Source organism: Eurosta solidaginis, chromosome 2, assembly GCF_040869045.1.
Source record: "Eurosta solidaginis isolate ZX-2024a chromosome 2, ASM4086904v1, whole genome shotgun sequence".
Classification (NCBI taxonomy): domain Eukaryota; kingdom Metazoa; phylum Arthropoda; class Insecta; order Diptera; family Tephritidae; genus Eurosta; species Eurosta solidaginis.
The window spans coordinates 264061009-264121894 of NC_090320.1; the positions used below are offsets into that span (position 1 = coordinate 264061009).

Consider the following 60886-nt stretch of genomic DNA (forward strand, 5'->3'; position numbering starts at 1 on the left):
GATCATTTCCGCAAACGCTTTCGAGGAAAGGCTGTACCCCTATTTTAAAATTATACGCCACACTCAGATTCCTTGCTGATGGGAGCTATCAAAAATGCTGTGGAAATTATTTTGGTGTTGTACTGGTTTTAGATATTATTGAGGAGCATGTTTGTGCGAGGTGGATTAAAACCCAATCAGCAAAAATTGTATTTTACTCTAAAACAGGATTCTCAGGATTAGTGATTAGTACCAATGGGACTCACGTTCGCATAATTCCACCTATTTTGGCTGCATCCGAACTGCGGCCAGCCTCGTCCAACTTCGGAATGTCGCTCCATAAAGTCAAAAAGTGATTCAATGTAATCCTTCGTTTAAACGTTGTTTTTCTATAAATGTCTACAAAATTGTTGATTATTGTTTGATTAGAAAAGGTTAAACTACCAGCTTTAATTTTTTTGTTTTTTTTTTTTTTGGTAACGTTTTATGAGCCCGTGCACCATCTAACTCTTATCAAAGGTGGTATCAAAAGACGCGTTTCGTTTTTAGGATTCGAAAGCGGAAATTAAAAATTTTATTTCTGTCGAAAAATATTCACAAAAACCCACAAAATGGCCCGAGGGTCCGAAATATGAGGCCCGATCCATAGTTTTTTACGCACAGAATACCTTTCTGCGTTGGCGGCCTTTGGCCGCGATTTGTAAAAATAACCCTGGGTCGGTCCAACACCTTTCTGCATGGGTGTGTGCAAAAAATTTGGCAAAATACAACAACCATATGAAAATTTGAACCGAAATGAACGTTTTCTACTTCTTAAATCGGAGGTCGAAACGCGTCTTTTGATACCAACTTTGAAAATTTTTGTTAAAAATTAGGTGGTGAACCGTCTTGTAAAACGTTACCTTTTTTCAAAACAACTGCAAAATTGTATGAGACAACTGCCAGTAATCAGTTGTAAGTTTTTGACGTCTTTGACAACTACACCAACACAAGGTTGTAAACGGTAATGCCACAAAAAGTTGTTAGACTAGACAACTCAACCGACATTTTTTTGACGGATTGAGTTGTAATCTGTAATACCAAACTGCGAAATTTCAACCCAACCAGAGTTGAGTTGTAAACGGTAATAGGGGCATATATTTGTGACTCTCGATAGTGGTGCAAATGTGGCTGGCTTCTTGCGAATATATACTACCCCGCTTTTGTGTGTATTTGTGATGTGCGTAAGCACTAAATGATGGTGGCTTGCGTGGCAAGTTTTAAACTTTTGCGCCACAACCTAGACGTGCAAAGAGACAAAATTTTAGGGACTAGGGCCATGCTAGCAATGAAAGGATACATTAGGGTGCATGTGAACTTATTTTATTTATTGAATTTTTTCTAGTTAACATAACTTTATTTATTTACTTGCTTTTATCTATTCTTTTCATTTTACCTATTTATGTCATTTTATTTATTCATTTGGTTTTATTTATTTTACTTACTTTTATCCATTCGATTTTTATTATATATCTGGTTTTATTTATTTATGTATGTAATTTTAGTTATTTTAATTAGTTTTATATTTTATTTTATTTTATAATTTTAGTTAATTTATTTTAATTTTATTTTATTTTTAACATTCATTATTTTATTTTATTCTGTTACTTAATTTTATCTTTGTATATAATTTTATTTTACTAAATTTTATTTATTTTAGGTATATAATTTTAAGTTAAATTTTAATTTTTAACATTTTTCATTTATATTCAGTCCACATGCACCATGGACTGGGGAAGGGGGTTTCACTGAACTCACCTGGATAGGGTACAGGACACAGATTTTTTCATGTGCCGGTGGCTAGCGGGTCAATAATGCAGTTAGCGACAACCGCAAACCGAAACTTTTTTTTTTTTTTTGTTTAAAAACGAAACTCGCACTTTAAAACTTTTAAACACCTTCTGCACTCACTTGCATGTACTTTACATCTGATACATGCCCTGTAATCGTTTGTCGGTCGTACCCCATAGATCGAAAGCCCTTCTTTCTCACCACTTTTACTCAAGAACAAAATGCACCAATACACTCAATCCTATTTTGGCGGGAAACGACAGACACAAACTTTCACGATACTAATTTCACCCACATTAACAGACACATATTCATACATCTAAATCACGTTACTAACACACATAAGACTAATAAAGCGGCAATTACCCACCGAGGTGTGCCGTACGTACAGACGTTTGTCGTACGAAACACGTTTGACCGAACCCCCAAGCCCGTAGGAATCAATGTGTGCGTCTGTGTACATGTACATAATATATTTGTGTGTGTACTGTTTACAGATAAGCACTTTTGCCATTAACCAGTTTGCATGCATGCTTATGGAAACATCAACTATTTCCAATTTAATTTTTGATGTTGTAAAAGGCTGGAATTAATATTAAATAAATATAAATAGATTACATATTTATAATCTGCACTTTTACATAATTATTTCGAATTATGTTACGGTCTGCTGCTACGGTCTACTGCTACGGTCTACGGCTACGATCCACTTGGGAGCGTATTCGCGCGAACACACCTAGTAATGGGGCGAAAGTTACGATAAAAAGTATCGAAAAACAAGAAAAAAAACAGACCGGCCATCACTAGCGAAAATTGCCATGAGTTTCCGGCAAAAAGAAAAGGAAGAAAGGTGAAAAATTGCGTGAGCGAAATTTTGGCGACCCTACAATTATACAAACGGGATATATAACATCTAGGGGCATAACTTCAGCAGCAAAGGCGTCAAGTTCCGCCAATATACTGCTTTGGTAACCTTATTGCTCACTGCGCATACCCAACGATACTCAACTAATCACAAAACATCCTCGCCGGCTGTACGCGTAAGCAGGTGATTGTCCAGAAACTAGGAAAGAGTCGATAGCGCAAAGCACCGAAACCATTCTTTCCAAATCTTGTTTCTACGCGTCTATTTTGGGTGGTAATAAACCTTGCACCGGTTGTGTTGCGTGGACACAAGATCCAGTTGAAGTAGGTCGGCGTTCGCAGTCACACCTAGTGAGATAAACCACTTCCTCTACGTTTATGAAGAACCCTACCATCTGCGGAAAAGCGTCCGACACCACCTCTGCCTCCAGGGCCAGCAGCACGCTGCCGCGTAATACAATCAACGTCAAAGAGCCAAGTCATCCGGCTCGTAAAGGGTAGCACGAAGCTTTATCGCCACCCGGTTCACTCGGTTACCTCGACTCAAAGCGCCAACCACCACCAACGGCGCCTAGTATTATCACGGGCACCACCGACAACAATATTAGCGCAATCCTACCAGCTACGACCATAACGGCTACAACAATACTAGCCGCATCCTTATCAGCTACGACTATACCGGCTATAACAATGCTAGCGCAGCCGTATCAGCTACGACCGTACGGGCTACAACAATACCAGCTACAATAATAACCACAGGGTAGCGAACATAGCCCTGCGGCCATCCCAATTGCGACAACGAATATCAGCGGTTAAAGCGGTGAGTTCGTTCCAATACTGAACTAAATATAGGTACGTATTTGTAGTCTCAACCTTGTTCTTTAATTTTTGTTTGACTCTGCAACAACATATATTGTTAATATACAGACATATTCAACTTCAAGGCTATCACCCTAGTATAGAATCTTAAAACGTAATACATACTGTAACGAATTTGCTGCAAATCCTCTTATTTGCAACCGTCTGCCAAGTTCGTATCGCTAAACTGTTGAATAAATAACTCCAATATGTAATAATGCAAAATGGCCTTTATTCAAGTACTTCACAATAACACTTGTACTTTGCAACGAATAGCTTACTTAATAACCAAACTGATTGACAGCTCAAATGAAACTCTACTATAGCTCGATAGATAGCGCTTAATCCAAATATCAAATCAAACTGAATTACTTCTTACTCGCTTGCCCCGCTTTTATAGTTTACGCTGCATACTTCTAGGCTCTTCGATTTCCAGAACTTACTAGTTGTTTCGGCTACAAAATCGCCAGCCACAACTACGTGCACAAATTATTGCTCTCTCTTGTGACAACTCAGATAAGATATATGCATGTGTTTGTAGTTTACAGTCTCCCGCACACACATAAGCGTATAAGTAAATTCATCGGTGTGTGACATCTCATCTCTCGCTGCCTTGTATGTAAATGTTGCTCGTCGGAATGTGTACATATGTGTAGACGCAATTATTGATTCGTTTATGTAGATACATAATGATTGAATTATTGATGTGAATTCACGTCACTTCTTAGCATCGGCCTGGAGATGGCAGCACTCCTCATTTAATTAATTTAGAAGCAAGAGAAAAAAAAACAAAACAATACCAGCACTGGTAAATGCAAAACAGTTTACGTTTTACCTGAACATGTAAAACGATTTCATTAATTTTACTATAAATTTAAAAGTTCACGTTTTACCTGAACATGTAAACGATTTCGTTAATTTTTCTATGAATTTAAAAGTACCCGTTTTACCTGAACATGTAAAACGATTCCGTTAATTTTCCTATAAATTTAAAAGTTATATTTTACTTGAATATGTGAAACAATTTCTTCGAGGAGTATGATTTACCCCAAATTTAATCTTAATTGCGTTTATAACAAATTTTCTTAGTACATATTACATATTAGTGTCATTATACTATGCGTTATACCGAATTGATATTTTGTTAAACTCCAAAATAAGTTCTACTACAACAACATATTAATTTTGTAAGGGGGCCCCAATTATCGGAATTTGTATCCAAACTGTATAGCCCTAGAATAGGTTTGTGAATGAAACGAAAACGGGCATTTAAACAAATTTTTACTTTGTATGTAATATATCTACTGTTCACAAGCACATTTGTTTACAATTTTTTTTCACACCAAGCGCTTATAACCCTTGTCAAGAAAAAGGGAGTGACATAAATATAGGTATAGCTTTAAATATTTCTTTTATAGCATACATACGTTAGTAAAAATGAAATTTGAATAAACTTGTAAATAATATGGGAATGCTGGCGTCGTCATTTATTTAGAAGGCACGTAGGGTTACCAGGTAAGGGGCCACCGAAAATTTAGGTGCGTCGGTGGCCATGGATTTTGAGGGTGGGGCGTCGCAACAACACCCGCGGCGCCTCTTCTGTATATTCGGCCCATTTCTGTTTCTTCTTTTTTTCATTTTCAGCTTTTTTTAATTTCAGCAGTTTGTAACCGGTCGTTTTCGGTTCGGTTAGTTTTTTTTTGAACAGTTTTTTTTTTAAATTTTCGGTTTTTTTTTTAATTTCAAGTTTAAATGTTTAACGGTCTGTCCGTGGCATCCGGTTCTACCGGATGTCGTTTTCTTTGAATTTCAAGCGTTTTGAGTCGGTCTCTGCGCTTCTGTCAGGTTTTTTGAATCTGAGGCATGATAGGAATTTTTTTCTGTTTATGGCGCAGGAACAGTAAGGTTGGCAAGGATCCGCCCCAGTCGACAATGACTAGCCACTGTGCACCACCACATCATGCCGACCGCCTTCCTTACTGCTTCCACTGTAAATGCGATTCCATAACAAATGGCGCCCAACGTGGTTCCTGAGGCGCCGGGTGCGAGGGTCACTCCTGGTCAAATTGTGAATTTGACCATCCCACCAGTCCGGGGTGAGCAGCCGCAGGAGCAGCCACCTGCGTTGCGGTGGGATGGTTGGACGGATCAGGGTGTCCGGAATGATCATCGTCTCCGGTAGCTGAGGGATCCACGACACTGAACGTCGTGTCCTCCGGATTTTTGTATTCACCCGATGAGGCAGTGCTGCACGCACTTAGTTTTTTTTGGTAAGTGGGATTTTTTTGTTACCGGAAGTTGTCCGTGAGTCGGCTAGGAATAATATTGTCCGCTAAATTGGGTTTTTTTTTGTACAATTTTTTTTTTTAGTTTTCTTATGCCAAATTTGTGTTGTCTGGTGTGAGTGTGTGAGCGAATGGTAGGACCCCAGCTCAGCCACGTCTCAGGTGGTACCGCAGAATACCACCTGGATTGTGACGGGTTGAGCTGGGATTCAAAGTGGCACCTCTTCCTGTCCCACCAGTCTGGGGAGCGGCTCGAAAACCGTTCCACCCATTGCGGCGGAGGCAGGAGGGGTGTCCAGGGTGAATGACGGGAGGCCTCAACACCCCCAGCCAGTCCCACTAGCGCGTCCTAGGAGACCGCCTCTGCGTTGCGGCTGGGTGGGTTGGGACCAACCTGAGTGTGTAGGAAATTGACCCTAGTGGCCCCAACCAGTCCCAGAGGCCGGTCCTTAAGATCCCCTTATGCGTTGCGGTTGGGAGCACTAGGGACAAGAATGAATGAGTTTGTGTTTATTTTTATTTTTTGGAGCCCGAGTGCCTTCGGGGAACAGGAGATGTCAGCGTTCCCATTGAGTATCCAAATTTTTTTTTTCTTCTTTACCAAAATGTCTACCCAAATTTTTTTTTGGCCTTCTGTGGGGGCGATAACCACTAGCCTTTCGAAGTTTGGACGAGTTCTCCATATCAAAATGTCTACACCTTTTTTGTTTTGCCTTTCTGTGGGGGCGATAACCACTAGAAATCATCTTTCGGAGTTTTGACGAGCTCTCCATAACAAATGTCTAATTGCCGCAAAGCCTTTTAAACTAGGAAACAGAATTAATTCCCAACTTGACTTAGTTTTTTTTTTTGACGGACCTATGTTGTCCGGCTAGCTTCGTAGCAGGACTTTGAGACTCTTATCTCAGGGGTGAGTCGTGCCCCACGTTGCTTGTCGTCGGAGATCCCTGGCAGTGGCTTCCCACAGATGATCCGGTTTCCTGTTCGCTTCATCGTCAGGTCTTCAAAGCGAAGCAGGTTTGTTACGGTCTGCTGCTACGGTCTACGGCTACGATCCACTTGGGAGCGTATTCGCGCGAACACACCTAGTGATGGGGCGAAAGTTACGAGAAAAAGTATCGAAAAACAAGAAAAAAAAAACAGACCGGCCATCACTAGCGAAAATTGCCATGAGTTTCCGGCAAAAAGAAAAGGAGGAAAGGTGAAAAATTGCGTGAGCGAAATTTTGGCGACCCTACAATTATACAAACGGGGTATATAACATCTAGGGACATAACTTCAGCAGCAGAGGCGTCAAGTTCCGCCAATATACTGCTTTAGTAACCTTATTGCTCACTTCGCATCCCCAAAGATACTCTACTATACTGCTTTGGTAACCTTATTGCTCACTGCGCATCCCCAACGATACTCAACTAATCACAAAACATCCTCGCCGGCTGTGCGCGTAAGCAGGTGATTTTCCAGAAACTAGGAAAGAGTTGATAGCGCAAAGCACCGAAACCGTTCTTTCCGACAAATCTGTTTCTACGCGTCTATTTTGGGTGGTAATAAACCTTGCACCGGTTGTGTTGCGTGGACACAAGATCCAGTTGAAGTAGGTCGGCGTTCGCAGTCACACCTAGTGAGATAAACCACTTCCTCTACGTTTACGAAGAACCCTACCATCTGCGGAAAAGCGTCCGACACCACCTCTGCCTCCAGGGCCAGCAGTACGCTGCCGCGTAATACAATCAACGTCAAAGAACCAAGTCATCCGGCTCGTAAAGGGTAGCACGAAGCTTTATCGCCACCCGGTTCACTCGGTTACCTCGACCCAAAGCGCCAACCACCACCAACGGCGCCTACTATTATCACGGGCACCACCGACAACAATACTAGCGCAACCCTACCAGCTACGACCATAACGGCTACAACAATACTAGCCGCATCCTTATCAGCTACGACTATACCGGCTATAACAATGCTAGCGCAACCGTATCAGCTACGACCGTACGGGCTACAACAATACCAGCTACAATAACAACCACAGGGCAGCGAACATAGGCCTGCGGCCATCCCAATTGTGACAACGAATATCAGCGGTTAAAGCGGTGAGTTCGTTCCAATACTCAACTAAATATACGTATTTGTAGTCTCAACCTTGTTCTTTAATTTTAATGTTTTGACTCTGCAACAACATATATTGTTAATATACAGACATATTCAACTTCAAGGCTATCACCCTAGTATAGAATCTTAAAACGTAATACATACATACATGCATATACCTAAGTTAAAGAGAGCAAGCTGCATCCACTTGTAGTAAAGTTAACTTATTATACCATACAAAAAAAAGGTAGAGGTAACGTAAAGTTAAGTAGATAGGTTTAATTAACTTAGAAGCAAGAGAAAAAAAAAACAAAACAATACCAGCACTGACTGGTAAATGCAAAACAGTTTACGTTTTACCTGAACTTGTAAAACGATTTCATTTGATTTACTATAAATTTAAAAGTTCACGTTTTACCTTAACATGTAAACGATTTCGTTAATTTTTCTATGAATTTAAAAGTACCCGTTTTACCTGAACATGTAAAACGATTCCGTTAATTTTCCTATAAATTTAAAAGTTATATTTTACTTGAATATGTGAAACAATTTCTTCGAGGAGTATGATTTACCCCAAATTTAATCTTAATTGCGTTTATAACAAATTTTCTTAGTACATATTACATATTAGTGTCATTATACTATGCGTTATACCGAATTGATATTTTGTTAAACTCCAAAATAAGTTCTACTACAACAACATATTAATTTTGTAAGGGGGCCCCAATTATCGGAATTTGTATCCAAACTGTATAGCCCTAGAATAGGTTTGTGAATGAAACGAAAACGGGCATTTAAACAAATTTTTACTTTGTATGTAATATATCTACTGTTCACAAGCACATTTGTTTACAATTTTTTTTCACACCAAGCGCTTATAACCCTTGTCAAGAAAAAGGGAGTGACATAAATATAGGTATAGCATACATACGTTAGTAAAAATGAAATTTGAATAAACTTGTAAATAATATGGGAATGCTGGCGTCGCCATTTATTTAGAAGGCACGTAGGGTTACCAGGATTTGAGGGTGGGATATGCACCGGGCGTCGCAATAACACCCGCGGCGCCCCCGGCCCTTTTTGTCTTCCCTTTTCTTTTTTTATTTTAATTTTCAGCCTTTTTTTCCATTTTTATTTTTCAGCAGTTTTTTTTTTGATTTTTGATTTTAGAGTGGTAACCGGCCATGTCCGGTTCGGTAATTTTTTTTGCGTCAGCCTTTTTTGAATTTGAATTTAAATTTTTGAATGTTAACGGTCTGTCCGTGACATCCGGTTTGGCCGGATGTTGTTTTATTTTGAATTTATAAGCGTTTTGAGTCGGTCTCTGCGCTTCTGTCGGTTTGTTTTTTTTTTTTGAAATTGACAGCTGAGTTTTTTTTAAGGCATGATATGACATTTTTTTTCTGATTATGGCGCAGGAACAGTAAGTTTGGCAATGACCCGCCCCAGCCGACAATGACTAGCCACTGTGCACCACCACATCATGCCGACCGCCTTCCTTACTGCTTTCACCGAAGATGCGATTCCATAACAATTATTTTCACAATTTTTCAAACTTTAATTAGGTGTTTTTGCATAAAACTGCAAACGGTCAAAAATTAGAGCACAAAAGTTTACACAAAGTTAACTCTGTCTAGTGAGAGAGCGATCAGCTGACACGTTCTTACGGAAAAAATCAAAATTGTTTTGATTTCTACGTTCCGGGCTACGTACGTACGGGCGTTGCACGTCAATGAGTTTTCGTTTACATTGCACACTTATAAGATAGGTCGTGTAAGCTGACACGTTTTTGGTACGTACGTTCGTGAGTAACTGCCGCATAATAACTGCCGCATAAATCCGTTGCTGTTAACGCACAGATGCAGCAGTGTTCGGACTTTTGCAATATTGCAGTGACCCACAGGCTGCCGCTACTGAAATTGTGAAAAACTTCGTCTGTCTGTAAACAGCATAAATACCGAAAAATGTGTCAACTAAGAATCACTTTTGCCAACAAGTACTACCATTGTAAATTTTACCAAGTAGCGCAACTAACAGCTGATCGGTGAAAATTCGCACATTCACACGCACAGTTCTCGACTCAATTTCAAACAAAAACTTTGGATTATTTAACTCAAATTTTAAAGTGAGATAATCCTTACGAATTTATGTATATAGAATATATAAGGCGTTTTTGTTGTTATTAAAACAATAGTTTTATTTTTATTAAAGCTTTTATCATCTTTTTTTTAACTTTGAAAAAACTCCGAACACTATTCCTTCATTATATGACATTCGACTGCCTAGTCCACTGCCTTCCACTCTATTCGCAACATAACCTCTAATTAAGCTGCCAAACTATATAGCAGACCTGTTAAATTTGAATTAGCATTAGTAATCAATTAATTAGATGCCTATTTTAATGGCCAATGATTATTTCAATTGTTTTCCGTAAAAAGCAATTACTAATTGATTACCATTAGAAAAAAATCAAAAAAAAATCATGACTTTTTCCGATTATTGAAAAAAAATCAAAAATAATCAAAAGTAATCAAAAAAGGCCCTTTTGATTACTTTTGATTATTTTTGATTTTTTCGATTTTTTTTGATTTTTTTTTGATTTTTTTTTTTTTGATTTTTTTTGATTATTTTTAATTATTTTTCTGCTTTGTTGAAAGAAAAATTCTCGTTTGTTGCATGCACGGAATAATTTCTACATACAAGTACATTTTAGGATGCAATATTAAATCGTAACCGCTTATCGAGGCAAATATATACATGCACCATATAGGATAAGTATATACATGTGCATAATTTGCTACACTCATTATCAAAAATAATAACGTTATGGTTCATCCTTAAGTAAAGCCAATTTTGTTATGTATACAAAAGTAATATATCCACTATTTTGGATTACGTTATGGCTATGCACTGATTGTTTTGTACATACCAGAACATTGGAGGATGTACCGGTATATCGTGAGCGCTTATGCTCATACAATAGGTATGAGTAATACTACTTAGGTTGATAGATTCACTTCCAACTGGAGCGATCCTCTAAGTTGTCATTCATCATCATGATTAGCTGTCTAACCGAAGGTTGTTATGTCCCAGATAAATTTATTAACAGATGTCCATGTACATTAGATTAAAGTTTCTTTTTATTTCCTTTTGATTACGTCTAGGATATTTCCTATAAAATCTTAAGTTTTGCATAGTGAACCATATTTTTAGTATTAACCACGGAAATTACAGAAAAGTGAGGTTTCGTACTAATCTAATGTACATGTTCAATGGTACAGTTAGGAAATGTAAGCTGTGGTAATTTCATGTTATTTTTTATTAATTTTATATATATGTGTTTTTGTAAACATAAAAATTGCATAAGTTGATGTTTTAAAAGGAAATAGTGATGTTATGAAATGCGTATCTAATTAATAATTATTTGAATCAATTACAAATTTTTTCATTAAATTAACATTGCCAAAAATAACGATATTTCGATGGAAATTAAAACTTAAAAGAAAGTAAAATAAGAGGTATATTCATTATCTAAAAGTTGTTTTAGTCTTTATAACAAATTTGCATTTGCTTTCAGTAAAGTTAAGGTTTCGAATGAAACGTCCGACAAAGACTGACGCCTTGGAGCATTTATAATTCCTGCAAAGGAAAATAGCCGCTCAACAGGAGCAGAAGAAGTTAAGGGCGTGTTGAAGAGTTTTGCAGCTTCTTTCAACGCACTTCGTGTTTTCCAAATGTCCGTGCTAGTACATGAATCACCCAGATAGCTATACAGCTCATTTTGTACCAAATTTTTCAGCCCACCTTTTGTTGGAGAACATTGCCCCACACTGGAAATATTTTCGTCGTCTGGAAAAAAAAGAATTAACCTTTTAAAATAGGTATTTTCAATTTGATATGCACATGCAAATGTGTGTATATATACCATCGTCATCAAAACTGAAATATGCATTCCGCATTGTAGAACACTCTGTTTTTATGTAATTGTTAGGGAAAGAAATTTTTCCATTGTGGATGTGCAAATTTATTGTTTGCAATACTCTTCTTAAAATGTTTTCTTCGCTGGCTTCTTTGTTGTCCTTTTGCAATACTCTTAACCAGTTTAACTTAGCATCAGGTGTCAAAACCGATGCAGTGATGGCAATGTTTGCTTCAGATGACAATTTAAAAAAAATATCGAATCGTTGCCTTAAACGCATCTCCAGTTTTCCAGCAATAAAACAGAGCAGATTCTTATTTAGTTTACTTATTTTCATTAATTTGTTACTTAAGGTCATAAGTATAGGTAAAAGATATCCATAAAATACATTTTCTTCGCCTTGTAAAAAGTCCAAAGCTTCGGAAATTGGCTTCATTAAAGATATAAAAGACTCCAAATAATCAATCTCCTCTAACGATATATGCGGAAGACTTAGTCTATCGTTAAGGTCGTTCAGAGTTTCTTTATAATAAAGAAGCTTTGCAACAGAATCGTAGAGGGAGTTCCAGCGTGTAACCATTGGTACAATCAACGAACAGCCTAAAGTCTCTATAATTATTTCCGAGGACTTTGGCCACTTACATTTCTTCCACAAATTATTGCACTTTTCAAAAACCTGTAAAAAAAGTGCGTTTCAATTATGTGATTATCGAAAACATACTTAGAGTGACGAGTGGGACTTATGATAAACAAGTTAAATAAGAAACGAAAAATGTGTAATTTTTGCTTTGGACGCACTATATTAAGTGGGATCTATTCAATCTAAAGGTAATAATGTGGCCACCATTGTATAAAGTTATCACCACAGAGCCGCCGAAACAAAATCCGGGCCCGGGGGCAAAATAAATACGGGCCCACATACTAAAATGAACAAATTCTCAAAATCAAATTTACCACCTTTTACATATTTAAATGCATTTGTATATACATGTATATTTAAGCGTATACATGCATACATGTATATTAACCTGGGTCGATATGTAAAGTTAACCGATATCGCGCCATCGATTTTTCGATAGGATTTGGGCTCAGGGAAAAAAGTTCCACTACGCATACCCAAAAAAATAAATTTCGAGCCTGTGAAAAAAATATGGCGAAAGGGTAAATCTTTCGACCAAAACTAAAAAAAAACTAAGGCGATAACAGTTTTTTGAAAAAAAAAATTTTTTTTATGGTTTTGGGGAGTGTTTTAGTCGAAAAATTTACCCTTTCCACATTTTTGTCGCAGGCACGAAAATAATTTGTTTGGGTATGCGTTGTGGAACTTTTTTCCCTGGACCCAAATCCTATAGAAAAATCAATGGCGCGATATCGGTTAATAAATCGACCAGTCTAATGTATATCGCTGTATAGGAATTTGCATCATACCGAATTTTTCTGCTGCAACGACGCCAAAAACCAGCAACACCTTATGCGGGGTGCAGACCCGTTACGAAATTTATAAAATTTGTTCAAATTTAAAATGATTGCTATCTACGAAAGGTGATTAAAGGTGTGATTTGTTTATTTTCTGTACGCAAAAAGCTTGGTTAGCATTTTGAGATTCCCGGGCCCCTCCAAAGCCCGGGCCCGGGGTAAATGACACCCTCACCCCCCCCCCCCCTCCCTCAAATAGCATTTAACTTTAAACAAGTTTTATTAATGAATGGTATAACGTAAATTATGTTAACTAACGGGTATGAACCGTTTCAGGAAAGTTCGAAAATTCAAAAATGTACAATGTGAGTTCGTGTCTTGAGTCTGGTTTTCTTAACGAATATTTAAAAAATATTAAACTAGCACACAAAATAAAAAAGTGGACATGTATTTCGCGGTACTAGGAGTTGCTTTAAATTAGGAACAAGCACGTTGAAATACACGTCGCTCCATGAGTTGTTTTAATTTAAAATATTTACCATTGTATGTGTACTATACAGAGATTCATTGCTCTTTAAAATTTTCATGAAATTACTTGTTGCTAGTAAATTTAAAGTATGGCTCGAGCATCGGTGGTGTGTCCCAAAAAGTCATCATTTTCGAAATCTGGTAACTCTTCTTCGTTTTCGTCTGCAAGTTGTTCGAAGCTTTCGTTGATTCCATAATCTTTAAACGCTTTGACAAAATTAGACCCGTTATCAGAAACTGTCATAATTACATTACAGCAGTTAAGGCCGAATGAACAATTGATGTCTTTGATCATTTGAGCAATTTTTTCCGCAGAATGTACTCCCTTTATCCTCTTGCATGCCAGGGCCATTGATTTGCTCTCAAAATTTTCCGATACCCAATGGCATGTATATCCCAAAAAGCTTCGATGGTTTCCCGACCAAATATCACTTGTCGTACAAAAATATTTTGCCATAGATATATTTTGCTTTATTTTTGTCAACATCTTGCCGTACATACCATCCAGCCTTTTCACAGATGTTTGCCTACTCATTACCTTAAGCCCTGTGTCTGCAAACAAATCTATAAAGGACTTTTTGTCTACTATGGACACTGGCAAAGCGCAATCAACAATAGCTTTTAAAAGTTTCTTATCAAAGCGATCCTGAGAACTGGAATAAGCCACGTTCCCGTCCTTAAGATTTTTATATTTTCGATAAAGATCAGTGTGTTTCGCTTTCAAATGAGTTATAAAGTTTGAAGATACATCTCCAGTTCCTCGTATTACGCGACCACAAGTTGAACATTTTGCGTTTGTCAAAAATTTGTTATTTTCATTAAACTAAATGGGAAAAATTTAAATTTATTAAAACGACTGTCGTATTTGAGCAAGAAGATGGAATCAAATATGTAATTTATCATCCCAAGATTTGTTTTTAATTTAATGGCGTGTACTAGAGATATACTCCGCACGTATCATCTCTGAATCAATATTTTTATATATTTGGCTTAAATGGCATCATTAAAATGAGGTGTAAAGCAAATACAGAGCTCAGAAATAAAAAATTGGACGCACCTTTATGGTATGGCGGTGGAAGTGTGATGGGTTTGGGCCTACTTGGCGGCGTCTGGAGTTGGCAAATTAACTTTCTTTGAAGCCACAATGGACCAAAATTTTTATTTAACCTTACGGGAAGATAATTTGTTGCAAATTGTCCCTAATTCAGGTGTACGTGATCGATTTCGCAATAACCAAGACAAATACTCCTAACACATATCCAGGATTGTGCCGGGATTGTACAGGCACGGGTAATATGCAACTGGCTACACCTCATGAATCCACTTCCTCAATCTCTCGCCCGAAATGTCTTGGAAAATTTGTGGTAATCGGCTACAAGGCAAAATCAAATTAGTAAGATTAGCGATTAAATAACTACTTTTGTCGAAGAAAGGCATAAGGTACCACGCGAACCGCTCAAAACTAATTGCATCTATGGAAAATCATCTTAAAGATGTTACTTAAGAAAATGGTGGTCCTACGAGGTACTAAACTAAATAAAAAAGTAATTTTTTCTAAGGCAGGGCGCAATGCACGAAAAAAGAGATAATTTTAGTTTTTATTAATTATCACAAACGTGTAAACACATGAAAACTAAGTATTTATTCAAATAAAAGCATATTTTTATTAACATTGTGCATTTGATTTTTTTTGATACCGTCACTAGTTTCCTTTCTGTATAGCTTAACAATGTTGTTCTGTAGCTGCACGAAATAAGCTGTGAGCCAGGTATTTGGATGGTTTAATTAATAAATACCTAACCAATTACACGTAAAACAAAGAAAAACTTTTATTTGCAAATTTATATATTGCTTTGATATAATAAATTCCAAATTTTTAAAATATTTATTATTTTATTTAAGAACTTGTGTAATATAAGCACGTTCATTTTTGAAAAAATTTACTAAATTAGAAAAAGTCAGCGAAAAATATGATAACAGATAACCGTTTATTGAAAAAAAAACTCACCCTTTCTACATTGGTATAATATTCGTCCTTGAAAATTAAATTCGTTGACTTTTTTGATAATATTTGAATATTGTTAAAGGACGTTTTCCTTTTCTGTGGTTGCGGCACATAATCGGGGTCGATTGTATCGTCCCCTGAAAAACACGCACTTCCGAAACCGACATTAACTGACAAATTACCGTTCGCGCACATGTTTTTTTTATACAACTTTTTACTGAATAATTTTATTTCTATTAGTTTTTCCTTTATATACATAAACTTTTACGAAAAATCCCAAGCACATTTGTTTGCCTATTAGACAGTATTTTTCAACATGGTTGCATATTTTACAAGGAATATATATATATATATATATATGTGGTAAAAATCTATAACAGCGGCCGACTGTTAATACGCATCCTAAAAGACTTGATCTCAGTATTAATAATCCGAAGGCGGAAAACGAAAATTTTGAGTCGTTCAAAGGATATTAAGGAAACAAATTTATAACAAAGCTCTCTAAACGGGACGAAGAACACTCATATAATGGCGATGATATGAAACCAATATTACTTAATAAAGCGGACAATATGATAAACTTTGATTACAAAACAATCAGTGCATTGCCATAACGTAATCCAAAATAGTGGATATATTAATTTTGTATACAAAACAAAATTGGCATTACTTAAGGACGAACCATAGAGTATCGTTATTATTTTATACAATGGGTGTAGCAAATTATGCACGTGTATATACTTATCCTATATGGTGTATGTATGTATATATTTGCCTCGATAAGCGTTTACGATTTAATATTGCATCCTAAAATGTACTTGTATGTAGAAATTATTCCGTGCATGCAACAAACGAGAATTTTTCTTTCAACAAAGCAGAAACATAATCAAAAAAAATCAAAAAAAAATCAAAAATAATCAAAAGTAATCAAAAGGGCCTTTTTTGATTACTTTTGATTTTTTTTCAATAATCGGAAAAAATCATGATTTTTTTTGATTATTTTTTTTAATTAATTGAAAAGTAATCATTAAAAATAGAAAATAATTGCAAGTAATCATTAAATGGCGTTTAAAGAAAATAATCAATGGAACGGCTAATGATTACCATTAGTAATCATTATTTAACAGGTCTGCTATATAGTAAACAATGAGTACTACTTTAGAACGTGTAGACATTTGAACGGCTCATATCGACTACTGTGTCTAGTAGCCGAGGAAGGAGAGCTCCACTGATTTAGGACGAGGCAGATGAAAGACGACCTGATTTCCCTTGGTGCTCCCAATTGGCGTCAGTTGCCTCGAAACAGGGATGACTGACGTGACGTGTGTGTGACTAAAAGGCCAAAATCGCCTTACCGGTCAAGCGCCAATTAGAAATGGTGCATGATGATTATTGAGGGCTTAAACAGCTTACACTGAGTTTATATATGACGCTTTAGGTAGGTAAAGCGAAGCAAAAATTTGAGATATTTTAATGGCACTCTTATCTGTCAAAGTCTTAATAAAGCGTTTCAAGTAAATCCGTCAAACTGGTAGGGTGTTTTATATGCCATTTATCAGGCGTTTGACAGCGTATTCAATGTGGGGGCATATCCGGCGCGATTTGCTGTCAAGCTGTAAGCTATTCTTCTTTCCCTAAGGTTTTGGGGAGTTTTATCGATGTTAATGATCCTTTGCCAGATATTGATCCGGTAAGAAGCACCATTAAGGTACTAGCCACACTTTACAACTTTCTCGGCCAAACCACCCCCACCCCTAGTTTCATGACCAGTTTGGGGTCGCCAGAGCCTCGCCTGTTAAATATGTTGTTGTTTTAGCAGTGCTTCTCCCCATCCAATAGGTGCGACCGATCACAAATTGCCATAATATCCTCTAACGAGAGTCCAAGGAACCTTGCTGTTTCAACAGGGGTGAACCATAATGTGAGGGGTGTTAGAGGCGTTGGTCCACATTACAATAAAAGAGATGGTTGGCGTCATGTGGGGACACATTGCAATCAGGGCATACATTTTGTATGTCGGGGTTGATTCTGGATAGGTAAGAGTTTAACTTGTTACAGTATTCAGATCGAAGTTGAGCTAGAGTGACTTGAGTTTCCCTGGTGAGTATGCGTTCCTCTTCCGCAAGTTTTGGGTACTGTTCTTTGAGTACTGGATTCACCGGGCAATTCCTGCCATAAAGGTCCGACGCCTGTTTGTGGACTTCACTGAGGACCTGCTTGTTTTTTTTTTTGCTTCATACGGCTGAGTACTCAGGTGCCTTGCATAGTTGAGGTTGACAATTGAATTGCGGAAGCTGTGAATTCCTCTCTTCTTTAAAGCAATAACGACGGGTAGTATTGTGCGCTGCTCTTACAAAATTAAAACGCAAACGCATATGAGCTTCAAAAAAGCACGACCAATGTACCTTATGTACATATATATGTACATAGGAACGATGTTCCGTTATACCTTGACAAATTTTGTTTGGAGACGAACCGGTTTCGGCATCAGTACCATTTTAAGTCTTCCATTATTCTTACCTGTAATTCCGTCATGAAAGAAAAAAATTGAAATTAACCTGTCTGAAGCCAGTTTAATCGGCACTTTAATTCAAAATTCAAAAAGCTGAAAATACGTTTATAAAACATACAGATAATTCTTAAGTTGCAATGGAAAATTATGAATTAAGATCTATAAATATGAGTACTTAAAACTAGTACCGATCTCGATACTCCGAACGCTCAGCAACATTAAACGCACTTTCATCCATTATTTGATCCAAATGTTGCAAAATATCTTCAGCTAGTTTCGACGTAAGTTCGTCTGCTCTCATGCGTTTTCCATCAACAGAATTTCTATACTCCCTCTCTATTTCAGCTCTCTCCCTCTCTGACACAGACTTCCTTCGGCTTATAGCAACTTGTTGATGACCAGAATCTTTTAATTTTTTACTGTTATATTTCAATAGTAATGCTTCCTTTTCATGTGGTAGTTTATCCTGTTTGTACATTTTTAAACGTATACAGCCGAAACCGTATGTAATAATCATACCTTGTTCGAGCAATGGTTCAAAGGATTCAGCATTTAAAACGAGACAAATACAACGTTGATTTCTACTCTCACCATCGACTTTCATTACCTCCCAATCGCGTGTGTGCAAATTTGGATTGCTGACACGAATAATTTTCAAAATCGTTGCAGGATCTGAGGGTTCTACGGGTATGTATGCTCTATAACGTGGGCGATGCGGGAGAGCACTTTGCAGTTCAACAGTGACACGTGCACCAGGCCAAAGATCGCCCAATTTATAAACGGCCCTTTTGAAGAGTTGTAGGGACTTTTGATTTTCAAAAGCGAATAGTTTTATGCGCCCCTGATGCCAACCTGCATCCAAGCCATTTGGGAACGAACCAGGATCATCTTTCAGCAGCTCCAAGAGCATGGCTTGTAATCTTTTTTGTAACAAACTCCAGTTTGCTGCACTTATAATGCCATGTGGAGCACTGTGATCCACAATTCCAACTATAATATTTTCCTTAGACTCCTTGGGATCGCTTATGAGGCCTTCCTCAATTAAACGTCGACGTTTAGCGTTTAATGACGCATCCTCACTAAATGCTGTTAAATCGAGTATTGGCTTGTATAGAAGATTTTCGTATACCGAATCACTCAGCACCTTCGATAATCGGTCGGTTGAGGGATTTGATGGATTGACGAAATCTTCTATATTTTTACGTGATTGAAAACTTTTTGTTGATTTGGGTGAGTTTTGTTTTGTTTCATTTGAAGATGTTTTCGATGACGATGTTTTCGTTGAGGATATTTTCGTTGAGGATGTTTTCGTTGAGGATGTTTTCGTTGAAGATGTTTTCGAAGATAATGACCTCGATGCTTTATCACGATCACTCTGTGCATCTTGAGATGTTCGCGTTGCTAAAGTTGCCAACGGCATCGTGGTTGCGGGCGGTGGAACTGGTGTTGGTACATCTACAGTGATTGAGTTGTTGTTATACGCGAAAGGTGCGTAGAAATCATGCTGCGTTTCAATGTTGGATTGTGGTGCTACTGGCTGTGTATAATGCATGGTGTTAGGCTCGTAAATATTCGGTTGCATTGTAGGGTATGACATATTTAACGTAGCTGGATTATTGAAGCCATACGATTCTTGATAATTATGCTGCATAGGATATTGTGGTGGCACTGCACTACCCATATGTGGTTCAGGTGGTGGATAGCCTGCAGGTGGATAAGCAGTAGGTTGTTGGTTGTACATGTATGGGGATTGGAAGTTATTCACTGCTGCTTGCACTTGATACGGCGCATTTATAGGAGGTGGATGATACATTGGACGTGCTTGTTGAAAGTTATTCATTATCGGCATTGGTGGACCTCTTATAGGTAGCATCGGTGGTCCTCCCCTTATAAGTGGCATTGGTGCTCTAAAAGGCATGTTAACCCCTGGTGGATGTCGTATTAATGGAGGTCTAGGAAGACCACTCGACCTATGATTTGTATTAATTCCTATTAATAAGTGATTGTTACCCATAGGTTTTTGCATATTTACAGCTACTGTGTTTTTTGGTATTCTGGCGTTATCTCCGGATATGAGCACTGGAATTGTGCACTTAGTACTGTAGATCGTCGCTGGTAGTATATGCGGTTGTTGTTGTTGTGGTGGCTGTTGTTGTGGTGGCTGTTGTTGTTGTGGCTGTTGCTGTTGTTGTTGTTGTTGTGGCTGTTGTTGTTGTTGTTGTGGCTGTTGTTGTTGTGGCTGTTGTTGTTGCTGATTTCTTTTTCTCTTTCTCTTTCGGCTGTTAGAAGTTTGAGGTGCGTTGCTCGCCGCTGCTCTGGCCTTTGCTAGATTGGACATTATACTTGCAGAAGTAGCTGCGAAATTCGCGGTGGCTATTGTAGAAGACGTATTTGTATTATTCGCCGCAGTCGTTAACGTAGAAGAAGTTGTGTTTGTAGAGGTCGATTTGTTGTCATTACACGCTGTGCTATTTCTTGCAAATGGTCGCACGCTGATAAGTGGAGTCACATTTGCCGTGGTTGTAGTAGAAGTTGTGTTTGTATTCAGAGTTGCCGTGGAATTTGCCTGAATACTATTAGAACTAGCGTTGGTAGAATGAGCCTTGGTCATTGCAGTGGACGTTGTATTTGTAGAGCTTGCGGGCACTGTATTCGCTTTGGCTGGTGTAGACGATGTGCTGGTGGAACTCGCCGTGGTTATTGTAGAAGACGTATTTGTATTATTCGCCTCAGTCGTTAACGTAAAAGTTGTGTTTGTAGAGCTCTCTTTGTTGTCATTAAACGCTGTGCTATTTCTTGCAAATGGTCGCACGCTGATAAGTGGCATCACATTTGCCGTGGTTGTAGTAGAAGCTGTGTTTGTATTCAGAGTTGCCGTGGAATTTGCCTGAGTACTATTAGAACTAGCATTGGTAGAATAAGCCTTGGTCATTGCAGTGGACGTTGTATTTGTAGAGCTTGCTGGCACTGTATTCGCTTTGTTTGGTGTAGACGATGTGCTGGGGGAACTCGCCGTCGTCCCATTCGTCTTAATGTCCGTAGATGTTGTGGTTGCATTAGTCGCCATCACTGCTTTTGCTTTGGTTAACGTAAATGTAGTATCTGTAGAATTCCTTGTATTCGCTTTAGTTGCCGTGTTTGTAGAATTCACTGCGGTTGTGGGATTGGTAACCGTAGTTGCCTTCGAAGACGGTGCCGCTGTGTTCGGTTTGACTGCCGCAGACGTTTTTATTGTTGTAGGATTCGATATGTTCGCCTTAGTTGCCGTAGTCTTTGCATTTATAGGGGTAGCTGCGGTTGTTTCCACATTCTTTACCTTAGAAGTAGTTCCTGCAGACTGCGCAGCAGTTGAATTCGCCTTGGTAACCGTAGTAGTACCTGAAGATATAGTCGCCGTTGAAGTCGTTTTATTTGCCGTTGAAGTAGAAGTCGTCGTCTTGGAATTTGCATTAATTGTTTTTGATGTGATAATTATAGGCCGCTTGGTTGTATTAGTCTCAGTTGCAGTAGATGATGAACTTTTCCCTGTTGAATTCGCTACTGTTTCCACGCTGTCTGATAGCTCTTTTACTTGAGGACTCATCTTTTTCTCTTTTTTCTCTTTGGTAATTCGGTCAACTAATTGAAGTAAATATCTTACCATATCATCATTGACATCCAATACTTCCATAGCCCATTCCAATCGTCCAATGTCGGCTGCGCTACGCTTTGATTTGGGAATTTTCAACATGCGTTTGCATATTCCAAATGCAATACCCAGATCTTTCATATCGGGAAACATATAATCCGCATCATCCATCAATGATTCGTCAAACTCGAAAGAGCTAGTTCTACGAGATCTTACTACATTGCTAACATCCGGTTTATAATTTATGCTATTCAAACGAAATTGCGCTGTCAACAAATTTGGATACATAATGCGTCCCAATTCATATATATGCTTAGCCCATGTAATATTTTTTCTTATCAAATCTGTTTTACGTGTGTTAGGATATTCTAAAAAACTCTTATGTACATAAGTTCCAATTTTATATAATCTTAAACTCGGAAATTCAGCATCGCCTGTTCTGTCTTTAACAATATCGCTATCTTTTTGAAAAGGTTTAGTTCCGTTTGTTCTACTGTTTGTTGTTGCCTGTGTTTTCGTTTCATTATAACGGTAATTCATTTTATTTGATTTATTCATATTTGCTTTGCGGTTACCGTTCCGGCTCTATAAATAAGAACAAGAATCTGGCTACCAAATTATTTATATGAGGGTATATGGGTTGGTCAGCCATGGCAGCGCCCTGTACCATGGTAAGGTCATTTATACCACCCCGAGTTGACCCGGTGTCGGGGGAGCTCCGTTCGAATACAGCCGATATTACTCCCTGGCTGCAAATCGGCAACCGAATGGGCACGGAACGCATAACACCCTCGGTTTAGGGAGGTTTTTTCTAGCTTCTTTTCTTTTTCTTTGCTTAAAGGGGTTCCTCCCTCCGCATGAACTAACTTAGCCGCCTGTAGCAGAGACATGACCTTACTGCAGACGTTGCCCGGTCGTCACCGCTTGGAGGTATTAGTTCACACTTCCACCAAAAATTTAACATTTCCATGTCTATGTATGCGTGTATTTTTTGGAATGAAATTATTGGTGGCACGACGACCAAAATGGGGTGGGTATGCTACTTACCTGGCGAGGAAGTCGATATTATATCGAAATATTATGTCTAAGCAACAGCACGTCCAGGGTGGATAAAGAGGATAAAAGCCACCTTTTCTTAATTAAATATAAATTTGCGTCGTGCGCTTTTTAGTTTACCTACAAATTGGCGGGACGGGACCTGCAAGGCAGATCAGTTTTCACTCGGAGCTTTTCATGGCAGAAATACACTCGTAGTGCTTGCCAAACACTGCCAAGGGGCGACCATGCTTAGACAATTTTTCTTTTAATTGAAAAAACTTGTTTCTAAAATTTTGATGTTGTTTTACCCGTGGCGTGAACGAAGGACATGAGAGGAGATAAAATTTATGAATGGATGGATGTGAAGATATGCGATGAGATACACTAGATGAACTGAGATCTCAACTGTGGGATGGCATGGGACCAGATGCACGAGATATGAAGATCTGATAAGAAAAGAAACATATCTGCAAGAAAATTTCAATTTTTAAGAATTTGTATCAGCTCTTTGGGTGTGATCGTTGCACAGATGATGATTTTCATTCACAATGAAGCGAGTTTTTTAGAAAAATGTTTTTATCCTGTTTTCGAACACATTCAGTATAGTGCGTCTTTCTTGAGGGAACAGTTGTTGATATTTTAGTTGTTATTGTTGTCTTATCGGGTTTTTTATTATTGTTAATGTTGTAATAGTTGTTATTGTTATTACTATAGTTGTTGTTGTTGTTTTTTTTTTTTATATACTTCCTGTTATTATCTTTTTTCACTTGTTATTATTCTTGTTATTATTGTTGTTGTCTGTTCGAGAAAAATATTCGAAATAATGGGATATTTACGGTAGCTCATTATCTGCTTAAAAATTATTTCTCTACAGTGTATTTCATTTTATTTTTATATAAGCACATGATCAGTTTAGGTAATAGTGAGGGTCACGTGAATATCCCAAATAACAAAATATTATTTTATTTGCTCTTATATGATCGATAATCGTTTAGGCGGGTAAGCGCCAATTAAGTAAGTAAGATCGATAACGAAAGAGGCAAATACTCAAAAAATAGTCGATAAACAAAATTGTAATAAGAGAATATTATAAATTTGCTTATGCGTAATTACAAATAAAAATCGTTTAAAAAGCATTATTCGTAACATCAACTTGGATTAAAGCTTCGTGAGCTGAAAGTTGTCTGGCACAGTTTAGACTGTTGCTTAAAATTTAGATCATAATCGTACTTAGAACTTAGAAGTAAGACAGCAATTTGCGAATCCTGTTTCACTAACAGACGAGGCTCTGGCGACCCTAAGCTCCTCATGGAAGTTGGGGGTGGGGAGGGAGGGATGGCCTGAAGGTTTAACGTGGTCATATAAATCGTTCCCGAGATGGTCGGGCTAGCACCTTAATGGTGCTGTGTTACCGGAGCGTACCGGATCTGTATCCGGCAAAAGACCATCACATCGATAACACTCCCCAAAGCCTTCGGGGGCAACCTTATCGCTACAACAACAACAACAACAACAGCAATTTGCTTTTTAAGCTTTCAAGCTGAAGAAAAATTAATAGAGTCAGAATGTCTCAATTGTGTTGTTAGTGTAGAAATGAGGTTAGAATCTCGGTGAAACCTTTGATAACATTACGAAATTGCCTGATGATGAATTCGTGGCGGTTTTCGAAATGGTACCATCGCAATATACCAGTAAATGTTTCTTTCTTTCCTTCTTTTCAGTTTCGCTTAGAAAAAAACAAAAAAAACATAATAATTGAATATTCAATTATTATAAGCTGGTGTTAAGCTCATGAATTCTTAGTAATAAGAAAAATCAGTTCTCCGTAGAAAAACTGTATCTGCGAAAAACTACTATGCATTGAAAGCCATATGAACTCACCAAAGTATGTTTCGAAGTTAGCAAGACTGATGGCTGATGGGCAGATGAACTCCAAAGAGTTGTTCACTTTAAATGCATGTCAAATGTAGCCACTGTTCGTAACTGTTGTCATGTCAAATATAACCTGTTATGGAATCAATCGTAAGGAACATTTCTAAGATAGCTTTGCGTGACAGGTGAAACTTAGCACTTGAATAACTCTTATATAATATATTTCTTTACAGCATTCCTTATAATTAGATATTAAAAATAAACATTTTTATTAAAATTCTTAGATTAATAAAGCCAACTTTATAGGATGTTTAACTCCCCTTCAAGCGATAATGCATAAGCATACCTGAAATAAAATTATACACCGGTAATACTTGTAGTTCAGATAACTTAATTCCCTTTTTTTCGTATTGATGTTTCAAATATGAAATCCATTTTTGAGGAAAATGTTCAAATAATAATCTCACTTTTTTCTATAAATGAAATAAAGCCATTTTTATTGTTATTTATTTAGTTTGAATTCTTATAACGGATATATACTTTGTTGCCATAGTGTTCATATTTGTATATTTAGTGTTTGTGTATAATTCAGTGATAACTTAAAACACTATACACAAAAAAATACGTCAACAGACGCAATTTGTAAGAAAATTAAGAAAAACAAGATATAAGCATATAAGTAGAATACTAAAATAATGTATCTAATAAAGTAGATGCGTTTAAATAGTTCTGTATAAACGCATTCACTGTAAGATATAAGCATAGAAAGGCATTCATGATTATACATTTTGGTAAATTTAATTATTTATTCACGCGTGAATTTTCGCTCAGTTTGAAAATTAAATTTCATTTACAACAACCAATGCTAGTGCCTTAACTATACAACTGATTAGTTCCTCAAATTATTTACTACTAACAAATATATTAACTTACCAAATCAAAGAGAAAGATAAATATTAACAAACAAATTCGCACGCACATAAATATATACATGTGTTTTCCTGCTACTATATTTCACCAGATAGATGTCGCCAATTATTGTTGCAAAATGAAATGTATCTATATTTGTGTTTTTACATTTGTATGAATTTCTTGCCAATTTCGTTTGAAAACAAAAAGTAGCAATGTTATTGCAATTAAATTATTAACAATTGCTTTTTTTTCGTATTTTTTTTTATTTTTTTTTTCTCACATAATTTTTTATTGCAAACATAATCGATTGCATCGGATTGTAAACAAATATTGTGTAAATTAATTGTGAAATATGGGTAAGTATATATATAGAGAAAAATGCCTACAGCAGCATTCTTTTTAAATAAAATTAATAGTTATACTATAAGTGATACTTAATTAGTTATTTGCTATTCAAAGTGTGGGCGTTTCTGGTAGCAAGGAAGTGAAAAATGTTACTACAAAAGTGCGCAAAACAGAAATCACAGATGCTGCGTTGTTAGTATTGTCATTGGATTCAGTGGCTGCAACTGTTGCAGTGCCTTCGCCAGCGTTCACTGTAGGTTGTTGCCCATTGACTGCGGCCGCAGCAGCAGCAGCATTTTCAGCCATGCCATCCTCACCGTTTTGGGGATTACGTTGTTCATCGGCATGAACTGCCTGTTGGATTTGTCGTACACCACGGCGTATTTGATCTGCATCCGCCGCATTGTTATTACGATTGATATTGTTGTTGTTGCGTTCATTTCGTATGCGCAAGACACCGATGTGATAGCTGAGGAAATAAAAGAACATGAGATGTAATAAAAATAATTTATATATTTGCATAGACACATATACATAATCGCTTGTCCACCACATATTCACCCAAATGGAGTTAACATGTTGGTTGCCTATACTTTTAAATTTGAAAATATTGTGTCTCCATTGGACATATGACTCCTTATCTCTTAGCTATAGATATACGATATAAATCTATTTACATATCTATCTATTTGGGCTGCCAGTTCGATAACACCTTAGCCAGGTATTTGTTTAGAAAAAACCATTATTTTGTTTGTCAAAAGCACCTCAACTCAGAATGTCATTCAATACGGTTGAAGACAATTCTACCACATTCGTTTTAACATAAACGCCCTATTTCAGCTCAAACATTTTAAATGTATGCATAGTGAGGTGTTTGTGAAACAAATCAAGACAAAGAACGTTCTTCAATCAAATTCTTAGTGAGTACATCACATATCAGCGATATAGAGTTTTTAAAAAATATTTATGAAGGGCGTTCTTGAAAGAAATTTTGTCAAAGAGTGTTTGCCATAAGTTTTCTGAAAGGGCGTTTTCGAACGGGTAGCCGTTATTTATGATAAACTATAAAAACCTAGTTTATAAAAAATTCTTTATCAACATACAGGTAAATGCCGCCAGCGATTATAACTACAGCTAAGCAACGCATTGGTGACGAATTAAGATATAAAATTGTAAGAAAAATGGCAAGCCTCGTAATTGAAAAGAAGCTATCCAACCAATCACGATTCTCCTGTTCTTCTTGTAAAATATTAGGAAAACGTGGCGCTGCTGCTGGTTGACGTTCCTGTTGCGCCTGCGCTTGCTCGCCAGCAGCTGCTTGCACAGTATTTGTATCCGTTGCAGAACGAGCTACAGGTTGGGACAGCATAGTAGCTGATGGTATCACAGGATTATTAGTAGCAACACCTGATGCTGTTGCTGTTGATGCTATAAAAGGCAACTGTTGTAAAAATGGATTATATCCGAATGGATTAACACCAGCTGTGGGTGGCAAGTTGGCGATTGTTGTGTTGGCTGCTGCATTTGTGGTGTTTATATTGGGAATGCCATTAGCGGAGGTGTTAGACCTGTAACGTTTGTAAAAAAAAAATTGTATTAAAACGATTTCAAACAAAAGTTTTAAAATGCTTTACATACATGCGCATACACTGTTCCATATATTGTGAATACACCTGTTGCATCCAATTATACATAGCAGCCTGCTGACTTGCCATCGCTTGCATATTAAATTGTCCAGGAAAACCAAAAGGCATAGCATATTGTGGGTTATTAGGATCATTTCCAGGACATTGTGAATTCTGTGACTGTTGTTGACTAAATGGCGTGTAAGAATAGTTTGACTGTTGTTGATATTGTTGATGGTATTGCTGTTGTTGCTGATTTGGTTGTGCTGTCATCGAGTTGCTACCGGTTGTATGACGTTGACGCAAACCGTCATTGCTATTACCACTGGGACTCATATTGGTTGTAACGTTGGTTGTGTTGCTTCTAGATTTCTGTTTGAAATTTGTATTTAACGAGGTCTTTGGTGTATACACTAAATGTATGATGTGATTTTGAGTGTACACGTCTTTATAGCTGCGTATAACATCCTTTAACAATAAGTTATCATTCAAAAGTTGACCCGAATATATTAGTTTCTGTTCATCAACTGGCTGTAATGGAAGAACATATGGTGCATTATTATCGGCATTTTCGTAAAAACTTAAAAAAAATTTGCAGTTGTGAAAAACAGAACATTTATAATCTATAATATAGTGCATATTATCATTATTTTCTAAAATTTAGTTGACAGATTTAAGTCCTATACGAATTTACGAAGATTATTGTCAAATTTTTTTACCGAATTTTCTCAGATACAAACCAAAAACACTTCAAATATTTTTTTTCGCCCCTCGGCGAATGTAGACAAGTTCTCTGAGCGTATATCTGACATGAAAAGCTCAACAACAAACTGTATGCGTTTTCAACAGCTTTATATAAGGTGCAAACTTTCTGGTGGATACATACATAGACGTGTGTGTATGTACTATGTGGGGATCTGTGTACGAACATTTCTTCAAGCCATATTATTATTTAGCTATGTATATTATTACTTTATTTTCTTATATCAAAGATTGCCTTTCTATGAGTTCGTTGTACGTTGACGTCAACAAATTCGAACATGAAGGAATAGCTAACTGCATTTGGCATTCTAAAACTTTAATTCACGCGATTGGAAGATCATATTACTTATTAGCCCTTCCATAGGTCAAGAACTTTTCACCTTTTTTATACTGAGCGTGCTTTGCACACAGATTATATTAACTTTGATTGGATAACGGTTGGTTGTACAGGTATATATAAAGGAATCGAGATAGATATAGACTTCCATACATTATCAGTATCGAAAAAAAATTTGATTGAGCCATGTCCGTCCGTCCGTCCGTCCGTCCGTCTGTTCGTTAACACGATAACTTGAGTAAATTTTGAGGTATCTTGATGAAATTTGGTATGTAGGTTCCTGGGCACTCATCTCAGAACGCTATTTAAAATGAACGATATCGGACTAAAAAAATTTTTAAAGGTCAAATTTCAACAAAAAATTGAATTGAATAACAGTATATAAGTAGATTATTATGTCAACATTCAACTCCAGTAATGATATGGTGCAACAAAATACAAAAATAAAAAAACATTTCAAAATGGGCGTGGCTCCGCCCTTTTTCATTTAATTTGTCTACTTTTAATGCCATAAGTCGAACAAAAATTTACCAATCCTTGTGAAATTTGGTAGGGTATAGATTCTATGACTTTATTATTATTATTATTTATTATTATTACGGCTGTTTAGGCCTAAAACTTAAACTACTAAGTACAATTCATTATTATATCGTTTATTTCTATTGAATATGCTGTTGGAATGCCATGTGATTCCGATCAGCATATTTACTGGCGTAACAAACGGACGAGTCTGGGAGCCAGTCATTTAAGGAAGGTTGGAAAGGACGCGTTTCCAATCCTCCAGGGCTCCCAGCTTAAGGCAAGAAAATTTGGAACTTATATTTTTCAATTATATTTGTATTTTAAGCTGTCGGAATGTATTGGTCTCCGATCAACACAGCTTAACATGTCTTTGGATGTTGGAAATTGAAGTGTACCCAATCACCCCTCAACTTTGTTTAGTAAAGACGCTGTCGGGACGCATGAAGACTCCGATCAGCACATCTCAAAATATATTGGGAGGTTGAAAAGGACGTGTTTCCAATCCCCCCTGCTCCAACTTTTGTTTGCCTTGTTTTGGTTACACATCATATAATTTTATTGTTATATTAATGCTGTCGGAATGCGAGTGATCCCGATCAGCAACAGTAAATATAGGCTGAAAATACCGAATTCCAGCGAAATTTGTTGTTGGAACTGTCTGGAGTTACAGGTGGCGACTGATTTTCTTTTCCATAGGGCCGGGTGCATTGTATTTTGCTGCTACCAGTATTACCATTCCCTTTTCGCGCTCCAGTATCGGTATGTCATGTAAAAAAATAAAATAAAATAAAACTTTATCTTATTGGAAGGGTTTTACAATGCTCCAATAAACTTTTTTTAAAGGTATTGAAGTTATTACTACTTTTTATGTGATTAGGAAGTTCATTGAAATATTTGAGGCCCTTATAAAATATATTTTGCTTGTCCACTTCTGTTTTGAAAAGAGGTAATCTAAAATTATTGTTTTCTCTGATTACGTATGAATGTGCATCATTTACATATCTAAGCTTTTCGCTGAGGTATGTTGGTAATTTACCGTGCTTAATATTAAATACAAATTTCATACTGTGGTAGAATATGAGCTGTTTTATACTCAACCAGTTTAGTGCTTCTATCATGTTATTAATGGGAGTATCATACCTCATGTTTAATATAAATCTCATAGCTTTATTTTGCATAACTTGTAGCTTATCTACCTGAGTTACATTGGCCATAAAGAATATTGTGGGACAATATATGAAATGCGGCTCTATGATGGATTTATACACTTTCAGTTTGTATTTTCTACTGATAAATTTGCATGACCTTTTCCAAAAAACAATTTTCTTGCCTATTTTGGCAACTATATAATCAATATGATCATTAAATTTTAATTTATTATCAATCTGAACCCCTAAGTACTTGAAAGTTTTAACTTCTTTAATGTTTGAGTTCATTATTTTTAGCTCGATATTACAAGATTCCTTATTCATCGCTCTAGATATGACCATAAAATGGGTTTTATTAACATTAAGTTTAAGCTTATTGTTACAAAGCCACCTGTATAGGGTGTTCAAGTCTTCCTGCATTTTGCTCCTAGCTAACATGATATCAAGTTTACTTACTTCGAGCAGTGCGTCATCCGCAAACAGCCTTATTTTACTATGTTTTAGCGCCGAAGATATATCATTTATATATATGTTAAATAGGACCGGTGCCAAAACCGATCCTTGTGGCAATCCAATTCCTGTCAATACCTCTTCCGAGACAACCGACTCAATGGCTGTTTTTTGTCTTCGGTTACCTAAAAAGCTTTGAAACCACTGCAGCTCGTTGCCCCTAATTCCAATTTTTTCTAATTTTTTAATCATTATATTTCTGTCTATAGTTTCAAATGCTCTCTTCAAGTCGATAAAAACCGCAAGTATACTTTTCTTTTGATTTAGTTCTTCTTTCCAACTCGATATTACATAATTTAAAGCCGTTTCACAAGAGTGGCCTTCTCTGAAACCGGATTGTTCTTTAATTAGTATTTTATTTATTTCCAAGTAACTTATGAGCTGATCTTTTACTACTGTTTCTAGAATTTTTTCGATATTCGGCAACGTGTTGATCGGTCTCAGATCTTCTGCCTTTAATGAATTTTTTACCTTCTTTATTGGCACTATTGTTGATATTTTCCATGCGTCAGGCACTATTCCCTCTACTAATGATTTATTTATGATATCCGCATAGAAATGTCCCATGTATAACCCCGAATCCTTAATTACTCCTTCTGATAGTAAATTTGTTCCTCCGATTTTATTTTTTAACCTTTTAGCTACCAATATGACATGATCAACCGTAACTTCTTGGAATTTCAGCCATGTGCTAACCGTGTATTGCACACTGTCGCCACAATCCAAAGTTTCGATTTCTCGATTTATGTCACCAATACTATCAACAAAGAAGGATTTCAATGCTTGAGCTATATCCTCGGGTGTTTCATATCTTATACCATTTACAATCACTGTCAGGATATTGTCACGCACCTCAGTTAAGTTTACTGCTTGCTTGAGGTGTTTCCACATTAATTTCCTATCAGAAGAATTTAAGGCAATATTTTTCTCCATATATTTAATCTTTTTAATTTTGATTAGTTTCTTATAATACTTCGCAACCGTATTATATTCCGAAAATTCTCCAGATCTTCTGGCTTGTGAGTGCAATTGGATTTTTAATTTGTTAATTTCGGTCAGTTCATGATCGTACCACTTATTTCTCAACCTCACTATCCTGTCTTGTTCTGATGTTAATAAACCCATGCAGTGTGATAAGCAGGTATTTATATATTCAACCGAGTCATTGAGATGCATATTTTTTAATACGCTGAAATCATAGTTTCTTAATAAGTAAATGAGGTTATCAGCAGAATAATTCTTCCAACACATTGTGGGTATCATTCTCCGCAGAGGATTTGAATTACACACTTTGAAAGCAAATGAAATGGTTTCGTGATCAGAAATTCTGTGATTTTCAAGATTAGTACAGGACAGTACATCAGCATTTGCATATAATAGATCTATTCTCGTTTGGGACCTCTCAGCAATCCTTGTATTGAAATTCACCATTTGCCTCATCGCGCTACGTGAAAATATCTCATTGAGCTTAGAACTCTCTTGGCAGGAATACTGTTCGTGGTATTACATATATAAATAAATTAGAGGAACCCGACAGATGATGTTCTGGGTCACCCTGATCCACATTTTGGTCGATATCTCGAAAACGCCTTCACATGTAAAACTAAGGGCTACTCCCTTTTAAAAACCCTTATTAATACCTTTAATTTGATACCCATATCGTACAAACACATTCTAAAGTCACCCCTGGTCCACCTTTATGGCGATATCCCGAAATGTTGTCCACCTATAGAACTAAGGCCCACTCCCTTTTAAAATACTCATTAACACCTTTCATTTGATACCCATATCGTACAAACACATTCTAGAGTCACCTTTGGTCCACCTTTATGGCGATATCCCGAAATGTCGTCCACCTATAGAACTATGGCCCACTCCCTTTTAAAATACTCTTTAATACCTTCCCTTTGATACCCATGTCATACAAACACATTTCAGGGTTACCCTAGGTTCATTTTCCTACATGGTGATTTTCTCTTATTTTGTCTCCAAAGTTCTCAGCTGAGTATGTAATGTTCGGTTACACCCGAACTTAGCCTTCCTTACTTGGTATTAACATGTTTATATTAGCTTCACTTGTATGTATGCTTGTTTGTAAGAGTTAGACAAATCTAGCGGTGATTATTGAAGTGGTTAATAAACTCGCTACAAAACGAGTTGTACTTAATAGCGGAGACACGAACCAATGTGCTAAAGTGTTATCAACATCAAATATCTAAGTGGAATGTAGATACTAAAACGGCACCATATTTACGTGTTTTTGAGTTTTTTAAACTATATTTATAATAGCTGTGTTTTTTTACATCTATAGACGTTTACGCTTAAACTTTATATGGACTGCTAAGCGTCAAACTTTAAATACACCTCTGAAATTGCTGCGCATAAAATTAGTACTACTAATTTTCAATACGCATTATACTCAGATGTAACTGAAATATGGGTCTATGTTTCACCTCTACACTAATTGTAGGTATCACCTCTTAAAATGGTGTGTGTCCGCTATTCATCGCAACTGATTCAGCTATATGTTATATGTACATTATGGCCACCAGAGGTTTGTGTCTCCGATTTTAGGTACACCCTGTTCTGTAGCTAGTTATTTAACCACTGCCGTTAGATGGGTCTCCTAAGCATTATCTAAGCGAGGAAAAGCGTTTTTTTAAGCGCAAATGTAAACGTATACGCTTGTAAAAAAACACGGCTATTATTATACTCGGCTGAGCAGAGCTAACAGAGTATATTAATTTTGTTCGCATAAGGGTACCCCGTAATGGCATAAACTAATCGAGATAGATATAGACTTCTATATATCAAAATGATCTGGGCGAAAAAAGAAATTCATTTAGCCATGTCCGTCCGTCCGTCCGTGCGTCTGTCCGTGAACACGATAAATTGAGTAAATTTTGAGGAATCTTAATAAAATTTGGTATGTAAGTTCCTGGGCACTCATCTCAGATCGCTACTTAAAATGAACGAAATCGGACTATAACCACGCCCACTTTATCGATATCGAAAATTTCGAAAAACCGAAAAAGTGCGATAATTCATTACCAAAGACGGGTAAAGCGATGAAACTTGATAGGTGGATTGCCCTTACGACGCATAATAGAAAATTAGTAAAATTTTGGACAATTGGCGTTGGGCGGTAAAATAAAAATGTAAGGCGCGATAACCTCCGAAGAGATCTAAGGCCGAGCTTCTTTTCCAATTTCCGTCGTGCTCCTCTTGATTTTCCCTACAAATTGGCCGGACAGGAACTACATGTTTTATGCCAACTCCGAACGGCATCTGCAAGGCAGATAAGTTTTCACTGAGAGCTTTTTTTTCTCGGACGTTGTGGCAGCGCACTGCCCTCAAAAGGCCCGATGAAACCAGGCTAATCCTGGACAAATGGTTTTTCATGGCAGAAATACACCCGGTGTGCTTGCCAAACACTGCCGGGGGCGACACCGCTTAGAAAAATTTTCTTCTAATTGAAAAACCTTATTTCTAAAATTTTGATGTTGCTTTGCCCGGGGTGTGAACCCAGGGCATAAGGTGTGGTAGGCGGAGCACGCTACCACACACCACGGTGGCCGCCACTTTTAAAAGAAGGTAATTTAAATGTTTTGCAAGCAGTAATTTGGCAGCTGAGTATGTAATGTTCGGTTATACCCGAACTTAGCCTTCCTTACTTCTTTTATTGTTATTTTCTGCTAGTTGTTTGTAATTTTTCTCTTTAAAAGTTTAACTTTGATATAATTTCGTATTTATTTTGTTGAAAATAACTCTGTATGGGTCAAAAGAAGATCATTGAAAAAATTAAGTCCTAGCGCCAAAAAGGTGCAACGGATCAGCGGATTCTCTTCTAATTTAATGCAAAGCATGGATCAGCGATTTGCTAAGTTCAACGATCTGATTGCTAAGCAAATTTTGGACTCGGAAAAAAGGCTCATTGAATTCGTATGCAAAAAACTAGAAGACAAATTTGTGGTGCTGAAGAAAGAGGTCAGTGAGCTTAATGCAAGAGTTACTCAGATGGAGAGCGTGTTCGAGCGCGTTGGTTATCTCGAAGAGGAAGTAAAAAACTCAAAAACAATGCATCAAAGCAAGAGAGCCATATTGCCGCAAGTGAAGTCCGTGTACACGGAATTCCCTTTAAGGAAGGAGAAAACTTAACAAGTGTCTTTCATCACCTCTGTTCCACTCTTAGATTGCAACCAATTCCTATAATGAGCATTTTTTGGCTACGGAAACTAGACAACAGCGTGACCGATCCGGCCGTAATAATCAAATTTCAGTCGCCGACAGACAGAAACAAATTGCTAAAAAGTATACACCTTTAGGCGCCAAAACAATCCAAACATCAAGGGTCTGCAATTAGTTCATGTGGGCATAAATTCATAAGCTCCGATTTATGTAAATGCTTCGCTGTCCAGGCAAAACTATGCGATCTTCAAGGCAGCGATCCGTCTAAAGAAGAAAAGGAAGGTAGTAGCGGTTTTTTCTAAAAAGGGTCTGGTACATATCAGACGAACAGCCAAAGCTAGCCCTGAAGCAATACATAGCTTGGATTTTCTAGATCGTCTTGAGAATACCGACGAAGAAAGCGCGAGTTTCTTTCGAGTTGATGATGCGCCAACGTCTTTATTGTTACGCATCGCAGAGCATTCTTTATATCCCATAGATAGTGATGGTCCTAGACTATAGGTTGTCTAGTTCCAAATACTGCTTACATACACTGTTGCGCGTATTCAGCAAACGTACTAAAGGGCTCAAAGTCATCCATCTCAATGCGCAAAGCCTATATAAAAAGCTGGATGAATTGAGATTCATATCTGAGGGTTCTGATATAGATGTTATATGTATTTCCGAGACCTGGTTTTCTTCATGTCACAAAAATGATTTGGTGCAACTAAATGGATATCAACTTTTCAGGGCTGATAGACGTGGTCATGGTGGTGGTGTTGCTATATATGTTAAAAGTAGTTTATCCTGTAAACTTTGCTGCAGTGCTAGTCCAAGTGATTCTGTCGAATATGTGTTCGTAGACGTGTTCTCTGTAAATAATGAAAGGCTTCTTATCGGCTGTGCATACAGACCTAATCGTGGAGTTGACTTCTCTGGCTTTATTGAATTTCTCGAGCCTCTACTTATAAGCTATGATAATATAATCATCGCTGGGGATTTCAACTCCAAACTTCTCGTCGACTCAACTCTAAAGCTAAGTATGGAGTCTCTTGGACTTTTTCCCACCAATTTAACTTCACCTACACACTTTACTGACTCAAATTCTTCTTTGCTGGATTTATTTTTTGTGAATGATCCCCTGAAATTGCTCCACTACGATCAATTGTCGGCATCTTGCTTTTCAAAACACGATCTGATATTTCTTAGTTACAACTTTCAAACGTCACACATCCAATGTTCCTTTACGTATCGTGATTTTAGAAGCATAGATTACAGTTCCCTTAATGCAGCGGTGGAATCGGTCGAATGGAGCTTGATTCGTACGCTGACATCGGTCGATGATCAGGCATCATTCCTACAGAACCATATTATTAGGCTTTTCGACAACCATGTGCCAGTGAAACTCAAGGTTGCTACACACAATAATACCCCTTGGTTTAGTGCCAATATAAAACACTTAATTCACCAGCGTAACCTTGCTTACTCACGATGGAAAAGATACAAAACCCTGGAGGCTCACAACTGCTTCAAAACAGCTAGGATCGCTGCAAACAAAGCCATTAGGTCAGCTAAGCAGAGATTTTATAATAACAAGTTTAGTGCTGCTTTGAGTTCGAAGGAAACCTGGAAGTCGATTAAACATATTGGTATCGGAAAATCCAAATGCGATATTTCTGTCCTCCCTGATGTAGACATTAACGAGATAAATATAAATTTTGTAAATCTGCCAATCTCAACTGACAATATATGTGCTGACAATTATTGTTCGAAGGAAACCTGGAAGTCGATTAAACATATTGGTATCGGAAAATCCAAATGCGATATTTCTGTCCTCCCTGATGTAGACATTAACGAGATAAATATAAATTTTGTAAATCTGCCAATCTCAACTGACAATATATGTGCTGACAATTATTGTATTCGCGCTAATGTTGATTTTGGTCCTCTTAAGTTTGCTAGTGTCGATGATTGTGATGTCGTTCAAGCCATTCTTTCAGTAAAGTCTAATGCTATGGGGTTCGATGGTATATGTCCGAAATTTTTAAAAATAATTCTTCCTAAAATCCTTCCTCACTTAACCTACTTGGTTAACTCTGTGCTGACGACCTGTGTATTTCCCAAATGTTCGAAAGTTGCTAAGGTAATCTCAATCCCCAAGCAAAACAAGGAGTATAGACCTATAGCTATTCTGCCTTTCCTTTCCAAGGTCGTCGAACGAATTTTGAACTGCCAGATAAATACTTATGTGCAGGATAATAACCTTCTCACAGATTCCCAGTCTGGATTCAGGTCAAATCGTAGCTGTAAAACGGCGCTCCTATCGGGGATAGAGGATATTCGAGAACAAGTTGACAAAAATATTACTGCTTTCCTGACTCTTCTCGACCATTCAAAAGCGTGTGACTCGGTCGACCACACCGTTCTCTGCAAGAAGCTGGACAACCTATTTAATTTCTCCAACTGTGCAACAGCCCTAATCAGATCGTATTTGGCCGACCGAACTCAGGCAGTAAGTCTTGGTAGCAGAAAGTCTGACTTCGTCAGTGTTTTAAGAGGAGTCCCCCAAGGCTCAATCCTTGGTCCCCTGTTATTTGTTTTGTATATAAACGATTTGCCTGGTGTTCTCAAGTATTGTAATATTCACATTTATGCTGACGACGTACAATTGTATATGTGCTGTCCTAGTTATCGTACCAGTTCATGTATTAATAACTTAAATTACGATTTATGTCAAATTGGTACGTGGGCTTCTATGAACGGCTTATGTCTTAACCCTAAGAAGTCGAAATGTATAGTCATTCATAGGTCACTAGATAAAAGTGGAATGGAAAATTTAATTTTAGACAACACTATTATAAAATACATTGACACGGCAAAAAATCTTGGTGTAGTTTTTAACAAAACCTTGACATGGAAAGATCACATCTTCCGCACAGTGGGAAAAGTGTATGGGATGCTTCGTACACTCTGGCTTACACAATATTTTACTCCGTTACATATTCGTCTACTAATAGCAAAAGCGTACTTAATACCTACGCTCCTTTATGGTTGTGAGGTTTACTCTAATTGTGAATATGTATGTAATAGAAAACTTAATGTTGTTTATAACAACATTGCTAGATACGTCTATGGGTTGAAAATACTTGACCACGTCTCTCATCATGCTTACAGGTTGCTAAACATTTCTTTCGATAACCTTATTAAACTTAAAACGCTCACTACGCTACATAAATTAATATATATGAAGGAACCTGACTATCTGTATCGGATGCTAAATTTTCTCCAGTCGTCTAGATCTGTTCTCCTTACCCACTTCAGACATCGTATGCTAATATCTGATCGCCAGTTCTTCATTACTTCCATACGTCTTTGGAACTCGCTCCCTTCTAGACTTAGGCTTATAAGCAATGCTCTGTAATAACCTAGACAATTAAAATACTGATTTCTTCTAAGCAAATGTACTCTATCATTCGTATATTTTATTTATTTACTATTTATTAAATATATTATTTATTGTAACCTTTTCTTAGCCATAGTCATTAGCTTTAAGTTTCAAGTTTAAATTGTTCCTATTTTATGCCTTTTACCGACTAGCACTATAAAATAATTTTTTCCAAATTGTTGTGCTGGGATGAATTGCCTAATAAATACAAATACAAATACACTATACTATAAAATCACTTTTTTGGGTATTAGACCAAACAAATATTTTGTAGAGTATTTCATAAGCAATAAAACAATTTCTCAGTTTATCGAAGCAAGTTTTCTAGAAAAACACGTTTAAAGTTTTTGTTTAGCTTGACTCTGTGTAGCGGCCGGCCGTTGTGAACGAATTTTGTAATTAAAATTTAAGTAACTTCCCAATAAGCTACAAGCTTGAAACTTGGAACCCGATGATAATGCAATAAGAAAAAAACTCCGATAGGTGCCGCATGGATCGAAATACTTAAAAAAAATTGTATTTGTGGTACGATTTGGCTTTAAATGAGGTTTAGGAACTAAGTTTGTTCCATTGGAAAGAGCGTTAAATTTCCTATAAGAATCACTCAAAAAGTGAACAACGGTATTTTCGCACAAAAGGTCCCTTTCATGTTTCCAGGTCACATATATTTTGTTTATATATATTCATTAAGCCTATTCGGATAGCAGCAACCGAATCAGGGCTGCCACTCACATATTTTCTTTTTCGTACCAAAAAACGTACCAAAAGGTTTTGAGAGTACCAAAAAAATTGTTTCGCAGTAATAAAAGACAAATGGTTTTTTATCATTTAGTATTTTCAATAAAGAAACAAAATTACTTTATTAAATATATGTATATACTAGCAGACACGGCAGACATTGTTCTGCCCTAAATTTGGTCTATCTGCATACATTTTAATAAGCTTTTTCCGTCTAACTCTGCGCTCGCCCCTCTACACGATTTCCTAATCTTTGTATTCACTCCTCCCTCCGTATTTTTCGCTTCATCTAACTCGATTTTCGTCTCATTCTATCTCTTTCTCAGCCTTCTTCTCTCTTTTCTCTTCTCTCAAGTTTTTCTCATTCTTCTTCATATCTTACTGCCAGTCCCAGAGGGACGTCTGTATTTTGTCCAGTCCCATTCCGAGTCTCAGTCCCAGTCCCACTCCGAGTCTCAGTCTCAGTCCCAGTCCTAGTCCTAATACCAGTCCCAGTCCGTCTATGGTCTACTTCCCGGAAAAAAGCATCGTTAATACTAATATAGGCAAATTTATATACCAAATTTCAGGCAAATCGAATAGGATGTATGTAAATAGGTATGTGGGTATTAATTCATGTCTTTATTTCGGCTTCGCATGCATATTTATCAGCTTTGCCAGGTTGATGCGACTAAATCGAATATCACAATGAAAATTACTTTAAAGTTTTCAGCAACAGCTTTCATTTGATATCCATAATACACACACATCCTTTCCACGTTTTGGCCTATATCTCGAGACCCTAGTCACCAATAGGTATGAAAACTATCCTCTACTAAAGCACTCATCAACAGCTTCAATTTGATACCCATAATGTAGAAACACTGTCTAGGCGTTCACGGGCCCACGTTTTGGCCTATATCTCGAGACCCTAGTCACCCAGGGGTATGAAAATGACCCTCTACTAAAGCACTGATCAACAGCTTTCATATGTTATCCATATTCTATAAACACACTCCAGGGGTACTCGGGTCCACGTTTTGGCCTATATATCGAGACCCTGTGCGTCGATCCTGAATTTTCTATAAACCTCATGGAGCCCGAGACCTTTCCAAAAAATACAAAATCGTGGAAATCGGTTCGTACGTTCTGGAGTTATAGCGCCAGGAAGGAAAACCCGACTTATTTTTATATTATAGATAATTTAAAGAAAAATTATTTAGCATTTGAAAGCTTGAAATGCAAAAATTAAAAGGAACTATAATTTCAATACTGAGTTCAAAAATGAACGTTTTCTTACATATATCACATATTTTCATGTTTTTTTTTTTTTTTTTGTAGCATAAACTAACTATTTTATATGCTTATAGTCTCTTTCAGCAGACCATACAGAATGCATTTAATTTCTAACTAACTCCTTACAAACCACAATATTATGCATTTTCTTAACTCCTAAACTATTTCTAAGTTTTGTTTTTATAAGCTTAAGCGATGAAAACTTTCTTTCTGCAGCTGCAGAGCTATGCGGCAAAGATAACTACTTAAAAATAAACTTAGTCAATTCCGGGAACATTAGCTCTCCCAATCCATTCTTAAAGCTCCCTACCCTTTGCCAAAAAGAATTAATATCCAAATCGCTTATTAAATTATGGTCACTTAACTTAAGCAAAACCCATTGGCTAATGATTTTATCATCGTCATCACATAAATGTTGAAATTTTAAAATGAGATCAAATATACAGCTATCACCATCAGACAAAACGTCTGGACGTGTTATAATGTTTAATAATTCAAGATCTTTTCGATTAAAATCAGACAGAATTTTGATTTGGTCCACATAAAATTGTAAAATTCAGCATTTCAGCAAATTAGTTAAGCGTTCCTACTTATCCATCACTATATTTCTATCAAATGCTTGCTGATTTCTACAAATGCTTATTTATTGCGTAGTGAAAAACAATTGTACGGATGCGCAGTTCACACTGAGAGTTGAGGTTTTCGAACATCTATGGCTTTGCGATAACTTTGACAGTGTTGTCGATTTAAATGTGTTAACGTTCCGGTTTACATCTCAGTACTTCTAATTGACTAATAAAAGTAGCATATGAAAAAATAGATTAAAATAAGTAAATAATCGCTTTCTAGGAAAAAGTACCAAAATCAAAAACAACGTACCAAGTACCAAATCGTTTTTAAAGTACCAGTTTTGGTACGAAAGTACCAATTCCGGCAGCCCTGACCCGAATTCCAACATTCGCTAACGCTACAACTCTATCGCTAAAGATATCTACAACAGTATCAAGTGCGCAGATTTAGAAGCATATAATTACAAAGACTAGCAGCCTAAGTCTGATACTCTTACGTGGGACTTAGGCGGTTATTCCTGAAGACCATGTGGTACTAAATGCTGCATATTTTTCTGCCCACTTGATACTAAAAATATCTGAAACAGTATGCTACATTTAGAACCATTTGGTCATATGGAATAACCCGAATGTTCAGTTTTTCAGTGCGAGTTTAAACTAAAGTTAAAATTGACTAGAGTTTAACCTTGCCACTTTGTTTGATAATGTACAATTTTGCTGCTCATCCCAGCTTAAGCGGCCGAAGTGCCAGGGTTAAACTCTAGTCAACTTTAACTGGAGTTTAAACTTGCACTGAAAAACCGGGCATACGTCATATGTAAAAGTATAGGAGTTAGACTGTTACATACTTTTCGGCAGGCATGCTTAACCAACGAAACGATATCATTTCGTTACGATAATCAACGTTAATAAACGAAACGAAGTCATTTCGTTTCGTTTATTAACGTTAAGATCGTCAAATTAACGAAATGATTTCGTTTCGTTTTCTGCCATATCAAAACGAAATCAAATCGTTTATGTTGATTATTAATTTCAAACTATGCTGGCAAAGCTGATTGATGGCGGAGTCATTAAAGGTGAAAGCATTAGCCAAGCTGATTGCAACTTTTCTCATGAATTTTGACAGTACAAACATTTCTCAGAGTATTTTTGACATTACCACCAACGAATTACACAAACAAATTACATAGAGTTTGTGTGTGTATGTGCGCTCGTTGTTGCCACATTACGGCTTCTCCATGGCTATAGCATTGCCAGCACAATTCAAACATAAAGCATCACGTTTTTGTTAACGTTTTTAACGTTAACGAAAGCTTTTCGTTTCGGTTAAAAACGAGATACAATTTATCTTGATAATTTCTTTATCGATAATATTTCGAAGTGTTTCAACGGAAACGGTGGAAATTTTTTGATAAACGATTAGCTTAACGTTAAGGTGCATCCCTGCTTTTCGGCGTGCTTGTTACTGTTTTAGAAACTTTTGGCGATGAAGTTTCAGCGTTAGCGAAGGTTGGAATTTGGGGGGCGGTTCGAATTTAACGCATCAACAAGCAAGGGAATATATGAGCCTCATTACCAGTTCCTCCGTCTTTTTTGTGTATCTGTAAATATATCGCTTTAATGTTAATTTTTTCGAATTCGACTTTTTGACAATTTATAACAACACCTGTTAATAAGGTTGAAAAGAAAAAAAGTTAACCAATGCAATAAATTAAATATAATAAGGGATGTCAAACAGTTTAAAAAAAAAACGAAATTTCCCAGAATTTTTAAATTATTTAGAGTTTTATGAAATTTTTTGGGTAAACAGTTTTGTAGTCCAATTCAAATTTGTACTTTTTTAGACTATAAAACGTTATACTAAAAAAAATTTTCACAACTGAAAGAAAATTTAAACATTTTAAAATGATTTTAAAAACTTATGGAACCTTCGAAAAATTCGCAAAATGGTCATCTAATTGTTTTCTAAATAATAGAAAAAACAAACTGCGATAATTTTTGAATAACTTGTGCTGCATTTTTGTACTCACGGGTGTAAATGCGTCACTGGGCAAATATGGGCAATATGTTTATTTATTTATTTTTTACAGTCTTTGGACTTGATTAAATCTATGAGATCACATGTGGTATAAACCAGGGAAAATACAGAAAGAGGGGAAACAATAGAGACAGGGAAAGAGATATGGTCGTCAAAATGTTATCAAAAAAAGGAGAAAAGCCGGACAGGTAAAGGTTCAAAGAGAAGAAGTTTTAGAGGAATAACGTAAGTTTTTAAAATTCATGCAATCAAATTTGCGAAAAAGGTCGACAGCCAAGTGTAAGAAAAATTTAACATACGGTACATTACTTCATGATTAAAACACGTCTTTGTCTAATTATTAGGTCCAACAGTGAATAACTAGAGTTCACTTTGTTCTACGCTTACAATTATCATTTAAATTCTTGTTTATCAGACCACCGTTTCAGCTGAGGTGTAAAGTTCGTGCATACATAGTATTTAAAAAAAAGAATCAAACATTGGTTTTAATATTTTGGTTTTCTGTAATTTTACGCTAATAAGTGCCGGTCGAAGTTTCAAGATTGCTACACTTCTTTAAGTACGCACACATATGTAGTTATATAATTTTTAAAAATCAAACTCAAGCGTCTGACGTGTACCAATGGTAGACTGCCATGACATGCCGGTGATTACCTGTTTTTAGTTTATTGTTTTTTTTATCTTTTATACACACACTTGAATTAAGAATTCGTGATAACAGTACAACATTAATAATAAAAATTAAACAAAATATGCGACAGCTGATAATATATGTACGTTCTAAGACTGGAATACAACACTACCTAATTCAATGGCGAACAGTTGACAAATGCTGATCGCGAAGTCGCCAGCAATTCTAAACGAAACAACCTAAACACTAAATATTAGAATGAACGTACAAATGTGTATATACACAAAAAAATTCATATAAGCAATAATAAAAAGGTGGTACGACGAGCTTTAGTCGGGAACCGATCGTTAAAATATACAAATGTTTACAGATACTTGTTTGCGAATAAATATTTGTAGTTATGCAAATATGTAATATGTATGTATTTATATACTTTTACTTAGGCTTATAATAGAAGTCGACTGGGAATGTGATAAGGCGAACGTAATCATAAGAAATGGAAACAAAAACGAAAAAACAAACATTATGTGGTATGGTGCTAAATACGCAGTACTTACATACCACATACATACATTACTAAAATACACCCTGACTTAGAATTGGAAAATGTTGATTATGTCAATTTAAAATAGCCAAATCTAAATGAACCGAAACTAAAACATAAATGTATTTTCGCTTTTCCTGTAAAATTTTAAATTTTTTGTTTATCGCTTTACAAACAGCGTCACAAAAAATTGCACAAAATTACTTAAAAATTTTATGAATAACAACCAATTTGAAGTTGACGAGTTCTGAGTCAGGACGATGTGCACGGGTGTACCCCAGTGGGTTAGGGGGTCAGAATATAACCGCGGTAAATATGCCTGTCGTAAGAGGCGACTAAAATAACAGATTCAAGGGGCTGTGTAGCGCAACCCTTCAGGTTGCCAGCGCAATATATAGCTTCTCCAAACCCAATTGTCAACCTCACCTATCCGCGGCGAATCCTGTTTCACTAACAGACGAGGTGTTGGCGACCCTAGTTGGGGAGCGAGGGATGGCCTGAAGGTTTAACGTATAAATCGTTCCCGAGATGGTCGGTTTAGCACCTTAATGATGCTGTGTTACCGGAGCGTACCGGATCTGTATCTAGGAAGGGCCAATAAATCGATAACACTCCCCAAAGCCTTCGGGGAGCAACCTTATCGCTACAACAACAACAACATGTGCAGGTATGTGCCTTACATTCACACCTTTGCAGTATCTACACATATTTTCCACAAATCCTAATGAAAGATGTAGGTATCAACAAAATGACAGCAGTATCTACACTTCTTGTAGAAAAAAAGGGAAATTACAATAACGGGTTGGATTTTATATAAGGTGCCACGATTTTAAAACTTTTGTTGATTTGTAGGGGTAGAGGGGGTCCTAAAAATCACAAAATTGTTATCCGCAGCTCTAGGAAACTCTTAGTTTATGAAATATAAGCTTTTTAATTTCCAAATTTAGTAAAATTTCAACTTTAGTCCTGCACTTAAAATTCGGGTAGCACATGTCGATAGCGGTATCAAAAGACGCGTCCGATTTTTTATTTTTCTTTTTTTTTTTTTTTTTGACAAATGTATGTATTCTGCACTTGTTAATAACTTTTAAAGGAGATAAAAAATATAGTTTCTGCTTTCGGATTCTGAATCTTAAATACGCGTCTTTTGATACCGCTATCGACATGTACCACCCGAATTTTATGTGCAGGACTTAAGTTGAAAATTTACTAAATTTGGAAATTAAAAGGCTTATATTTCATAAACTAAGAGTTTCCTAGAGTTGCGGATGATAATTTTGTGATTTTTAGGACCGCCGCCCCCTCAAAAAAAAAAAAGTTGGAAAATCGTGGCACCTTATTCAAAATATTCCCCAAAACAGTTTTTATGTAAATAAAATATATACCTACAAAAATACAGGTTTAAAACTATACATATTTTCTTTGCAAATGAATATACAAAACAAGAGCCAAAAAACCTATCAATAGCTAATGTCAATGTACGATGACATAGTAAAAGTAAACACTTACCGGTTTATTAGGATAGACTTGCGCCAAATGTGCCTTCAATCGTTTCACCGTCCATAGCAAATCAATATCGAGAATTTGATCATCGTATTGTTGATTTGAGGCTTTTATTAAAAGTTTAACACTTGTTGCTTTTGCATTTGTGGACATTGTCGATGTTGATGTGGCTGCTACAGTTGCATTTCCCGCCGCAGCCGCAGATGCAGTTACAGAGCTTGCTGTTGGTTTTGTTGTGGCCACTGTGCTAGCACTATCCGCAACCGCCGCAGCAGATGATGTCGGCGACGTGGATGTGGCTGTTGCCGTTTCGTTCATTTTTATGTTCACTGCTTTGTAGATGTGTATATCTATGTAGATAGCAATTATAAAATGGTTTTCAATTGTGCTCAATGAATGTGGCGTGAATGAGAATACTGCGTCAAATTTCAAGTTAAATTGCTATCGTTTCCAGCGATGATGAATTCAATGCCGCAAGCCACAATACTGATATATATATGTGTATATTAGCGTTTTTACTTGTATGTTAATGCTCTTTCTTCGAAGAATTCTACTATATTCTAATTAGGTTTCACTATCCAATATAAGGTTTCCGTGCCTCGGCACAAATGTAGGTATGTATTCAGTGTGAATGTTCTGGGGAAGTACTTCAAAAAATAATTTTTGCTACTCGTTCTTGACAGTTTAACGTTATTGCTGTGAATATACAATTTTTATATATTTTTCCTTATTTGTTTCACACACAAACAAAGATTTCCGGAGCTGCTCCGTTCCCAATTTCTAAATACACATTATTTTGTCTCTTCTTTCACGCGTTGATTTTTTCTAATTTTGCTGGTTTGTGGGTGTGTGTATAAAAGTTTCTATTTCCTCGTCACTGCGTCTGCTCAAACTCTTATATGCGTTTTATAATAAAGATTCTTGAAATTTTTCATCAAATCTTTTTAATTTATACATTTAACTACAAAATTTTGTTAAAACTTGCACAAAAAAGTCAATAAATCACAATGAAATATTGAATAAAAAATTTTACACAACTTTTCTCACTTATTTCGGCAGTTAACGTTCGTTGACTCGTTCCGTCTCTTTGATGTGCTTCTCCTTATGCACTTATTTAATTGACGGCGTTGAGCACGCTTGCTTGGAATCATTGTGAATTCATGTATTCACAATGCTTGGAATGAAGGGAAATTTGTGCAGGCAACACTGATTTTTGCAGGAAGGCAGGTAGCAAATGTGGGATTTAAAGTTATTCAAATGACAAATCTTTTTATATTCTTTATAAAAATTTGAAACTCTCCACATTATAAAAAAGTATTATTAGCTGTCAGTGCTGTAAACACATGACAACAAACAAATAATAAAGCAAAAGTTTATCCCTCTTTTTTACCCAAAATCCCTCAAATTTTTCAGTTTCTTTTGCTTTGACTTTCTGTTGTTTTCCTTTCATTTAATCCACGTCTTTACAATTTGCCTTTGTAAAAATATATTTGGACAATTTTGATTGGTTGAAACTTTATACAATTCTTATTGAATGTATGATTGTATATTTCAACCAACCACCCACCGTTTACACCCGCATCCCTAACTTTTGTTCATTTACTGAATTACATATTAAAAGATTGCATAATGTGATTGTTTCACGTTTGTTTTCACGTTTTATCTAAAAAACAAAATGGTTTTCTGTTCCTACTAGCTGTCCGAGGTTTTTTCAGCATTCCGAAAGTTCTAATCTATGGCGAAAGTTGAGATCGGGATAGGTATTAATAAAGGCCGCGGCACAATGACATTTTTCATATAGATGCATTTAACACAATCTTATGCATTCCAATAACATCGCCGCAATCAACCAAGATGTTGCATTTGTAACTATGAAGGAACTTCAGACTTGGCAATTGAAGTTTATTACGCCTTGCTCATTCACATAAAAAATTTCGCGAAGCACTGTTATAAACATTCTCCCTATACAACAAAAATACTTGCGAACATATTTTGTGTCGTATTCGATTGCTATATTGCAGTTTTTTTTGCGAAAAGTGTTAGGAAATTTACCAACCAGTGGGAAAAATAATTTCACTTGCAAAGTGTGCCAACAAAAGCAAATGTCAAATTCTTCCTCTTATGATTTGCTTGCAACAAAATTTTGGAGTTCGCTACTTTTCAATATCAGATGGCGCCAGTGTCGCTCATTCTACCGTTCTCAATAAAAGTACGTACAATCTACTCATAAAGCATAAGCTTATGTTAAACTCATCTATATAAAAAACTGCTTATATGTCGGGGCTTTAAAGTTCGAGGTAAATGCAGAAGGATAACTAATCACTTGACCATTCTGCATGGTAGTAGTGCAGTTTAGGGGCCCCATCCTAAAGTTGGGCCAAGATCTTCGAGTGAGGTATCAAAAGACGCGTATTAATTTGTGTTGATACCCACAAAAAAAATTGTGCATCACCGTGGCGGTAGCCACGGTTATACCACACACCCGCACTTGGCATGGCGTAGCCCAGGGTTATTTTTTATAAGCGCGGCCGAAGGCCGCTAACGCAGAAAGATGTTCTGTGCAAAAATACTATGGATCCCACCCCCGGTTTCGGAAGTACCCACGGGTCTTTTTTCGTTTTTTCGTTAATATCTTTTGAACGGGTAAAAAAAGTTAACTTCCGCTTTCGGATTCTTGATCTAGACGTGAACACGCGTCCTTTGATACCTCACTCAAAAAAAAAGGACCAGTTTTAGGGTGGGGCCCCTAAACTGCACAATTACCTTCTGCATTTACTTTGAACCAAAGAGGATAGATATACAAGGCGCTGAAACAGGTTGGTTTTCCTCTTGAAAATCAAGATGAGGAGGTCTCCAAGGTGAATTCAATACCAAATGGAGTTATCCCATCAGCTGATTGCTTCTTCTTGGTATTTTCTAAGCCACGTCTTGGTACAGCAAGGTTAAATTCACTTTGGCATCACCTTGCATAGATTCCCCTTGGGAGTTCACCACATTGTGAATGAAACTAAGTGTGATATCTTCTGTATAGACGTCAAAATTCCAAAGTGATTGGATCGTCTGATTTGTAATTGACTATCGCTGTCTCATTCTGTATCTCTTTCTATCACCCGCTGAAGATAGGCGGCCCTATGCGCCGACATATTGAACATCCTGTCAAAACGCTGCAAAAATGCTAAAAAGTAGCCATCATTGTGAATTCATACAAATGAAAAATCTTTCTATTCTTCCATTGCTATACCTACCTGTCAAATAATAGCTGACAGGGAGAACGGCTGTCGCGAATGGCCAGAGAATGGAGGAAAGATGTTTGCCATGAATTGCCCATTTTCGTTCCAAATCAGTTTTTCTTTTAAATTTGTCTACAGAAAATCAGACTACATTTTAATATTCGTTTCTAAAATCTAGTTAATAGACAAAATATGAACAGCCAATTAAGCAAACCTTTTAAAATATGTAAATAATACAATATACCAGTCGTCTACAAAATGTTTGAAAAAGCCCCGACCCATAAGCATATTTTCGTATAGATGAGTTTAACACATGCTTATGCATTATGAGTAGATTGCACGCATTTTTATGGAGAATGGTAGAATGAGCGACACTGGCGCCATCTGATATTGAAAAGTAGCCAACTCCCCAATTTTGTTCCAAGCAAATCATAACAAGAAGAATTTGACATTTGCTTTGGCTAAGGGTGTTGGCACGCTTTGCAAGTGAAATTATTTTTCCCACTGGTTGGTAAATTTTCTAACATTTTTCACAATTAAAAGCTGCAATATAACAATCGATTACGACACAAAATATGTTAGCAAGTATTTTTGTTGTATAGGGAGAATGTTTATAAGGCAAGGTGCACACGAGGCTACGCGTCATAGACACTGCAGGCGAAATTTGTGCACGTTGATGCCGAATACATGTATTTGAATGGAGAGCTGCATACGAGGCGTCAGCTGCATGAAATTTTCGTGTAGCTAAGCGTACAGCAATGTTGGTCGCTGAGCGTACGTACGCTTGAAAAAAAGGAAGAACAAGATGTTTGTTTACATTTTTTGTATGCAAATTTGTGTAATTAGTTAAAAAATGTTACTTAAGTTAATAAAAGGACGTGAAAGGTATATTACTTATGCGAAAAAGAGTATTAAACACCACAACAGCTTGGTTAGACATTGTTGAAGCGTTTAAAAGGCTAAAAAGTGTTGGAAACTAGAAATCACCCTTTTCTCTAGTCCGCGGTGGTTTAAAATTGCCTTTCATAATTTACAAAGGCACGGGGATGCAAACAACGTTTAATACATATTTTCCTTTGGTTTGGGGGACGGATATAGCTGAAGAAATTTTATTTTTTATTTTTTTCAATAATTGTTTGCTTTTTTTAGCGACGCTCGAAAGTAGCTTCGTGTGCAGATCTTGAAGCGTAGAGAAATTGTAGCTATATGAAATATCTTGTACGGGTCTATGACGCGTAGCCTCGTGTGCACCTTGCCTAACAGTGCTTCGCGAAATTTTGTATGTTAATGGGCAAGGCGTAATAAACTTCAATTGTCAAGTCCGAAGTTCCTTCATATTTACAAACGCAACATCTTGGTTGATTGTGGCGATGTTATTGGAATGCATAAGCTTGTGTTAAACGCATCTATATGAAAAATGTCATTGTACCGCGGCCTAAAAACACTATTGAGCTAATTATTTAAGTAATCGAACAGCGATTGAACAGGTGATCGATGCTGTTTACTATTGTGAACGTTTTTATCAAACATTCGCCACTTGTATGAATTCACAATGGCAGCCATATTGAACATCCTGTCAGGCAGTTGACAGATAAAATATCACACTTAGTTTCATTCACAATGTTCCCCATGCGTTTTGTTATTCTGTCCGCACCAGCCTGTCTTGTAATTTTCATTTCTTGCTTGCTTTGTTCGTGCTGCGCGCCATTTTGACAACTTTGTTAATGTTTTCATTTACATGTATGTAGCTAGAATGTATGTATGTAATATGTATATCCATTGTGAATCCATACAAGTGCGAATGTTTGAAAAATAACCGTTCACAATAGCAAATAGCCTAGATCACAAATCACCCCAGAAGATTGCGCATTCACGAGTGCAAAATTGCTTCGTTCTGCGCATATACGTCACACTGGACTGCTTCAGCGAATGAAAGAAAGAGAGAAAAAAACAAGAGCTAAAGGAAAATGACGTAAAAATTGCTTATAAAAAACAGCTGATCTTTTGTTTACATGCGCTATGCGCAATCTTGAAAGTCTGATTTGTGGGCTAGATCACCTGTTCAATCGGTGTTCGATTACTTACATCATTTGCTCAATAGTGTGGTATACTTACATATTTTAAAATGTATGCTTAACTGGCAACTCATATATAATCTATTAACTAGAATTGAGAGATCAATATCAATATTTAGTCTGATTTTCTGTAGACACATTTAAAAGAAAGCTTAAAGCTGATATTAACACAAATTGGCAATTCATGGCACTTCAATTTATTAACGCGAGCAAAAAACAACACTTTTTTGCATTCTCTGGCCAGTCGCTACAGCCGTTCTCCTATTAAAGCCCCGACACATAAGCAGTTTTTCATACAGATGAGTTTAACCATGAGTTTAACACAAGCTTAAAGGGCCCATTACTGATACTTAGCTTAGACTTGATTTGACATGAAAAATGTCACATACAGTTCTGTTAAATGAACAGTGCATGTTACTCATTACTCAAAAATTAGCAACACTTAACTTGACTTAGAAGTCTGTTGAATTTTGATTTTCTATGTAAGTTCTAAGTGACGTTTACATTTTGAGATGCCATTTGTTTGTTTCCATTTCATTTTGACATTTTGTCATACAAATTGACATTTATTGATTATGATGCCAGATTGTTTGCGCTATGTGCAGTATAATCGTGGCTAAGTTGCCAAGTTTACACCAAGTCAAGTCAAGTCTATGCTAAGTATCAGTAATGGGCCCTTAAGCATCATGAGTAGATTGCACGTATTTTTATTGAGAACGGTAGAATGAGCGACACTGGCGCTATCTGATATTGAAAAGTAGCCAACTCCCAAATTTTGTTGCAAGCAAATCATAAGAAGAAGAATTTGATATTTGTTTTGGCTAAAGGCGTTGCCACAATGACATTTTTAATATAGATGCGTTTAACGCAAGCTTATGCATTCCAATAACATCGCCACAATCAACCAAGATGTTGCGTTTGTAAATATGAAGGAACTTCAGACGTGGCAATTGAAATTTATTACGCCTTGCCCATTCACATACAAAATTTCGCGAAGCACTGGTATAAACATTATCCTCTTACAACAAAGATACTTGCTAACATATTTTGTGTCGTATTCATTTGTTATATTACAGTTTCTACCTGCGAAAAATGTTAGAAAATTTACCAGTGGGAAAAATAATTTCACTTGCAAAGTGTGTCAACACCCTTAACCAAAACAAATGTCACATTCTTCTTCTTATGCTTTGCTTGTAACAAAATTTGGGAGATGGATACTTTTCAATATCAGATGGCGTCAGTGTCGCTGATTCTACCGTTCTCCATAAAAATGCGTGCAATCTAACCATAATTTTAAACTCATCTATATGAAAAACTGCTTATGTGTCGGGGCTTTTAAAGCTTTTAAAGGGTGTTGGCACATTTTGCAAGTGAAAATATTTTTTCCAAAGATTGGTAAATTTTCTAACACTTTTCGCAACTAAAAACTGTAATATAGCAATCGAATACGACAAAAAATAGGTTAGCAAGTATTTGTGTTGTATAGGGCAAGGATGCACCTTAACGTTAAGCTAATCGTTTATCAAAAAGTTTCCACCGTTTCCGTTGAAACACTTCGAAATATTATCGATAAAGAAATTATCAAGATAAATTGTATCTCGTTTTTAACCGTAACAAAAATCTTTCGTTAACGTTAAAAACGTTAACAAAAACGTGATACTTTATGTTTGAATTGTGCTGGCAATGCTATAGCCATGGGAAGCCGTAAGGTGGTAACAGCGAGCGGACATACACACAAACTCCATGTAATTTGTTTGTGTAATTCGTTGGTGGTAATGTCAAAAATATTCTGAGAAATGTTCGTACTGTCAAAATTCATGAGAAAAGTTGCAACCAGCTTGGCTAATGCTTTCACCTTAATGACTCCGCCATCAATCAGCTTTGCCAGCATAGTTTGAAATTAATAATAAACATAAACGATTTGATTTCGTTTTGATATGGCAGAAAACGAAACAAAATCATTTCGTTAATTTGACGTTCTTACCGTTAATAAACGAAACGAAATGACTTTGTTTCATTTATTAACGTTAATTATCGTAACGAAATGATATCGGTACGTTGGTTAAGCATGCCTGGTATAGGGAGAATGTTTATAACTGTGCTTCGCGAAATTTTGTATTTGAATGGGTAAGGCGTAATAAACTTCAATTGCCAAGTCTGAAGTTCCTTCATATTTACAAACGCAATATTTTGGTTGATTGTGACGATGTTATTGGAATGCATAAGCTTGTATTAAACGCATCTATATGAATGACATTTTCCCGCGGCCTTTGTCAGGTAGGTATGGCAATGGAGGAATAGAAAGAGCTGCAGACATTGGTGCTTCATCGGTAACCGTATCGGTAACCTTATAACAGCTGATTCGACCAGCCTTATGGGAATCAATGCAATCGATTATTGGTGCCGCTAAGGGCGTAACCGTATCATAGCCAACCAATTGGTTTTTAGCCGGAGTCATTGGTGCCGTATGTCGTATCGCTGTATCCGTATCCCTAACGTAATCAGCTGTTTATCGTTACGACAGTAAACCAAAATCCAATTGGTTGGCTACGATACGGTTACGACCTTAGCGGCACCAATAATCGATTGCATTGATTCTCATAAGGTTGGTCGAATCAGCTGTTATAAGGTTACCGATAAAGCACCAATGTCTCCAGCTTTTGGTTTACCGTCGTAACGATAAACAGCTGATTACGTTAGGGATACGACTACAGCGGTACGACATACGGCACCAATGACTCCCGCTTTAAGATTGCTTTGAGCGCATCTATATGACGTGGCTTTGAGAGCCGCTCGCTTTGTCGATCTGAGCAATGCGGCAAGGCGGACCATTATTATCTTAAGGCGGAAACACATAAGCACTTCAATCGATTTGCAGCAACCAAATCTTTTATGGAAATCTGGGCTATGGTTTCTAGGTTTGACGAAAATTATTGGGGATTATATGAGTTGGTAACATATCAATCCTGCCTAAGTCCAACATAAGCCTATTTTGGACTACGAGGGTTCTTTCTTTCTGCGTAATATAATTTATGTAGCTATTACAACATTGTATAAATATTTACTTGATAAATATTAAAAGAATTTAGCGAAGAAAAAACAATGAAAAATTAAGCTGTGTTTGAAATAAAGCAGTTTTAACGTTGGACTTAAGCGCGTTAGAAATAAACCGTATGGACTTGGTAGATTTGGGGAGAAAATTTATCTGGATTTAAGCAGTCTTGAAAAGCGTTTTATTAATTGAAAGGTAGAAATTCGTAAATTATGTCACAATACGATTGGCTGAAATGGGCTTAAGTAATGTAACGAATTTAGGGAAATTCCGCTTATTTGAAACGAATCGTTATACTGTTGAATAAATAACTCCAATATTCAATAATGCAAAATGGGCTTTATTAGACTACTTTCAGGGTACTTCACAATAACACTTATACTTCACAACCGATAGCGTGCTTAAATCAAACTGATTACTGACTTCTCAGCTTTCGCTGCTTTTATACTCTCTGTTGCCTCGTCCACCCATTTCAACTAAGGTATAGTAACTTCGCGAATTTCATGCTTGGTTACCAGCCATATATGTACATGTCTATTTGTAGTTTATAGTCTCTCGCATAGCCATATGCTAGTGTATATGTGAGTACTAGTTCGGCTGATGGTGAGTATCCCTCTGCTGTCTTGTATGTACATGTGTTAATGATGATTGATTTGGTTACGTACATACTGCTTAGTATCGGCTTAGAGATGGTAGTATCGCTTAGTGATACTAATATTCGTCACAGTAATTTTGATTTACAGGTACGGTAGGACTTAGACAGCTTTGAAAAAAAAATGGATAAACTAGAATGCATTTTTAGTCTAATCAATATGACTTGGTCGTACATATTTGCATTGTAAAGGTCTACAAATAGGATATGTAGCAGCACGCACATACACAGCCACGCTCACCTGATAAAATGCTTGTTCTTGTTCGTTATTTTGTGGATGCTATTTGGCACTGTTGTACTTCTTAGGTCCAAAAAAAGTGTAGTAGCTGCTAACGAAAACTGCGTAAAATTTTTATTGTTATATTACAAAAAAATATCCTTATTTACTTTCAAACTTTAATTAACAAATTGTGATACTTTATTACCGGGGACGATTGCTAAAACACGGCAACGACGCGTTTTTGCCTCGCTTCCAATAATTCGAATATTTTTTCTCTTTGGACTATTGATAACAGGACAAAACGCGTCTTTTCACTTCTCTTTCCACATTTTGGACGGGTTATTGCAGTCGACCTCGGTTTCAAACTGTTTTTCGCGGAGAACTTTTGAACGGATAGAAAAACTTAGCACCTGTGTTTGTATTCTTAATGCTGACACTAACATTTTGGAGGTGCTCGCCGTGTCCAGTGCTTTCCACCAGACCAGCACCCCATAGAGCAGAGTCGTTTTGACCACCATCTCATAAAGCCAGTGTACTACTCCTCACGAAAGTCCCCATCTCTTTCCGATAGCCCCCCTGCAGCAGTACAAGGCAACCGCGGCCTTCTTGGCCCTATCTTCCACATTGGGTCTTCAGGACAGTTTCTTGTCCAAAACAATCCCCAAATATTTAACCCTATCAAAAAGTACCAACGGTGCCCCTCCAATCGAGGGAGTTCTGAAATCGGGCATCTTATATCTCCTTGTAAAAGGAACCAATTCCGTTTTTGCAGGGTTGACTGCCAATCCACATGATTCAGCCCACCTAGCCCTGCAGAACATCGCGCAGGGTGCCCAGAAATTTGCCTCTGACTAGGATGGCGAGGTCATCTGCATAGGCAACCACCCGACAACCATTGGCTTCCATCTCCACAAGGAGCTCTTTGACTGCCACAACCCAGAGCAGAGGAGATAGGCCACCCCCTGTGGGGTGCCCCTGCACACCTTCCTCTCAATTATGGCCCCTCCCCCACTCCGCTGCGACAACTCTGCTGCATAGAAGTTTACTAATAAATTCAACCAGAGTCGCCTCGACTCCTAAACCCACCAGAGTTCTTTCGATTGCCCCCGGTAAGACATTGTTAAAAGCCCCCTAGATGTCTAGAAACGCACCCAGAGCAAACTCTTTGTGTTCCAGGGACCTCTCTATTTGCTTTACAATCGAATGGAGAGCCGTTTTCGTCGATCTGCCCTTGCAGTAGGCATGTGAAGCCAACAGTAACCCCCGTGGAATCCTTTCCTGTAGGTACAGGGCAATTAGCCGCTCAACCGTCTTAAGAAACGACGGGACTGATTGGCCTGAAATCCTTAGGTGATACATGAGCTTCTGGCGGCCTTCGAAATAAAGATGACCCTAACCGCGTGCCACGACTTCGGGATATAGTTTAGCCTGAGGCGGTTAGTGTAGTTGATGGCCAACCAACGGCAGGAAATCCCTAAATCCCACCCGGGCCCGGAGACTTATAGGGCTTGAACGAACCTATAGCCCAGGTAATTTGGCTTTCCCGTAGTGGAATGGCAGGCATTTCTGCATGACCAGGGATCACCTGGGAGCAACTGGGACATCGGGAAAATGATTGTCCAGTAAAAGCTTTAGGGACTCCTCGCTACTCATCGACCAGTCCCCACCATCATCTCTCAGATACCCCAGAGGGGCGTGATTTCTAGAGAGTATTTTTCTAAGCCTCGCGGATTCATTGCAGCCTTCCACGTTTTCGCAGAAATTTCGCCACGAATCTCGCTTGGCTATCTTTATTTCATATTTATAAATCCCCAGACTAACCTTATAGAGCTCCCAGTCCGAGGGTAATTTACTCCTCCTGGCTCTATTGAAGAGCCGTCTACTGGACACTCTTAGGTCGTCAATGGAATCAGACCACCAGGGCGGCTTGCCCTTCCCCCTGTAAGTTTTCAATGGACAGGACAGTTGAAAGGCGCTATTGCTCGCCGAGGTGAAGTTTTCCACCAGAACGTCTATCTCAGATTCGAAAAGGTCCGAACTAGCAGTAGGCGCCGCAGGCAATAGCTCACCCAGCTTCGTACAAGTCCCAGTTAGTACTTTTAGACTAAAAGATATTTTACTCAGACGTTCTTCGGTCACGGAGAACTGAATGTATCGGTGATCAGAGGAGGGCTCGTTGAGAACCCTCCAGCCATATATCCGCTCTTACAGTTCTCTACTAACCAGGGTGATGTCCAGTACCTCCTCCCTTTTCTTTAAGCTTTAAATTCCTTTTTAACAAGCACAAATGGTCTATGCCTACCTGCCGCCCGATGCACCAAGGTGTTGAATTTTCCCGTCCTTAATCCAGAAATATTTCTGCCATTGCTACCCAGCCACGGCTCCTGGACAAGGACTATATCCACTCCGCCTTTTTCAAGCCAGAGTAACAAATTTCAATAAGGTAAAAATCAAATAGTTCAACAACTGCGTAAAAATTGAGACGAGTTTATTCTTCTGCTTGCCACTAATAATGGAACAATCAAGTTTATCAAGAGTATTACTAGGTGCGTTCATATAACAGCGTGTGTAAATGGATATAATTTTACACCTTATAAGTTTATATGCTATCATGAGTCCCCCTATTGTGTATAAAGCAAGTGTGATATCTTATCCGTCAACTATCTGACAGGATGTTAAATATGGATACTTTTTATCGTTTTGACAGGGTGTTCAATATAGCGGCGCATATGGCCGGCAATCTTCAGCGGGTGATAGAAAGAGATACAGAATGAGACAGCGATAGTCAATTACAAATCAGGTGATCCATTCTATTTGAAATTTTGACGTCTATGTAAAAGTTATCACATTTGTCTGATCCACAATGGTGAGATATCTTATCCGTCAACTGCCTGACAGGATGTTCAATATGGCTACTTTTTAGCGTTTTGACAGCGTGTTCAATATGGCGGCGCACAGTGTTTCGTGTAGAACAAGCTGGCTGGACAAAATTATTTTATGAGATTTTCCGTTTCATATGCAGTCATTTATTACAACTACGTAATTTTTTTCAGCCATATTTTCTTTTTTTTTATTTTTTTCCAAAATTTTACTTCATACATTTGCTTATTTCATATACAGTAACTCATGTGAATAAGTGACATAAGATCCAAAAAAATTTAAAGGACTTAAGAATATTACTTTATTGTACTTAAATTGAATGGACTACAAATCTCAATACTCTAAAAAATTTTAAAAATTCCGAAAAAAAATTTAAATTTTTTATGAAAATTCGTCGAATTTTTCAAACATTTTTTAAATATAATTTAGTTTTTGTTATAGATCGTGACACATTTTCTTATGGGAAATTAATTAAAATAAATTTGCGAAAGCGAAAATTGTAAGAATTGTCCAAAAAGGGGTGTCTACTTATTTATGTGAGTGACTGTACATATGTACATACATATTTTTTTATTTATTTGAGTATTTATCCTGGCACTACAATTTTTACAAAATTATTTTATAGTACCAGTCAGGAATGTAAAAGTGAATTACAATAATAATAATAACAATGTAAATAATTAAATTAATTATGTGAAAATTACTTATTACAAAAAACTTAAAAGTAAAGTATCATACAAAGTAGAAAAGACAATAGATTTAAATTAAATGAAACCTGATCCAACAAAAAGTTATAGGGTAGGTTATCTTTTATAATTATGTTATTATTCGCTATCATCACTTTCATTCGATGAGTCACTTGTGGAAAGTCATGAGCATCCGCAACACTACTGTGAAAGCTTGAAACAACTGGGGTATTTTTTGACTCCTCAACATTATCGGGGGACAGTAAATTTAAGACTTCTGAAGTCAGACATTTAAATTTTTTTCTTAGGTATCTCCCAAAAAATGTTAACTAAAGGATCCGATATTATAAGCAACATATTCATATGATCTCTATTCGACTGCTTTTGTGTGTTATCGTCCCTGAATCGTCTCAAATCTTTGTTACGGGCTTCCTCAGAAAGTTGACCAATAGGTAAAATTGCTGATTTTATAATATCAGTACTATGCACTAAGATTTTATGAACTGTAACAGGCATATTAAACCATGGATAGAGATCTATAAATAGTTTTTTAGTCTCGACCGCAAATTTTTCAAATCTTTGGATATTTATATTGTACGCAGATGCTAATGCGCGAAGGAGAGTGTCGAATCTTTTGATGAGCGTTACATCCAATCCCGTATTCTCAGCACTAGCCTCAGAATTTTCGAACAACCTACGAGCAGTGTTGCCGTCATCGGTATTGCCCAAACCCGGTTTTGGTTTATCTACTATCAATCCAAGTACACTTTTAAATTTATTCTGGATTTCGTTGGAACGTAGCTTTACACTCTCTTTATCTGCCTCATTCATAAGCTGCCATTTTTTTACTTCGAGGCGATAACTTATGTGAAGCAAGCATTCAAAACATCTTATCCATGCATGGAGAGTAGACAAACCAAAACCAAGATTATCTAGGTTAGGCGTAAAGTCCCGTAACTCATTATTCATATCTTTTGGAGTGGCACCACAAATATAACACTTTTGTGCGGAAGAAGTTTCAGTCAAAGCATTGCAAACTTTTCTGTCAATCATTGTAAGAAGCACATTGTGATTTACGGAAACTTTGTATTCTTCGAGCATGTACTTTGTTGGCAACAACGCACTTATCTCCTCTAAAACTTTGTTCGTTTCAAAAAGAATAAAATCTTTTGTTTCTTTGGAAAACATAAATTTAATTGGTAGAAGAAGGTCGAGGATTCTGCCAAACAATGTTACCTTTTTCATCCTGTAATTGAAGAGGAACGAAAGAAAATATAAACAAAAACTCATCAGTGTCAGAACTGCATGTAAACTTTTGCTTATATGTGCTATGGCCAGAGCTTCCATCGCAACCCCACTTGCTGATTAAAGTCTACGTCAAGTTTGTAGGTAATAAACTAACAAAAACTTCTTGATTTGCTAAAACTAAACGCTCAACAGTTTTATCTAATACGGACTGGACTTTAATTTCCGCACGTGTTTCACCACATCAATTTCATTTGGATAGCATTCTGCCTTAGCTTTTCTTAGACTATAAAATTATGGATAGACCTTATGGCCTGCCTTGATGCTCCACTTCCAAGTCGTTTTGTACCCATGAGTCGTCGACTTCCTATCTACGTAGTATGCTAAAGCTTCTACATTGCTCAATTATCTTGCATCTGGCTCACATGTCATCTTTTTGTCGGATATTTGAGTGGTTTCCTGTGATTTTTTTTTATAATGTTAGCAACATTTCTGTTGCCGGACATACGCGTTGATACTTCTGCCGCATAAAGTAACTCACCAGGACTTCTAGATTGCAAGAGGTCATCCACTCGACGCCGTTTGGTTTTTTCACTGCAGCTAACAAAGTCCTTCTTTCGTTTTCCGGGGTCGGGGTTACCTGAAGAAGTGGTTGGTTGGTCTGATGGCAACTTTGAATCCACCGTTATTGAAAATGTGAAGTCTGGACTCGAAAGCCACTCCGAGTTTTTATTCAAAAATCGCTCCTTATGTTTTCCAGAAGTGTTCCACTTTTGATCCAGCTTCGACGAATATGCCGATATTTGTAAGCTTAAACTTTTTATCGAATACTCGGCTGCTTCGCTTAAATCGTACTTAAGTACAACAAAACTCAATAATTCTTTATATCTGGTTTCCTTCGAATGTTGAACCCAAATGTCAAAAAACTCCGTTCTTGGTACGGTTATAACTAA

The 60886-nt window shown here is 36.9% G+C and overlaps 2 protein-coding genes and 1 long non-coding RNA gene across 3 annotated transcripts; all 3 read right to left on the reverse strand.

The window, feature by feature from the left end:
* Positions 1-18325: 18325 nt before the first annotated feature.
* On the reverse strand, positions 18326-22933 carry LOC137240883 (mucin-5AC-like). The gene has a single exon (XM_067767815.1). It carries the CDS (start codon positions 22468-22470, stop codon positions 18466-18468), a length of 4005 nt encoding a protein of 1334 aa, XP_067623916.1. The 5' UTR covers positions 22471-22933; the 3' UTR covers positions 18326-18465.
* A 3044-nt stretch (positions 22934-25977) lies between these two features.
* On the reverse strand, positions 25978-47014 carry Herp (Homocysteine-induced endoplasmic reticulum protein). Its single transcript, XM_067767816.1, has 4 exons — positions 45900-47014; positions 27718-28235; positions 27183-27647; positions 25978-26548 (listed from the first exon to the last, which is right to left on the reverse strand). The coding sequence occupies exons 1-4, from the start codon at positions 46209-46211 to the stop codon at positions 26188-26190; spliced, it is 1656 nt and encodes a 551-aa protein (XP_067623917.1). The 5' UTR covers positions 46212-47014; the 3' UTR covers positions 25978-26187.
* Positions 40625-42013, reverse strand: LOC137240885 (uncharacterized). The gene is made up of 2 exons (XR_010949851.1): positions 41488-42013; positions 40625-41400 (listed from the first exon to the last, which is right to left on the reverse strand). It is a non-coding gene; the product is annotated as an uncharacterized lncRNA (long non-coding RNA).
* Positions 47015-60886: the final 13872 nt, after the last annotated feature.

What these genes read in the sequence shown, in the direction of transcription:
- LOC137240883 (XM_067767815.1), bottom strand. Translation starts at nt 22,470, where the DNA reads ATGAATAAATCAAATAAAATGAATTACCGTTATAATGAAACGAAAACA.
- Herp (XM_067767816.1), bottom strand. Translation starts at nt 46,211, where the DNA reads ATGAACGAAACGGCAACAGCCACATCCACGTCGCCGACATCATCTGCT. An exon ending in AAGTCTATCCTAATAAACCG is followed by an intron (nt 28,236 to 45,899) that starts GTAAGTGTTTAC and finishes CTTCCATTACAG; the next exon opens with CCAGTTGATGAACAGAAACT. An exon ending in ATGGAACAGTGTATGCGCAT is followed by an intron (nt 27,648 to 27,717) that starts GTATGTAAAGCA and finishes CAAACGTTACAG; the next exon opens with GTCTAACACCTCCGCTAATG.